The sequence below is a fragment of the Salmo salar genome, chromosome 01 (genome assembly GCF_965601325.2).
Source record: "Salmo salar chromosome 01, fSalSal1, whole genome shotgun sequence".
Classification (NCBI taxonomy): Eukaryota; Metazoa; Chordata; class Actinopteri; order Salmoniformes; family Salmonidae; genus Salmo; species Salmo salar.
The window spans coordinates 77,791,532-77,851,541 of record NC_138291.1 but is presented as its reverse complement, the minus strand read 5'-3'; the positions used below and the strand labels follow the sequence as shown (position 1 = coordinate 77,851,541).

The following is a 60,010-nucleotide window of genomic DNA, read 5'->3' as shown; positions in this document are numbered from 1 at the left end:
AATCCCTTAAAATACCTTTGCTTAAAAAAAAGAGATGCTATAGCCAATTTTCACTTCCTGAAAATTGTCAGAATTAGTCTAAGATAACACAAGAAATCGTCATTCATTTTGACGTTTTTGCTTAAAAGAGAGCTTAGTCGCACAATTTTACATCTAACTAAGATGTTTGGTGCAGTATTTTTCAATGAAAAAATGAGCATGAAAACTTTGTCTTGTTGAATGACAACAAAGACTTTATTGAAGAATCCCTAGTGTTGACCAATCACTTTGGCATGCCTCAAGAAAAAATGTTGCCTGCCTGAACAGCCGAAAAAAACATTCACCGAAGTCCAAAACCTAAAAAAGTCACAAAATGTTGTCATAATATAAGCACGAACTCTACCAAACTGTTTCAGCTGGGAAACATGCAGACGCCTTAACTCTACACCCATTAAAACCACACCACTATTGCACTACTTGGCCCTATCTGATCCTACACCAGGCCGGCAGTCTGGGAAGACGGGACGCTATCATTCAACACACATTGTAACTCCTCTGCAATAAAATCTTGTACACCGAAGTACTTCTCTGCAGCTGCCACCACAACATCTATTTTCTGTTATTTACGTTCAATTTCTGCGGAACAGTTGATAACCATGTCTTTGAACGCTAAGAAGCCAACCTGACTGAAACACATTATTCCTATCACTCTCTATTGGCCTCTGCCTACTCACATGGAGCCTCTTAGGATGCATCGCCCTGGACCTCTTTTCCTCTGCAATTCTTCATTGCTTTCATTGCTTGCCTTCATTGCTCAACCTGCTCAACATTGCTCTCACCGGACACTTCTGATTTCAAGCACCATGGGTACCCCTACAGTTAGCACACACAGCTTTTTCCACCGACAATACACATTCCTTTGTCTCATGCCCTCCTGCACACTTCTCACATCTAGGAATCTCCCTTCTACACACTGATACGACATGACCACATGCTTGGCACCTAAAACACCTAATTGGTTCGGAACAAAAGTCACAGGTCAAAGCACATGGTGCACTCTGGATGGAAAACACAAAAAATCAGCACTAGTCCACTTCGAGGTACTTTCACCAATTCAACAGTCTCTAACCTCTTCTCCACCCATCTGGACACCACATATGGATCAGCCAGAAGGCAACGATCCATTCTCTCCACAAATCTCACTCCCACTGGGCCAGAATCATCCTTGTCATCATTGGGACTAGGCCCGAACTCGGCGTTCTACACCGCACCTGCCACTGCAGGTAATTCATCCTCACTCTTGTCAGGTTCAATTTCTGAGATACCGGAGTAGTCGGGGCTTCCTGGGAATCGGCATATTGTCGTTGGTGGTACCACACAATGCCAACTAGTGATGGGTTGTTCGCAAATGAACGGCTCTTTTTGAATTGATCTTTTTGGTGAACGTCGGTAACCGAATCGCATTGGAGAAAAGAGCCATTCATTTCGCTCCCTGATTTGCATACTGGTACTACTGCTTTTGAGCTACAGATAAGTTACAAAATAATTCTCTAAAGAGGGTGAATCCTCAGATACAATAAATAGTGGGGAGAGAGAGTCAATCTGATCCACGTTAATTTTTTCGGAGTGTTTTTGCAGGCCATATAATAATTTGGACAGGTAGAAATGTATTTGAATGTGCATTTCACAATCTGACGTAATGGTAGCCTACCTTTTGGGCTTTGAGATTTACAATATTCTTCATGGTTTCTAGGTCGATTTTTAAGCATGTTTAATGTTTACAGAAGTTTTTCACATAGAAATAGAATCTAGAAGCAGGAAGAGTACCTTCATTCTGTGCTGTGATTTTTTTTTGTTTTGTTAATAACTCAACTGACATTAGGCTAGCCTGGGTACCAGTAGCCTGGATACCAAACGCCAGTCTCAACGTCAACAGTGAAGAGGCGACTCCGGGATGCTGGCCTTCTAGGCAGAGTTGCAAAGAAAAAGCCACATCTCAGACTGGCCAATAAAAATAAAGGATTAAGATGAGAAACAGGGGGCCTTCCCTGTGGCTCAGTTGGTAGAGCATGGTGTTTGCAGCGCCAGCATGATGTGTGCAACGCCAGGGTTGTGGGTTCGATTCCCACGGGGGGCCAGCACAAAAAAAAATGCATGAAAATGAAATGTATGCATTCACTACTGTAAGTCGCTCTGGATAAGAGTGTCTGCTAAATGACTAAAATGTAAAAATGGGATCACATGACCCTTGAACGAGATGGCCGCATGAACTAAGAGCTCCGCACAAGTAGTTTCCAATTTTTAATCTTACCTCCACCTCAAATTAAAACTCCTTTAGCTTTAGTCAAAACGTCATGGCGGCTACAAAAGGTGACATTTTTACTCGGACTCGAGCATTAGCGGTGGAAAAAGCCTCCAAGAAGCAGCTAGCTTCAGAAAAAGCTAGTGCTATTAGCCAGGAGCAAGAGGACCCCCCCCACCCCGAGGCCCAACAAATGCCAACCTCGCACCCTGTCGAAGACATCCTTTCTTAGCTGAGATCCCAACATACAGAACTTAACATCAAATTAGATTGTATTAATTCTCAGCTCAGTGCGATAGGGGGCAAGGTGACAACCCTGGAAAATGCTTTGCCTGACATCAATAGATCGAACGGGATATGTCGAGTTGTTTGGGAACTCGGCTGGGGTGCTCAGAGATTGTTATTTTATGTACACCATTTATTTTTCTTTTATGTGGTTGCAGCTGTAACTATTATCCAACTTTACCCAGAGATGACTTGCACTAGCGTTCGATTACTGTTCGATGACGTTGACTAGTACCTTAAATCTATTGACATGGAACTGCCATGGTCTAGGTCATGCAATAAAATGGAAAAGATACTATGTGCTCTAAAAAAGGAAAAAGCAGACATTGCGCTATTACAAGAGACACATCTGTGAGCCCAACATGCCAAACTCCGCAGAGCGGATGCCTGCTCGCCTCCCTACCTCTGAGGAAGCACAGTTCCCGCTCAGCCCAGTCAAAACTGTTCGCTGCTCTGGCATCCCAATGGTGGAACAAGCTCCCTCACGACGCCAGGACAGCGGAGTCAATCACCACCTTCCGGAGACACCTGAAACCCCACCTCTTTAAGGAATACCTAGCATAGGACAAAGTAATCCTTCTAACCCCCCCCCCCTAAAAGATTTAGATGCACTATTGTAAAGTGGTTGTTCCACTGGATATCATAAGGTGAATGCACCAATTTGTAAGTCGCTCTGGATAAGAGTGTCTGCTAAATGACTTAAATGTGTATTTCTCATCTTTCAAATCAAACAGTAGAGGTACAGCCATACTTATCCATAAGAATGTTCCTCTCATAATTGACAAAAACATATCTGATCCGGAGGGGAGATTTATTTTGATAACTGGGTCACTGTATGGGCAACCAATTACTTTCTTAAACATATACGCCCCTAACACAGATACTCCTGCTTTCATGTCAAATATGATAACCCTGTTCAATGAGCATTGTGTTTCCTTTGGCATGGTGGCCGGAGATTTTAATTGTACCCTCAACCCAACCCTAGACAAATCATCTCAAGTCCCCTCCACAAATCCTAGATCTGCAAAGATGTTGAACTCTCTTACTAAAGAGATGGGACTGATAGATATCTGGAGAGAGACTAATAGCTCATCTATGGACTTTACATACTACTCTAATGTCCATTACACCTACTCCCGTATAGATTACATTTTTATCCCAAAGATTTTCATAAATTCAGCCAAGTGTACAATCGGACCCATAGCACTTTCAGATCACGCCTTTGTCCACCTCTGCTTTGACCTCTGCAAAAACATTCCGAGGTCAAAGAGCTGGAAATTCAACACTTCCATGTTATCAAACGAAGCGTTCCATACATTGGTAACTACATGGATAGACAACTACACACAAGACAACAAAGACTCTCCTGTTTCTCTGGCCACAATGTGGGACGCTGCCAAAGCCACACTAAGAGGTCAACTAATTGCATATGCTTCCTCTAAGAAAAAAGCAATGGAAGCACACAGGCTAGATCTTGAGAGGGAGCTGGAACGCTGTGAAAAAGTACATAAACAAGACAGCACCTCCTGGAGTCAACTTAAAGCAGCCAAAGCCAAACTGACCTCGGACTATACTCAGGAGATTTTAAAAAAAAAATCTTTACTAAACAGAAATACCATGAGTATAGCAATAGGCCTAGTAGATTGCTTGCTTACCAATTAAAAAAAGGGCAGTCAGAGCGTACAATCATGGCTATCCGAACAGCAGAGGATGAGGTCACATATGACCCAAAAAAGATACATTTTACTTTTCATGATTTTTACTGCAAACTATATACTTCTGAGAAAACATACAGAGGCAAAACTGCATTCCTTCCTAGAGGGAATCTCGCTACCTAAACTATCAGAGACCGACCAAGAAGATCTCATCTCCCCCTTCACTCCTGAGGAGGTCCTGGAGGCAATTACCTCCATGCCACCTAATAAGTCCCCAGGCCCAGATGGATTCCCCAGAGAGTTCTACAAAGCTTTTTGTCTCCAGCTTAGCCTAATTTTCATGCCAATGCTGGATGAATTTTGCAAAAACTAAGTTCTCCCAGACTCTATACACACAGCTCGCATTACAGTGTTGCACAAAAAAAGACAAGGACCCTCTATCCTGCTCGTCCCTCCAACCCATAAGCTTGTTGGATTTCGACTACAAAATAATGACCAAATTGCTCGCCAAAAGACTAAACACTCTTCTTCCCAAAATAATAAAAGCGGACCAAACTGGATTTATTAGAGACAAGTACTCTTCTGATAACATTCGCCGTCTTTTTGATATTATTGATCAAGTAAACACACAGAAGACCCCTGTCCTGCTGGCTTCACTGGATGCTGAGAAGGCGTTCCACACCACTGTCCTGCTGGCTTCACTGGATGCTGAGAAGGAGTTCAACAGGATGGAGCGGAGCTTTTTGTTTTCAGTCTTAGACAAGTTCAATATGGGCCCAAACTTTATTAAATTAATTAAGTCCCTATACTCTCATCCAAATGCCATGGTGACTACTAACGGACTGAACTCTGACAGATTCCCTTTGGGACGGGGCACAAGACAAGAGTGCTCGCTGTCCCCCCTGCTCTACTTGTTGGGGGCGGAGCCTCTGGCAGAGTTGATAAGGAGCAATCCAAGTATTATGGGTGTTTCTGCAGGCGGCCTGCAGCACAAGATTTTGCTCTACGCGGATGATGTCCAGCTCTACATATCCAACCCTGAGAAATCCCTCCCATTTTAGACACAATTGCTCAGTATGGCAAGTTTTCAGGATATAAGATACATTTTAACAAATCCACTGTTTGCCCTCTCAATCTTACACTCACCAGCTCTATGAAGGTACTCTGTCCGTTCCAATGGAAGACACAGGGGTTTCAATACCTTGGGATCTTCGTAACACCAGATCTGAATACCCTTTTCAAGGAAAATTATCTTCCACTCATGGATCGAATCAATAACGATCTCCAAACCTGGAGCTCCCTCCCAATTAGCTTAGTAGGAAGAATTCATGTCATCCGTATGAACATCCTTCCTAGATTGAACTATTTATTTCAGATGCTCCTATGCTATCTCCCAGTTTCCTTTTTCAAAACAACTAACCAGAGCATCACCAAATTTATATGGGGCAATAAAAAACCTAGGATCAAGTTCTCCACTCTATCGAAACCTGAATTAAAGGGTGGTCTTGCCCTTCCCTCCCTTCAATTGTACTACTGGTCTGCCCAAATCTGCAACATGCTAACATGGATCACAAACAGACAAGACTCAACGTGGATTCAGATAGAAGCCCAATCCTGTGGTTCATTGCCCCTAAGCTCAATTATATTCATTAATAACTTTAGTGAAGTGGGCAACATAGCCAAAACCTTTGTGATTTACAGCACCCTACTAACGTGGAGGCCTGTAAGAAATACCTTGGCATTTCCTCCCAAATATGTTCTCACTCGCCTATAGTATGCAACCCAGACTTGCCAAAAGCCCTGAGTGATGCCAACTTTAATCTTTGGCATACTCTAGGGATCAGGAACTTTTCAGACCTATTTCATCAAAAAACCACTACACTGAAATCCTTTCAAGAGCTCTGCAGTGAATTCAATGTGCCAAGATCCATAAAAAAAAAGATATCTTCAAATTAGACATGTCATTTCCTCATTTACTTCCAAGAGGAGGCGGAGGTTTGCGACAGGGTATACTGCTCCTCTACTAATGTAAAAATGAAATTAATCTAATTACACATTTTTGTACACATTTTATTACACTCCAATGAGACTCCATAGAATGAAAACAGATATTTCTCCTAACTGTAAAAGATGTACCTCTGAAAGTGCAACCTATATGCATGTATTTTGGAGTTGTAGAGAGATTGCGAGATTTTGGCAATCTATACATACTGCTGCACAGAAAATACTAGATGTACAGTTTGATATGACCCCGTGTATCTATCTATCTGCCCAGCAGGACTTTGTTCTTGATCCTGACAGAGAAAATTTGTTTATGACTATCACATACTTTGCTAAGAAATGTATTCTTCTATTGTGGGCTTCTAATACTTCTCCTACATTTAAAATGTGGATTGACCAGATTGTTGACTTTCTCCCTCTTGAAAAGCTCACTTATGACCTACACAAGAGACAGCCCAAGTTTGATAGACTCTGGTCTCCACTACTCAACTATATTTCAAATTGAACAGAGTGAATGGGGTGATTAGGGAAATGAGCAGATGCATGTTGTGTAAGGTGCTGTAAAAACTAATTATTTGCTCGTCGTCTCAGCTAAGGCTGGAAATAGCTAATAAGAACCTTGATAGTGCTGCTGCAAGTTTATTTATATATATATGTTTTTTTTTTTTGTTTTGTTTTTTTATAATTATTTTTTATGTTTTTATTTTTTTATTATTGTATTTTTTTTTATTTTTTAAGTCTGTCACATCTGTAAATGTGGAATGTGTTTTGTTGGTTGATTGAAAAACAAGAAAACTTAATAAAACTTTAAAGAGAGAAAAAAAAAAGATGGGAAACAGAACAGACACTGGACAGAGGAACTCTGCCTAGAAGGCCGGCATCCCGGAGTCGCCTCTTCACTGTTGACGTTGAGACTGGTGTTTTGCAGGTACTATTTAATGAAGCTGCCAGTTGAGGACTTGTGAGGCATCTGTTTCTCAAACTCAACACTCTAATGTAGTGTCCTCTTGCTCAGTTGTGCACTGGGGCCTCCCACTCTTTCTATTCTGGTTAGAGCCAGTTTGCGCTGTTCTGTGAAGGGAGTAGTACACAGCATTGTACGAGATCTTCAGTTTATTAGCAATTTCTTGCAAGGAATAGCCTTCATTTCTCAGAACAAGAATAGACTGACAAGTTTCAGAAGGTCTTTGTTTCTGGCCATTTTGAGAGTGTAATCGAACCCACAACTGCTGATGCTCCAGATACTCAACTAGTCTAAAGAAGGCCAGTTTTATTGCTTTTTTAATCAGGACAACAGTTTTCAGCTGTTTGCAAATGGTTTTTCTAATGATCAATTAGCCTTTTAAAATTATAAACTTGGATTAGCTAACACAACGTGCCATTGGAACACAGGAGTGATGGTTGCTGATAATGGGCCTCTGTACGCCTATGTAGATATTCCATAACAAAAATAAACCATTTCCAGCTACAATAGTCATTTACAACATTAACAATGTCTACACTGTATTTCTGATCAATTTGATGTTATTTTAAATGGACAAAAAAAATGTGCTTTTCTTTCAAAAACAATGACATTTCTAAGTGACCCCAACTTTTTAATGGTGGTGTATATACATTTTAACTATTTTTTCCTAATTTCCTTCTAGGTTTTCTTGAAGGAACAATCAGAGATTATAGATTGTAGTTTCCCAGTAGTCATTACCAGTTGGAGGGGCGTTCAAGGGGATTTTACCCAGTCCTGTGCAGGTATTTACGAATTTACAAAATGTTATGAACGCAGTATAATTCTTCATTTACTATTTAGCCTATGCTACTCCCAACCCCGTAGTTACACCCTAATTTACATGGACTGTTGGGGGATTCCCAAACCTAGCTTAATGCCTGGAAAGCAGCCTTAAACTCAAGATGTTGAAAAATTGCTCTTGTAGGCTCAACATAAAGCAACTATAGCCATATGTTAATGTGAATGCATTCAATTACCATAATTATTAAGTGCTTGGTGATCCATAACACACATAGGCATGCTGTAATAACCTATAGATGGGTGTTTAGAAACAACATTGAGTGACAGAGAGATTCCTCACAGATGTCCTATGTAATTCTATGGATTCCTACTTGTTGCATGATATATCATCATTAAATAGATAGGATGTAACAATTCTGTCAATCTGAAAACACGGTGTTCATTTGGACCAGAATATTCAATTGAGACAGAATGACACAGGCAGAGAGACAAAGAGATAGCTGCACATCTGCATGGCATTTCAGCTAGATTAATTTGGTGCGAATTTCATAAAATGTTTAAACAATAGAAATCGATTTTTAAGATTCCTCTGGTAAGTTTTATTCACAAAACACACATATACATTTCAATGTTTAACACAATCAAAACAGTAATTGATGTCATACTATTACTTTTGTTTACCTCTTTGATACCTTTTTTATTTTTTTTGCAGAAGATGAATTGTATCTGTGTCACGTAGAATAGTGTAAACCAATTCCAGTACTCCCAATTGTAGCCCTGGACAAAGCACCCGTATCAATTTGTCAACTTATCAGCAAGCCCTCTGAGTTGATCAGGTGTGTTTCTCTGAGGCTATAACAAAAATGTGTGCTGTTGGGGGTACAGGAGGACTGGAGTTGGGAAACATTGATGTGGAGTGCACATTCTTTTCTACAATTAGGCTGAGAGCTTTTGAGTTTGAGCTTTTCTTAAGTCATTCATGTTCTATTCCAGAATTCAACTCCTTATAGTGTTCTATTCTACAATTCTAGTATGCTTAAGGCTTGAATTAGCTTCCCTTTGGGATGTCATCAGTCGGAATCAGTTGAATGTTCAATAAAAGACGTGTCATGGTGTCACAGTACCATACAAGTGGATGGAGATCTGTACTTCTTCATTGAGAGTTGAGGTCTGTGGATCTGAGATCGTTCCTCTAGAAACAGAGCGTTCATTTTAGCTAACCAAGGGCACCGGGTGGGAAGAGTTTGCACATTGGAAATCATTTCATTATTCCTAAAGTTAAAAACTGCCCAAGCGGTGCACCGGGCTATGAAGCACCTACAACTGGGAGGGCAGTGTTAAGGTATTGGCATGGACGTCCAAATCTCCCGCCCTTCATCCCGTCAGAGCGGGTTAAAGTTTCAGCCACGTTTCAGGTCAGCCATGGCAGCCAGAGCAGCATTCCACCCTGGAGACCCCATCACTCCACCACCTTAGGAGAAACACACACTAATACATTGGCATTTTAGTCATTTAGCAGATGCTCTTATCCAGAGCAACTTACAGTAGAGTGCATTTTCTTTTTTTTCGTACTGGTCCACATGCAAGAGTGAATACACACACACACACACACGGACGGACAGATATAGGATCTTAATTTGATCACTCTTTGTTTGATGAGAATTTGCAAACGTGTACTGTATTAGAGTTTTAAAAAGGCTTCAAAAATTTGTAATTTCCATTTTGACATTTCAGCCTTGATTTTCCCAACGAAAAATGTATCAACCCCTACAAAAATATCCATTAATTATAATCCACATAATAATTCACAGTTCCTGTTGCTGCAGGATTATTTTCCCACTGTAGCAAACTGGCTCAAATGAAGATCCTACATTGGTACACACACAAGGATGACTAGGAGCTGGCATCGGATAGAATTCCAATAAACCATTTACGACCAATCACAAACCTGGATGGGAGCCACTGCCACAAAGATAAAGCCCTTTGATTGGTGAACGGTAGTCTGAAAGGGAGGGCAGAGGTCGAGCGAGGTAGAGCTGATCCAATGACATTGCTCCGTGGAAGATATTCTGTGGAGGATAAAATACCATACTACATAAATCTAAGTCCAATTTGCCCTCTTCTCCCTGAAGTGCGCTCTCGTTCAATTCCCCGCAATGATCTAAAAGCATTGGATTGGTGTGAGCATGGGCTAGGGGGAGTTTCCACCCTCTTAGCATCAAAGTAGAATAGAGGGGGGGGGGGGGGGTCAGTAGGGGTAAGGTTTAGGGCATAACTTTGCTAACCCCACTTCTCATTTAGGCATGACTAAGAAGACAGGGCTTTGACTCACTCATCCATGTCTCTATGGTCGTTCCCTAATGGGGAACTGAGAGAATGGAAAGAACAGGACTGAGTGAAATAAGGAGAAACGGAATTGAGTCCGTGAATGAGTAGATGAGAACATAGTCAAGCTGGTAATACTCTTGGGACTTACTAACTGCACTAGTCTTAGACTTAAGTCTTTAAACTGCACTTTCAGAGTCCATTCATCGGCTTTGTGAAAGCAGCAGTGTAAAAGTGCACAGTAGTTTAAGCATGCAAAATGAGCCATGAACCAGAAACACTTACACAAATACTACAGACCCAAGTGGTTGAACTACTTTGAATACCAGATATGAACTTTGATTCTGACGGACAGTATCATGGTAAACCACCATAAACCGTTCAATGCCGTTAGTTAGCACACATACACACTCTCTCTCTGACAAAAGGAAAGCAGGAAGAAGAGAGACGCTCCTATATAAATCACTTCCTGGTTCAGTGCCTGTGGTTTGGTGGGGTGCAAATCAGAACTTTGTATAAATACATGCTACTTCCCAGTGGAACACTATCTAATCTACTACTAGCTATTAGAAAATCGACTTGAAATATTGAAATGTACGTACATTGTGGCTGTGAACTGTCACACACACTGCACACACAGACATTTTCACACACACCGCACACACACACATACCCCTCCAGTTAGGCCAAATATCCTCTCCAGGTCGGGGGGAGTCAGGACATCTTTGCCAACAATGGAGGATTTGAACCCAGGGGCATACTGCTCAATCCAGCTAAATACTACACAGATACACAGGCACACGGAGACATAGTCAGTTTCATTTAAGTTCAATAATGCCTGTGATGAGCAGTAAAATGTTATACAAAATCTTCAGAGGATGACGACTTTCTGCGTGGGTGACAATGTTTCTGTTACTAGCATCAGTGACAACTGCTCTAAGAGTGTTTCCACGTGTGTGTGTGTGTGTGTGTGTGTGTGTGTGTGTGTGTGTGCGCGTTCTAACCTGAGTCTGCAAAGGCCTCTCTGTCCTGGTCTGTCCACGCTCTCCCTCCCACCAGACTATATGGCGTAAACTGGGTGAACAGTAACACCACATGACTACCAGGGGGCGCCAGAGTTGGGTCCAACACCGATGGAATGGTCATCTCGATCATGGGCCTGTAGGGGAGAGAAAAGGAAGAATGTAAGTGTGTGTGTGTGTGGTATGTGAACCTGTATGCACTTCTGTGGGTCCCTGGATGTGTGTGTGTCCATACGTGCATGTCTGTGTGTGTGTTTACCTGGACGAGGGCCGTCCCTCCTTGCAGTCTTCGTAGGCTGTCTGTAACACCTCCACACTCTCACAGTTGAGGTGGATAGAACACTGGTGGTGTGGACCAGGCTTGCCGTCTGGTGTGGGGGCCGCTAAAAAGTTAGGAAGCTTATCCACTGCCACTGTTAGGAAGAATGGGTCCAAATTATTTGTAATTAGGTTCCTGCCCCAAAACCAAAAGTACAAAATAAAATCGGTAAAGTATACCCGTCGCACACCGATACACAAACCCACGTAACATAACATACAAACAATCACTGACAAGGACATGAGGGGAAACAGAGGGTTAAATACACAAGTAATTAATGGGATTGGAAACAGGTGTGATGGAAGACAAGACAAAACCAATGGAAAATGAAAAACTGATCAATGATGGCTAGAAGACCGGTGATGTCGACCACCAAGCACCACCCATGCAAGGAGGGGCATGGACTTCGGCAGAAGTCGTGACAGTGAGTGCCTTGTTCTCTCTTTGGAGAGTGAGAATTTCACTCTGGCTAAACTCCAAACTCCCCCTCAGCCCTGCTACCTCCTCACACAACTTCTCCAGTGTTGCATGGATTCCAGCCAGAGCACTAGCCTCTACTTCAACGGTAAGTAAATTGTCCGTGTCTGTAGATTCATCTGTTTTTCTTTCTTTTGTCGGATCTTTCCATGATGGATTATGTTGTTCCTCCATAGTGTAAAGCTGTTGGTATTCGTCGATTTCCCTCAGGATCTCCTTAGTATCCAGGTTGGCTCTTTACTGCAACCAGTTGTTTTTCAAAAGTTTTCAACAACGCGTCTTTCCCACGACCAACGACCACTGTCTGTAGTACAGCACCTATCACTGTTATTTGGTTAGCGGTGGTTCCTAGTTGTTTAAAGCTAAACACGTTGCGGAATCCACGCGGTTTTCTTTTAATCAAAAATAACAAACCCGGTGTTTTCCAGCATAGTGTTCAGATGCGCACACTGATGACGTGTGACGACAATGTTGATTTGTTGATTTTGTTCATCCACACCAGATGCGATCAGGACACGCAGGTGAAAAAATCTAAACAAACTCTGAACCAACTATATTAATTTGGGCTCAGGTCTAAACATTCATGGCAATTTAGCTAGCTACCTTGCTGTTGCTAGATAATTTGTCCTGGAATATAAACATTGGGTTGTTATTTTACCTGAAATGCACAAGGTTCTCCACTCTGACAATTAATCCAGAAGAAGAGACTGGCTTGGGCCAAGAAACACGAGCAATGGACATTAGACAAGTGGAAATCTGTCCTTTGGTCTGATTAGTCCGAATTTGAGATTTTTGGTTCCAACCTCCGTGTCTTTGTGAGACACAGAGTAGGTGAACGGATGATCTTCACATGTGTGGTTCCCACTGTGAAGCATGGAGGAGGAGGTGTGATGGTGCTTTGTTGGTGACACTGTCTGTGATTTATTTAGAATTCAAGGCACACTTAACCAGCATGGTTACCACAGAATTCTGCAGTGATAGGCCATCCCATCTGGTTTGCGCTTTGTGGGACTATGACCCAAAACACACCTCCAGGCTGTGTAATGGCTATCTGACCAAGGAGAGTGATGGATCAGATGACCTGGCCTCCACAATCACCCGACCTCAACCCAATTGAGATGGTTTGGGATGAGTTGGACCACAGAGTGAAGGAAAAACAGCCAACAAGTGCTCAGCATATGTGAGAACTCCTTCAAGACTATTGTAAAAGCGTTCCCCATGAAGCTGGTTGAGAAAATGCCAAGAGTGTGCAAAGCTGTCATCTAGGCAAAGGGTGGCTACTTTGAAGAATCTAAAACAGAAAATATATTTGATTTGTTTAACACTTTTTGGTTACTACATGCTTACATATGTATGATTTCATAGTTTTGATGTCTTTACTATTATTCTAAGATGTAGAACAAGGAAAACGCCTGAATGAGTAGGTGTGTCCAAACTTTTGACAGGTACTGCATGTGCGTGTATATATATATATATACACACACACACACACACATACATATACACACACATACATACATATATATATATATATATATATATATATACATACATACATACATACATACATACATATATACATATGTGTATGTATGTATGTATGTATGTGTGTGTATATATATACACATACATATATATATATATATATATGTATATATGTATGTATGTATGTATGTATATATATATATATATATATATATGTATGTGTGTGTGTGTATATGTATGTGTGTGTGTGTGTATATATATATACATACATACATACATACATATACCGTTCCAGTTGTACCAAGGATAATTGAGCTATTTGCTTATTGAATTTTAAGGCCCCTAAAGGTATAAAAAACAATTGGGGGATGAAACATTGAATTTTGCATTACTGCTATTAGCCAATAGAAACACATTGAATAACAGATTCACTACATGGAACAAAAGATAGTCCCCCAAAAAATCTAAAGGAAGTTTGTTCTGAAGTGTCTGTCCTATATCTGAGAGATCTAAGAAAGAGCAGGAAACTTTTTTTTATTATGTACAAAACAAAAATATAAAACGCAACATGTAAAGTGTTGGTCCCATGTTTCATGAGCTGAAGTAAAAGATCCCCAAAATGTTCTATATTCACAAAAAGCTTTTTTCTCTCATATTTTGTGCAGAAATTTGTTTACATCCCCGTTAGTGAGCATTTCTACTTTGTTAAGATAATCCATCCACCTGACAGGTGTGGCATATCATGAAGCGGATTGAACAGCATGATCATTACACAGGTGCACTTTGTGCTGGGGACAATAAAAGGCCACTCTAAAATGTGAAGTTTTGTCACAACACAATGCCACAGATGTCTCAAGTTTTGAGGGAGAGTGCAATTGACATGCTGACTGCAGGAATGTCCACCAGAGTTGTTGCCAGATAATTTAATGTTAATTTCTCTACCATAAGCCGCCTCCCAATGTCGTTTTAGAGAATTTTGCAGTACGTCCAAACGGCCTCACAACCGCAGACTACCTGTAACTGCGCCAGCCCAGGACCTCCACATCCGGCTTCTTCACCTGACAGATCTTCTGAGACCAGCCACCCATACAGCTGATGAAACTTTGTGAGAAGACCTATTTGGTCTCATGGTCTGACAAACACCACTCTAGCTCTGCCAACTTTCACCGCAGATGCGGAAGGGCGGTGGATTGAGACACAGCCCATGCAAAAAAAAAAAATCTCTCTAGTTTAATCAGACAAATTCTGATGGCGATTTAGTTTTGTGTTAATTCGATTTCCGCGTGGATGCAGAAATTGTATGCTAAGGGTTTCTTAAAGTAAGTACTTTAAGTACTTAAGTACAGTAAGTACTTGAAGAAAGGTAGTTCAACAACACAAAAGAAAAGTATGAGGTAGATATGATAAGGGTCGTACCATTAATCTTAGTGACAGGGGAGGTGTAGTCTATCTGATCTACAGCTTTGATGAACGCTGGAGAAAGAGCACTCTGTGAGAAGCAAAACAGAGGGGTTAGGGTTAAGGTAAGAGGACACAAACACGATATTACACTTCTGAGTACAATATTTTTGGAACAATTTTTGTTGTCTTCCTGAATGTAATGTATATAGACTATTGTCTTTTCAATAGCCTACTTTTTCAACTATTCAGACCCCTTGACTTTTTCCTCTTTTTGTTATGTTACAGCCTTATTCTAAAATGGATTCATAAAAAAGAAATCCTCAGCAATCTACACACAATAACCCATAATGACAAAGTGAAAAACGTTTTTTTTTTTTATTTTGCGCAAATTTATGAAAAAATTAAGAAACAGAAATACCTTTTGAGGCTTGAAATTGAGCTCAGGTGCATCCTGTTTCCATTGATCATCCTTAAGATGTTTCTACAACTTCATTGGAGTCCACCTGTGGTAAATTCAATTGATTGGACATGATTTGGAAAGGCACACACCTGTCTATATAAGGGCCCACAGTTGACAGTGCATGTCTGAGCAAAAACCAAGCCATGAGGTCAAAGGAAATGTCCATAGAGCTCCAAGATGAGGCACAGATCAGGGGAAGGGTACCAAAACATTTCTGCAGCAATAAAGGTCCCCAATAAAACAGTGGCCTCCGTCATTAATAAATGGAAGAAGTTTGGATCCACCAAGACTCTTCCTAGAGCTGGCCGCCTGGCCAAACTGAGCAATCGGGGGAGAAGGGCCTTGGTCAGGGAGGTGACCATGAACCGGATGGTCACTCTGACAGACCTCTAGTTCCTCTGTGGAGATGGTTGTCCTTCTGGAAGGTTCTCCCATCTCTGCAGAACTCCACCAATCAGGCTTTTATGGTAGAGTGGCCAGACGGAAGCCACTCCTCAGTAAAAGGCACATGACAGCCTGCTTGGAGTTTGCCAAAAGGCACCTAAAGGACTCTCAGACCATGAGAAACAAGATTCTCTGGTCTGATGAAACCAAGATTGAACTCTTTGGCCTGAATGCCAAGATTCATGTCTAGAGGAAACATGGCACCATCCCTACGTTGAAACATGGTGGTGACAGCATCATGCTGTGGTGATGTTTTTCAGCGGTAGGAACTGGGAGACTAGTCAGGATCGAGGCAAAGATGAACGGAGCAAATTACAGAGACACCCTAGTCCAGAGCGCTTAGGACCTCAGACTGGGGTGAAGGTTCAACTTCCTACAGGACAACAGCCCTAAGCACACATCCAAGACAATGCAGGAAGTCTCTGAATATCCTTGAGTGGCCCAGCCAGAGCCCGGACTTGAACCCAATCTGTAGAGACCTGAAAATAGCTGTGCAGCAATGCTCCCCATCCAACATGACAGAACTTCGGAGGGTCTGCAGAGAAGAATGGGAGAAGCTCCCCAAATACAGGTGTGCCAAGCTTGTAGCGTCATACCCAAGAAGACTCAAGGCTTTAATCGCTGCCAAAGGTGCTTCACCAAAGTACTGAGTAAAGGGTCTGAATACTTATGTAAATGTGATATTTCAGTAAAAAAAAAAAAACTACATTTGCAAACATTTCTTAAAACCTGCTTTGTTTTCTCATTGTGGGGTTGTGTGTGTAGATTGATTAGGATTTTTTTTGTTGAATAAGGCTGTAACCTAACAATTTGGAAAAAGTCAAGGGGTCTGAATACTTTCTGAAGGCACTGTTAATGAGCTATGGAATTTTGAGCTTGTTCTCCAATGGGATAGTCTCACATTGCCAGTCTCACATTCAATCTGACTGGAGATTAAAGTTAATCACCAGTCTTGAGGTGTGTTAAGATGTGAGTGTGTTACCTGTAAGATGCATTACCTGAGGGGTGAGTGTTTTAAAGGTGACGTAGGGTGTAGCGTTGGACAGTACCACTCTGCTGTAGATCTCTGTGCCGTCCTTCAGGACCACCCCCTTGGCACTGCCATCTGACCCTACTAAGACCTGATGCACATCCTGTAACCCATACAGTGAGGGGAAAAAAGTATTTGATCCCCTGCTGATTTTGTACGTTTGCCGACTGACAAAGAAATGATCTGTCTATAATTTTAATGGTAGGTTTATTTGAACAGTGAGACAGAATAACAAGAAAATCCAGAAAAACAAATGTCAAAAATGTTATAAATTGATTTGCATTTTAATGAGGGAAATAAGTATATGACCCCCTCTCAATCAGAAAGATTTCTGGCTCCCAGGTGTCTTGTATACAGGTAACGAGCTGAGATTAGGAGCACACTCTTAAAGGGAGTGCTCCTAATCTCACATTGTTACCTGTATAAAAGACACCTGTCCACAGAAGCAATCAATCAGATTCCAAACTCTCCACCATGGCCAAGACCAAAGAGCTCTCCAAGGATGTCAGGGACAAGATTGTAGACCTACACAAGGCTGGAATGGGCTACAAGACCATCGCCAAGCAGCTTGGTGAGAAGGTGACAACAGTTGGTGCGATGATTCGCAAATGGAAGAAACACAAAAGAACTGTCAATCTCCCTCGGCCTGGGGCTCCATGCAAGATCTCACTTCGTGGAGTTGCAATGATCATGAGAACGGTGAGGAATCAGCCTAGAACTACACGGGAGGATCTTGTCAATGATCTCAAGGCAGCTGAGACCATAGTCACCAAGAAAACAGTTGGTAACACACTACGCCGTGAAGGACTGAAATCCTGCAGCACCCGCAAGGTCCCCCTGCTCAAGAAAGCACATATACATGCCCGTCTGAAGTTTGCCAATGAACATCTGAATGATTCAGAGGACAACTGGGTGAAAGTGTTGTGGTCAGATGAGACCAAAATGGAGCTCTTTGGCATCAACTCAACTCGCCATGTTTGGAGGAGGAGGAATGCTGCCTATGACCCCAAGAACACCATCCCCACCGTCAAACATGGAGGTGGAAACATTATGCTTTGGGGGTGTTTTTCTGCTAAGGGGACAGGACAACTTCACCGCATCAAAGGGACGATGGACGGGGCCATGTACCGTCAAATCTTGGGTGAGAACCTCCTTGCCTCAGCCAGGGCATTGAAAATGGGTCGTGGATGGGTATTCCAGCATGGCAATGACCCAAAACACACGGCCAAGGCAACAAGGGAGTGGCTCAAGAAGAAGCACATTAAGGTCTGCTAAGAGCGTCTCCTAAATGACTAAAATGTAAAATGTAAGGTCCTGGAGTGGCCTAGCCAGTCTCCAGACCTTAATCCCATAGAAAATCTGTGGAGGGAGCTGAAGGTTCGAGTTGCCAAACGTCAGCCTCGAAACCTTAATGACTTGGAGAAGATCTGCAAAGAGCAGTGGGACAAAATCCCTCCTGAGATGTGTGCAAACCTGGTGGCCAACTACAAGAAACGTCTGACCTCTGTGATTGCCAACAAGGGTTTTGCCACCAAGTACTAAGTCATGTTTTGCAGAGGGGTCAAATACTTATTTCCCTCATTAAAATACAAATCATTTTATAACATTTTTGACATGCGTTTTTCTGGATTTTTGTTGTTGTTATTCTGTCGCTCACTTTTCAAATAAACCTACCATTGAAATTATAGACTGATCATTTCTTTGTCAGTGGGCAAACGTACAAAATCATCAGGGGATCAAATACTTTTTTCCCTCACTGTATGCATGCACACCCACACACAGATATCACACAAGAACACATTATATTACCCATTAGCTATTAAATTCAAAAGGTCGAGTTACCAACTAGGGAACCACTAGATAACCACTCCTGGGGAAATGAAATCTGCCCTATATGGCTGTACGTATGTTTATTCACTGTATTATAAATCAGCTGGACCATTACAGTTTAACATTAACTGAAAAACACTATGGAATAGAACAAATGTGAAAGCCGTGCCTATCCAGCCAGCTGACCTGTTCAGTAAAGATGTCTGCTCCGTGGGAGCGGGCAGAGCTAGCGATGGCCTTGGACACCCCTCCCATGCCCCCCTCCACATAACCCCACGCTCCCTTCTCCTTCTCCAGCTCCCCCATCACATGATGAAGGAGGACATACCTGCGGGGGGAGATACAAAGGGGGAAACTGTATTGTCCAAAACATATATACAATATAATGTTCTATTAAATTCTGAGGGGGTGTGTGTGTGTGTGTGTGTGTGTGTGTGTGTGTGTCTCACCCACTGCCAGGGCTGTTAGGGCTGGTCATAGCTCCTATCACAGCATCTGTAGCCAGTGTGGCTTTAAGAGGCTCAGATTCAAACCAACGGTTCAGGATCTGAGAATTAAAAATAAATATTATAGATATTCAGCAATGCACAGAAGACGCTGGAAAGCTTTACAACATGGATGCAACTAGAATCAGATGAGGAAGGGTTAGACAGCAACTAGAACAGGAGGGCTTCTTAAAGAAAAACTAACAGGACTGTGAGAGACTGAATTCTTACTGGTTGGTAGGTGATCAAATACTTATCATGCAATAAAATGCAAATGAATTACTTAAAAATCATACAATGTGATTTTCTGGATTTTTGTTTTACATTCCGTCTCTCACAGTTGAAGTGTACCGATGATAAATTACAGACCTCCAAAAATGGTATATATACAGTGGGGAGAACAAGTATTTGATACACTGCCGATTTTGCAGGTTTTCCTACTTACAAAGCATGTAGAGGTCTGTCATTTGTATCATAGGTACACTTCAACTGTGGGAGACGGAATCTAAAACAAAAATCCAGAAAATCACATTGTATGATTTTTAAGTAATTAATTTGCATTTTATTGCATGATAAGTATTTGATCACCTACCAACCAGTAAGAATTCTGGCTCTCACAGACCTGTTCGTTTTTCTTTAAGAAGCCCTCCTGTTCTCCACTCATTACCTGTATGAACTGTTTGAACTTGTACCTGTATAAAAGACACCTGTCCACACACTCAATCAAACAGACTCCAACCTCTCCACAATAGCCAAGACCAGGGAGCTGTGTAAGGACATCATGGATAAAATTGTAGACCTACACAAGGCTGGGATGGGCTACAGGACAATAGGCAAGCAGCTTGGTGAGAAGGCAACAACTGTTGGCGCAATTATTAGAAAATGGAAGAAGTTCAAGATGACGGTCAATCACCCTCGGTCTGGGGCTCCATGCAATATCTCACCTCGTGGGGCATCAATGATCATGAGGAAGGTGAGTGATCAGCCCACAACATTTCACGGCAGGACCTGCTCAATGACCTGAAGAGAGCTGGGACCACAGTCTCAAAGAAAACCATTAGTAACACACTACCCCGTCATGGATTAAAATCCTGCAGCGCACGCAAGGTCCCCCTGCTCAAGCCAGCGAATGTCCAGGCCGTCTGAAGTTTGCCAATGACCATCTGGATGATCCAGAGGAGGAATGGGAGAAGGTCATGTGGTCTGATGAGACAGAAATAGAGCTTTTTGGTCTAAACTCCACTCGCCGTGTTTGGAGGAAGAAGAAGGATTAGTACAACCCCAAGAACACCATCCCAACCGTGAAGCATGGAGGTGGAAACATCATTCTTTGGGGATGCTTTTCTGCAAAGGGGACAGGATGACTGCACCGTATTGAAGGGAGGATGGATGGGGCCATGTATCGCGAGATCTTGGCCAACAACCTCCTTCCCTCAGTAAGAGCATTGAAGATGGGTCGTGGCTGGGTCTTCCAGCATGACAACGACCCAAAACACACAGCCAGGGCAACTATGGAGTGGCTCCGTAAGAATCATCTCAAGGTCCTGGAGTGGCCTAGCCAGTCTCCAGACCTGAACCCAATAGAAAATCTTTGGAGGGAGCTGAAAGTCCGTATTGGCCAGCGACAGCCCCGAAACCTGAAGGATCTGGAGAAGGTCTGTATGGAGGACTGGGCCAAAATCCCTGCTGCAGTGTGTGCAAACCTGGTCAAGAACTACAGCAAACGTATGATCTCTGTAATTGCAAACAAAGGTTTCTGTACCAAATATTAAGTTCTGCTTTTCTGATGTATCAAATACTTATGTCATGCAATAAAATGCAAATTAATTACTTAAAAATCATACAATGTGATTTTCTGGATTTTTGGTTTAGATTCCGTCTCTCACAGTTGAAGTGTACCTATGATACAAATTACAGACCTCTACATGCTTTGTAAGTAGAAAAACCTGCAAAATCGGCAGTGTATCAAATACTTGTTCTCCCCACTGTGTGTGTGTATATGTGTGTGTGTATATGTATATGTATATATATATATTATTTCTTTCATCACATTCCCAGTGTGTCAGAAGTTTACATACACTCAATAAGTATTTAGTAGCATTGCATTTAAATTGTTTAACTTGGGTCAAACGTTTCAGGTAGCCTTCCACAAGCTTCCCACAATAAGTTGGGTGAATTTTGGCCGATTCCTCCTGACCGAACTGGTGTAACTGAGTCAGGTTTGTAGGCCTCCTTGCTCGCACACACTTTTTCAGTTCTGCCCACAAATTTTCTATAGGATTAAGGTCAGGGCTTTGATGGCCACTCCAATACCTTGACTTTGTTGTCCTTAAGCCATTTTGACACAACTTTGGAAGTACGCTTGGGGTCATTGTCTATTTGGGAGACCCATTTGCAACCACGCTTTAACTTCCTGACTGATGTCTTGCGATGTTGCTTCAATATATCCACATTTTCCTACCTCATGATGCCATCTATTTTGTGAAATGCACCAGTCCCTCCTGCAGCAAAGCACCCCCACAACATGATGCTGCCACCCCCGTGCTTCACAGTTGGGATGGTGTTCTTCGGCTTGTAAGATTCCCCCTTTTTCCTCCAAACATAACGATGGTCATTATGGCCAAACAGTTCTATTTTTGTTTCATCAGACCAGAGGACATTTTTCCAAAAAGTACGATCTTTGTCCCATTGTGCATTTGCAAACCGTGGTCTGGTTTTTTTATGGCGGTTTGGAGCAGTGGCTTTTTCCTTGCTGAGCGGCATTTCATGTTAATGTCGATATAGGTCTCGTTTTACTGTGGATACAGATACTTTTGTACCTGTTTCCTCCAGCATCTTCACAACGTCCTTTGCTGTTGTTCTGGGATTGATTTGCACTTTTTGCACCAAAGTACGTTCATATCTAGAAGACAGACCGCGTCTCCTTCCTGAGCGGTAAGATGGCTGCGTGGTCCCATGGTGTTTATACTTGCGTACTATTGTTTGTACAGATGCACGTGGTACCTTCAGGCATTTGGAAATTGCTCCCAAGGATGAACCAGACGTGTGGAGATCTACAAATGTTTTTTCTGAGGTCTTGGCTAATTACTTTTGATTTTCCCATGATATCAAGCAAAGAGGCACTGAGTTTGAAGGTAGGCCTTGAAATACATCCACAGGTACACCTCCAATTGACTCAAATGTTGTCAATTAGCCTATCAGAAGCTTCTAAAGCCATGACATCATTTTCTGGACTTTTCCAAGCTGTTTAAAGGCACAGTCAATTTAGTGTATGTAAACTTCTGACCCACTGGAATTGTGATACAGTGGATTATAAGTGAAATAATCTGGCTGTAAACAATTGTTGGAAAAATGACTTGTGTCATGCACAAAGTAGATGTCCTAACCGACTTGCCAAAACTATAGTTTGTTAACAAGAAATTTGTGGAGTGGTTGAAAAACGAGTTTTAATGATGCCAACCTAAGTGTATGTAAACTTCCGACTTCAACTGTGTGTGTGTATGTGTACATACATACATACATACATACATACATACATACATACATAGACTCAAACCATTTGTTTAGGATCTGAGAAACAAGAGTAGAACGTACAGATATTAATATAACTACTGTTCCCTGAAGGAGGGAACTAGGTATAACATATTCACAGGAAGAAAACTGGAATCACACCCAACGGTCCAATGGATACCGAGCGTGCCCTCGGAAGCCCCGCCTTCCTAGCTATAATACCGGGGCTCGCATTCATTTCCTCAATTCAGTACTGCTCTTCAGCGAGCTCAAATCACCTGAAGGTGCGGGCCTAAAATATGTTATACCTCGTTCCCTCCTTTAGGGAACAGTAGTTATATTCATAAATGTATGCTCCATTTCAGTCAGTCATTCGGTATAACATACTATGAGGATATACAGTACAAGCACGCCCCAATCCAGCTTAGAGGGTACCAAACTAGGAGGCCCACGGCAGCCAAGCACACACAAGTTCCACCAGCTCCAAAAATGGGTTACAGAAACCACATTTTTCCCCTAATACTTTTCTGAGAAGCCTGAAATGTCAGAGCCCCATATAGGGAACCAGAACCTGCTGCAACTTGGCTATGTGCACTGACACGCTGCCACTGCAGCTCAAGTCCATTGAACTCACGGTTCGAAGAACAATACTTACCTTGCGAGCCTGAAATGTCAGAACTCGTACAAGGAACCGTAAGTCCAAAACAATGCATGTATACAATCACAGAATACATATCTGCGGTCATGGGTGCCAAACTGTCCCGTGCGCCGGGGACAATAGATCCCGACAACACAGAACCTTCCACGGGTCCCAGCCCAACAAGTGGATGATATCCGGAAACCAGGGTTGTCTGGGCCAACGGGGAGCCACCAGAATCAACAACAGACCCTCCTGACTGACCTTCTCCACAGTGGCCTGAATCAGGTCAACCGGATGAAACGCATAGAGCAGGGTACGAGGCCACTGATACACCAAAGCATCTGTTCCCAATGGAGCGCCCAGATCCCTCATTGAGAAGAACAGATGACAATGCAGGTTTTCTTGAGTAAAGATCTACGTCGGCCCTGCCGAACCCGTCCCATATAGGGCTATGGCGGTCCAAAAAATGTGTCATGCAAATAACAGGTGAGTGTCCATAAGGCTAGGGGGATCTAAGCTTTACCTAAAATAAATGTAATTAAATTGCCAAAATTAGGCTAATGAACCTTCTCCTGTCTATACATAAATAAATAAAATAATTCAAAATAGGCTACTAAAGCATGATTTGGCCACAAATTATATTTCGATTATTTAAAAAAAGTAAGGTTTGTGGATTGTTTAAAATCAATTGCCTATAGCCAGAAGGAAAGGTAGCGCGTGCAATTTGAGCAGATTATTGCTGAGTTGCGACTGTCTGTGAAAAGTACAGGCATATCGCAATATTTCAAAATACAATGTTGGAAAACATAGTTTGGAAAGCAAATGGTTGTTGCTGTAAAGAAAAAACAATGAAAAGACTCGTCTTTTACTTATCAAAATTCTCAATTTAATTGAGCGAACAAAAAGTATAGCCTATCTTATTGGCACCGGCGGAGAGCATCTGCAATATGCACACTGCACATATTCACTATTTATCATTGTTGGGTCAGTGCTACTTAAAAGTTTGTTTTTGGACAATAATTTCCTCCTCCAGTTTTGATGGATATCATATTCTATTAGTATCTCCCCTTCTCGTAGGCCTATTGTATGGACAGCGTCGTTTTTATGTATCTTTTTGTCACCGTCAGCAGTAGGCTACCCTATAATTTGTCCTATAAAACATATTCTGCCAATGTCTCCAGTCATATAAAGTGTAGTAGAATTGCATGAAATGTGTTCATAAAAGGCCACATTTTTTCCCATGCAAAGAAAGAAGAAATGTATCTGATATAGCCTAGGCCTGCTCAATGCTACATGAGTTCAGCCATGCATTGAACATTTTCTTTTTGTTGCAAACAGTGATTGAGTTATAGTATTAGCCTAAATTATGACTATCCAATCTACTCATCACATTAGGAATAATAGGCAATCTTACATGTCTGCAAATGCGATTATGCATGTAATTCTTTATTATAAAGGTGCATTATTATTATTACTTTTTTTGTATTTTTGCCCCGAAAGGTCGAGTCATGTGTCCTCCAAAACATTACCCACCAAACTGAGCTTCTTTAACACCCGCCCGCTTAACCCCGGAGGCCAGCCACACCAATGTGTCGGAGTAATCACTGTTCAACTGACAACCGAGATCAGCCTGCAGGTGCCCGGCCCACCACAAGTAGTCGCTAGAGCGCGATGAGCCAAGTAAAGCCCCCCCGGCCAAACCCTCCCCTAACCCGGATGACGCTGGGCCAATAGTGCGCTGCCCGATCATGACACAGCCCGGGATCGAACCCGGGTCTGTAGTGATGCCTCTAGCACTGTGAAGCAGTGCCTTAGACTGCTGCACCACTTAGGAAGCCATAAAGGTGCATTTTTATGGTAAAAATTATCTTCTCCAGACTTGAAACTCACTCGTCGCCTATGTATGCCAGTTAGGCTACACCGGTTGTAAAGCGGATTAATGTGCTTAATCTTAAGAATTGACTAGGCAGGTAGTCTAGTGGTTAAGAGCATTGGACCAGTAACTGAAAGGTTGCTGGTTCAAATCCCCAAGCTAACTAGGTGAAAATTCTGTTGATTTGCCCTTGAGCAAGGCACTTAACCTCAGTTTCTCTGGATAAGAGCATCTGTTAAATGATGAAAATGAAATAAATAGCACAGCATGGGAAAGCTAGGATCCTGGGAAAGCTAGGAACCTTCAAACTCAACATTTGGCTACTAGGATGGCTGAATTTTCCCTACCACCACCCTCTCCCTTCCTCGCTCTGCCTGGTGAGCCCCCGGTTCCATGGACTCAATGGATTCCATCTTTTGAAACGTACATTACTGGACTGGGCTTACAAGACATGAGTGATGCTAGGCTAAAAGCACTGCTGCTACACTGCCTAGGAGCAGAGGGACAGTGTGTGTTCGGGACACTCGGTTATGCTGATGCTGTGGCTCTCTTGGAGAGACACTTCTCTACACCCCAAAGTGCCCTTCTCCATCGGTTTCTGTTCCGACGGCACCATCAGCTGCCTGGTGAGTCTGTACACCAGTGTGTGGCAAATCTACAGGGCTTAGCTAGCTCATGTAAATTTGGGGCACTACAGGAGGAAATGGTACATGACCAACTTATCGAGCATACAAACAACAAGAAAGTACGTGAAAGACTGTTACTTGAACCTGATGATTTGTCACTGGCAAAGGCACTCCAGTTAGCTTTCCAAGCGGAGTCCACTGCAGAATCTGCTGCAAAGCTAGCCTCCCCTCTCCAGCCTCTTGCTCTCACTGACACGGACCGCTCTGCTCTGACCCTATACACGCAGACGCCCCACCCTCAAGTGGAGAGACCCCCGTCATACAACCTCTATGCTGTGTCCCACTGGCCCTGCATGCAGACATCGATGCCGAGCTCCGGTGCCAGCTAGAGGAAGACATCATCAAGGCTATTGATGCATCCCCCTGGATCGCAAACCTGGTGGTGGTAAAAAAGAGATCATTCCCCCTGTGTGGACCTTAGAGCAGCAAATATGGCCATCATCCCAGACAAATACCCCCTACAGAAGAGTTCACTGCCCTGTTCTACAGCTCCAGGGATACCTACAGGTGCTGCTACACCTAAGCAGCCACAACCTCATAGCGTTCATCACCCACTTAGGGGTCTTCCGCTACAAGCGCATGGCATTTGGATTCAGCTCTGCCCAAAGCTGCTTCCAAAAGATCTTGACGTCTATCTACGCGGGGATCCCAGGGGTGGCCATCTACCTCGATGATATCGTTGTTCACGGGCCTACCATCAGGGTCCATGATGAGCACCTACACAGCATGTTCACTGCACTGGCACAACACAACCTCACTCTCAATGGAGAAAAGTGTTTCTTCTCCACCCCTGCCATTGACTTTGTGTGATTTCACCTCTCTGCCGAGGGGATTTCCCCACTCCACTCCAACACTGCAGGAGCTCCAGAAGGCATCAGCAGACGACCCCACTCTCTCCAAGCTGGTGACCTTCATCACACAGGGCTGGCCCAACAAAGCACCAGAGGAGCTGTCGTAATACTTCAGGGTCTGAGAGGAGCTGTCCTGCTGGAACGGCACCTGAAAAGTTTGTCAATTGCGTGACACGTTGTTCCTTCAGGCCAGCTAAAGAGCAGAGAATTTAGGAAATGAATGCGACCTCTGGTATTATAGCCAGGAAGGTGGAGCTTCCGAGGGCAAACTCTGCATCCATTGGCCCGTTGGGCGTGATTTCAGTTTACTTCAGGTGAATATGATTGGTTGTTGACTCCCCATAGTATATACTGAAAGGGAACACAGGAGTTACACAGCAGAAATCCAGTCTGAATGGACCCCATGCCTGTTAAGCAAGAGGGTGGTACTGGAGAGTGTGAGTAGGCTAACTCACATCATTCTACTAATCATAGTCTAAATGGAAGCGATGATAAGTGAAAGAAACAAAGTGATATAGGTGGTCTATCAACCTTCATTATTGGTGCAGTTATGATCTCATAGAAGTCTGGAATGTTCTTGCCCAGTTTCAGGCCTGTAAACACACAACAGAACAGGTGAGTATTATTATGTAATATATTGAAAAATGAAAAACAGATGTATTATAAATAATACAGTAATTATTTAACATTTCAGCTGTGTTTATTCACCCTAGAAACGTGTAGGAAAACAACTTAGTACCACATTGGACAAGGGGCAAGGCACTCCTCAGTGCTGCCATCCTCCTCCTCAGGGCCCCCCCGGTTAACCCTGCGATGTCTACTGGGGGCGAGTCCAGGAGGGGGTGGATGGCCACCGCTAACTTATCCAGGTGGGTTATAAACTCTGGGTACACCTGGAGTGGGGGGACGGGGTAGGAGGGGAAGAGGGAGAGTGGGAGAGGGAAAGGGAGAGGCACAGAAAGAGTTACTGTTAATTACATAACAAGGAGAGGGGGAAACAATCACTACTCCCCTCCATTTCCTCCTTTTACTGTAGCCTACTGAGTACTAGCTAATAGAGCTAAGTGAGCTAACATCTACAATAAACAGCATCTGTACAGTAAGCTGTCTATCTTATATTGCTACCCACCTTGGCGTCTGTCTCAGAGAACTTGCCGATCTCCCTCTGGTTCATGGCCAGATCTGAGCCCAGCAGTAGAGACCGAGGGGGGAGACCCCCTACCCCCTCCTCCAACATTGGGGTGAAGGCATGGGGGTCCCGCATGTACAACTTCAGTCCATGTTTCTGAACACACACACACACACACACACACACACACACACACATACAGTGGGTATCATAAGTATTCACCACCTTGGATATATTTCACATTTTGTTGCGCTACAGATTGAACTACATAGATTTAATTGAACTTTTGTTTTGTTATTTATCAACACAAATTACAAATTAAATACCTAAAATATAGTTGTTGCATAAGTATTTACCCCCTTTGTTTAGGCAAGCCTAAATTAGTTCAGGAGTAAAATCTGGTTTAACAAAATTGCATAATAAGTTACATGGACTCACTCTGTATGACACAATAGGGGTTGTAATGATTTTTGAATGACTACCCCTTCCTCTGTCCCCCATACATACAGTTGAAGTCGGTAGTTTACATACACCTTAGCCAAATACATTTAAACTCAGTTTTTCACAATTACTGACATTTAATCTGAGTAAAAATTCCCTGTCTTAGGTCATTTAGGATCACCACTATATTTTAAGAATGTGAAATGTCAGAATAATAGTAGAGAGAATGATTCATTTCAGCTTTTATTTCTTTCATCACATTCCCAGTGGGTCAGAAGTTTACATACACTCAATTAGTATTTGGTAGCATTGCCTTTAACTTGGGTCAAACGTTTCGGTAGCCTTCCACAAACTTCCCACAATAACTTGGGTGAATTCTGGCCGATTCCTCCTGACAGAGCTGGTGTAACTGAGTCAGGTTTGTAGGCCTCCTTGCTCGCACACGCTTTTTCAGTTCTGCCACAAATCTTCTATGGGATTAAGGTCAAGGCTTTGTGATGGCCACTCCAATACCTTGACTTTGTTGTCCTTAAGCCATTTTGCCACAACTTTGGAAGTATGCTTGGGGTCATTGTCCATTTGGAAGACCCATTTGCGACCAAGCTTTAACTTCCTGACTGATGTCTTGAGATGTTGCTTCAATATATCCACATAATTTTCCTGCCTCATAATGCCATCTATTTTGTGAAGTGCCGAGCAAAGCACCCCCACAACATGATGCTGCAACCCCAGTGCTTCACTGTTGGGATGGTGTTCTTCGGCTTGCAAGCCTCCCCCTTTTTCCTCTAAACATAACAATGGTCATTATGACCAAACAGTTACATTTTTGTTTCATCAGACCAGAGGACATTTCTCCAAAAAAGTACGATCTTTGTCCCCACGTGCAATTGCAAACCGTAGTCTGGCTTTTTTATGGCGGTTTTGGAGCAGTGGCTTCTTCCTTGCTGAGCGGCCGATATAGGACTCATTTTACTGTGGCTTTAGATACTTTTGTACCTGTTTCCTCCAGCATCTTCACAAGGTCATTTGCTGTTGTTCTGGGATTGATTTGCACGTTTCGCACCAAAGTACGTTCATCTCTAGGAGACAGAGCTCGTCTCCTTCCTGAGCGGTATGACGGCTGCGTGGTGCCATGGTGTTTATACTTGGGTACTATTGTTTGATCTACAATTGGTTTTCTGAGGTCTTGACTGATTACTTTTGATTTTCCCATGATGTCAAGGAAAGAGGCACTGAGTTTGAAGGTAGGCCTTGAAATGCATCCACAGGTACACCTCCAATTGATTTAAATGATGTCAATTAGCCTATCAGAAGCTTCTAAAGCCATGACATCATTTTATGGAATTTTCCAAGCTGTTTAAAGGCACAGTCAATTTAGTGTATGTAAACTTCTGACCCACTGGAATTGCGATACAGTGGATAATAAGTGAAATAATCTGGCTGTAAACAATTGTTGGAAAAATGACTTGTGTCATGCACAAAGTAGATGTCCTAACCAATTTGCCAAAGCTATAGTTTGTTAACAAGAAATATGTGGAGTGGTTGAAAAATGAGTTTTAATGACTCCAACCTAAGTGTATGTACACTTCTGACTTCAACTGTACTACATCTGTAAGGTCCCTCAATCAAGTATTGAACTTCAAACGCAGATTCAACTACAAAGCCAGGGAGCTTTTCGAAAGCCTGATAAAGAAGAGCAGTGATTGGTAGCTGGGTAACAATAAAAATAAGCAGACTTTGAATATCTCTTTAAGCAAGGTCAAGTTAATAAGTATGCTGTGGATGATGTATTAAACCACCCAGACACATCAACGATACAGTTGGCCTTCTGAACTGCAGGACAGGAAGGAAACTGCTCAGGGATGGTGGTGATTTAAAAACAGTTACAGAGTTCAATGGCTGTGGTGGGAGAAAACTGGGGATGGATCAACAACATTGTAGTGACTCCACAATAATCACCTAAATGACAGAGAAAAAAATTATAAAAATACACAGAATAGCATGGTGGTGGCTGCATCATGGTATGGATATGCTTGACATCGGCAAAGACTGGAGAGTTTTTTAGGATAAAGAGAAATGGGATGGAGCTAAGCACAGGCAAAATCCTTGAGAAAAACATGCTTCAGTCTGCTTTACATCAGACCTTTCAGCAGGACAATAACCTAAAAAACAAGGCCAAATCTATACTGGAGTTGTTTACCAAGAAGAAGAAGAGAGGGAATGTTCCCGAGTGGCCAAGTTACTGTTTTGACTTAAATCAGCTCGAACATCTATGACAAGACTTGCTGTATAGCCATGATCCCAAACACTTTGACAGAACTTTAAGAATTGTTTTAATAATAATGGGCAAATATTGCACAATCCAGGTGTACAAAGTGCAGATGTAATCCCTGCCAAACGTGTTTCTAACATGTATTGACTCGGGGATGAATACTTATCTAATCAAGATATATTACTGTTTTATTTTTCACTAACATTACAGAGTATTTTGTGTAGATCGTTGACACAAAACTACAATTAAATTAATTTAATCCCACTTTGTAACACAATAAAATGTGACGAAAGGGGAGTGAATACTTGTGATAGGCACTGTAACACACCTGATTGATTCAAATATTCAAAGACATAATGATCAGTTCATTCTTTCAAAAGCCTGCACACCCTGTGCGTCACCATAGACGTTACATAGAAGATCACTGATATATCAAGTATGATGGCTGGTCGTTCACCTTGAGCTCCAGGTCTCTGAAGATGTGTGGTCTGAGCAGGCTGAGGAGATAGGAACACCGGGAGAAATGGAAACCTGCAGACAGACATACAGACATGAAAAGGAAACACATTAACTACATAGTTAACAACTTGAGCTTCTACAATAAGAACACACATTATTTTCTGTGACAGCAGATTTTCTACTCTTTTTGTGTCTGTGTTGACTCTACTGAACACCCTGCTGCACTACCATGAACTCCAGAGAGACCCTCTGCAGCAGGAGTCTGTCACCAGAAAGAGTGAACCTCACCTGGGATGATTTCCTCCGACACTGCCGCCCCTCCCAGAACATGTCTGCGTTCCAGGACTGCTGTCTTCAGCCCACCCTTCTGCAGATAGGCTGCCTGTGAATACACACACACACCCACACAACTATTAACATAATGCATGTAGACACACACACGTAAATTAAGTTTGATATGTCACACATTCATGGAGATGGATATATTTGGATAAGCAAATATCCACTTACCGCTACCAGTCCATTGTGTCCTACAATGAAAAATGATATGAGTGTCAAACATCCGTTTATAAAGATACTAGTGCCCTGATTGCTATAGTAAATCCAGCAACAATATATTGACAGTATCCACATTTGCAGAAACTATTAATCTAATTTGGCTCCTGTCCATTGTTTCTCATCCACTAATGCTGAGCGATTAGTGTTTTTTAGGTCAGTTTCGGTTCGATTATTAAAAAAGAATCACGTTTATTCAATTTTAGTTTAGATCATTTTTTAAACATTAAATGCACTTTGCATTATGTGGGTTGAAGGCTTTAACAACACAGAATAAAACAAAAGTCTCATGGTGGAAGTGACTGCCCATTACTGCTTATCACTTATTATCCATAATTTAATAACATTACTTCAATAAGATATTTCAGTTGTTGTGCATATTACATTTGTTTTATTTGATTACTTTATTATTTAATTCCAAGTAATCTCACCTCTACAGAGCTGCTGCTTATGCTGTCTGATAAAATCACTATTTTGTAGTTCTTCAAAATAAGGCATATTTTATGACTACTAAATACCAACTATCAATCACTTACATACTATATTTTCAGGTAGAGATACCTTTTGAAGCAACAGCTGCTCTCTATATCACCTCACGATCGCGCATTTTTCTCTCTTCCGTAGCAGGTGTAAAAGAAACACAGACCAGACAGTAGATTCACAATGGATCGTGGTAATTGTACTTAATTACCACGTTTTATAGGCTAAACTATGTAGAACATTGGCCTGTTGGAAACTACAACTCCCTACTACATTGCACAGTTCAGTCTGGATCTGATTTATCTCTGGAGAAAATGTGCAATGAGCTCAGAATTGTTTTTTTAACCGATGTCGGTGAATTAGTTGTTTAAAAAAATGCTAGGTTATATATATATATTATATATATATATATATATATATATATATATATATGAAATTCGGCTAGTTTGCTGTCTTTCCAGCTTCAGTTTTAAGTGATTGTGTTAGCTGGGTAGTTGGCTAGCTCCTCTCAACAGTGGCGAGAGAGCAAATGTTCCATGGCAGGCAAAATTGCGCATCATTAGCTCATTGTTATGGCTGTATTATTGTAAAAAAAAAAATGCAAATGCAGCTACTTGGTGGTATTTTGGCTGCACTGTTTGCATGACTCTGTTAGCCAAAGTTGGCAGCTAGAAAGCAAGGGATAAGAACATTGCCAGCATGGTAACAGAACATTTAGAATTAACCAATGGGTATTTGACTGCCTTCATGACTCATGACCGCCTGTGTGGCGGTAAAACAGTCACCGCAACAGCCCTAATTGTGGAAGGATGGAATAGTATGAATAAATTCAGAGAAGCCGGTGTTTGGAGAAGCCGGTGTATCAATGAAATTCAGATAATGAATGGACTTCGTCTCGGCCCTAACAACACCATGCCAATATATCCTCCAAACACTGGTTTCTCGGGTATTATTGCCTGTCTCTTATCACACAGAGACAGGCGATACTGTATCAGTTGACAAGTCAAGTAGAAAAGGGGATGTTGTACGTGGCAGAAATGGCATACAACACTGTGCTCTGTTTTTACTGTAGCCAACTGCTTTACAATACCCTTATGTACTATTAAATGTCCTACGTATGTACTGTATAAGGATAATGTAACTAACACTGAAATACTTCTCAACATGCTCACAACCTGCCACTGGATTAAATAAAATGTTGAATGTCAAGTGATATTCAATATCTACTATTAGTTTTTATCGCAATTTTCACAAGTATGTGGTACATTTACACAACTCTTAGTACGAAACTCAAAACAAAAAGGCAGTTGTTTCAAAACTCTTAACCACATTTTCAATTGACTTAGTGCAACACACAAAATCATAGTCACTTTGTCACCAAACTTAATCATTGTTTCATCTGGAAATACATTTTTCACATTGTAATACATTTTCATATAAAGTAATTGCCTTTCACAATGTAATGCTCACATTACTTTTGATATGATTCTCTTCTCTTTTGTTAATTGTATTGTATAGTATAGAGCTCACCAGCTTGTAGTCCTAGAAACCAGAAATGATATACCTCTGGTTTGTTCAGCCATTTCTATGGGCAAAATGAATGCGGAAAGAATAGGGTTTTGGAATAAATGCTGAAAAGAATAAAGCCTTTATAATTCATAACCGTATGAATTATGAAGGCTTTATGTGCGTTGTTTTATTTTTTACATAAATGCTTCAAAATTCACAAAAAGTGACGCTACATGATGAAGATTATCTCATAGAACAAAAGTAACGTATAAGGTCTCTTAAGTCTGTGTTTACCACAGACCTTATTTTGGGCGTTTATCCAATAACCCTATGAAATCTCCATACATTTTCCCATAGGCTTTGTTCAACGACCATGGCGGAGTTAGTGCCTACAAAAATATGCGATTACTATATCTATAGGAATCAGCCGATATTAGCTAAAAATGCCAACCTCGGTATCTGCCGATGTCTAGTTTAATGTCGATGTGCAAAACCGATGTCAAAGCTGACGTGCATACCTATATAACGTAGGTAGATGATGTAATGACGCCACGTAAAATTTTGTGCTATACATGCAACACAACATTCCTAACCTAGCCCACAATGTCTGCTGTGTGGCTCGAGCAGTCAACAAGTCGAGCAGTCATTTTAAAGAGTAAGAACATTTCAGTGCGACAACTTAAAGGCTGAAATCCATTAAAGCCAAGATAATGGAATTAATTTCCCTTGACAATCAACCTTCTCTCTGTTGTGAGTGATGTTGGCTTTCTTCGACTGGTCGAGCACCGGTACACACTACCAAGTGTGTTATTTTTCAGATGTTGCCCTACCGGAGTTACACAGCAATAGCGTCACTGCTATTAGCTTCACGACATACATACTATGGAACGCCATTTGGGTCTTTGCGTGTAAAAATAATACAGTAGCACTGTCAAAGCTGTACAATAAGGTCTGCAAACACCGGCCACGAACAATGTGTTTACAATAATGAGTTGGTAATAAAGCAGAATTTGTTTGACCGCAACTTCTGGGGTAGCTAGCTTTAGCTTGGTACCTAGCTAGCAGCAATACAACCAGCCTGAAAACAATGACCAGTAGAAACTGCAGTCATTTTCATTATTCTTAGCAATGATTTAGGAATCCTTGTGAATAAGTATTAGCTAGGATTCCATGTGTTGTTCGCCATTTGAAATTGAAGTCAGTTAAGAACAAATTCTTATTTACAATGACAGCCTACCCCGGCCAATCCCAGACGAAGCTGGGCCAATTGTGAACTGCCCTATGGGACTCCTAATCACATCCGGATGTGATACAGCCTGGATTCGAACCAGGGACTGTAGTGACGCCTCTTGCACTGAGATGCAATGCCTTAGACCGCTGCATCCATGTGTGTGTATTATCTATTTATCTGTACTAGAATGCTTAAAAAGCCGCTAAAACTTTAAATATCGGTATCGTTTTTTTGGCAAGGAAAATATTGGATAAGTGTCACGGTTGTCGTAAGGATTGGACCAAAATGCAGCGGGAATATGTATACTCATCTTCTTTCTATTTTGAAGAAGGAGAAACAAATAAATACGTATACAAAAAAAAAGAACAAAACGAAACAGTCCTGTCAGGTGCACAAACACTAAACAAGGAACAACTACCCACAAAATCCCATAGAAAACACACCCCTCTTAAATAGGACCTTCAATTAGAAGCAACGAGGAGCAGCTGCTTCCAATTGAAGGTCAACCCCATTAACTAAACATAGAAATAGAAAGACTAGAACGAACATAGAAATATACTAACATAGAACATTAACCACAAACCCCGAAACACATAAAACAAACACCCCTCTTACATAAGAACATAGCCCAACAAATCACGAAACACTCTAAACAAACACCCCCTGCCGCGTCCTGACCAAACTACAATAACAAATAACCCCTTTACTGGTCAGGACGTGACAATAAGGGTATCGGACAAAAATGTAATATCAGTGCATCACTAATTACTATTGCTCTCTATTTATATAGTATTACTAGAAACACAAGCATTTCGCTGCACCTGCTGTAGCATCTGCTAATCTGTGTACACAACCAATAAACTTGACATAAGTACATCTCTGATCTTGTCAATATCAGATGGACCTGAGCCCGTTTTAATATAATTGTAAAATTAGCCAAGCAGTAGTAATTCTTGTGTTGTGTTATGGGTCAGATGGAATGATCTATGTGCATTGTATTTGGGGAAAGGGAAAATACAAAGGGGGCCTGTATCTGAGGGCAAGAATGATTCCATAAGAGTTGAATACGAGCCATTTGTCTGGAGTTCGAGTTGATAGTGTTATAGAACAGTTGCTACGATCTATCTTTACTATTTTATTCCATTATATACTCTTAATATGAATATACAGTTTTAATATAATCTTAGGAATTTAAAGTAAAGTTAGGTTTAAACTCTTTGTGTGCGAGAAGAGTAATTATCTAGTGGACTGCAAGAATGTGTACTCCCTAACTCAAGGTCTCTCCTGACTGATTTGAAAATATGTGAAAGGTGTGGAGGAGTAAGAACACCAGCCCAGCAATAAAGACTGATTGTTCATTGTAGACACCGAAGGGGGAGCTAGTCGGAGGTTATGAATACATGTGCTTGTAACTTTGTATGTGTTCTTGCAGCTGCATAACCCAGTCAGGTGAATAATTCTAGCCTGAGCTTTCTTTGGTATCCGGATAGATTATTGAACCAGAATTTAGAACCTAACAGAATTACAATCATAATAATCATCATCATAGTAGTACATTTGACTATACAGTATATCATACTTTTTGTTTCTACTTTACAGTGCTTTCAGAAAGTATTCATACCCCTTGACTTATTGCACACTTTGTTGTGTTACAGCCTGAATTCCAAATTGATTAAAGATATTTTTTTTCTCACTTATCTACACACAATACCCCATAATGACAAAGTGAAAACATGTTTAGACATTTTTGCTAATTTATTGAAACTTAAATACAGAAATGTCACACCCCTGAGTCAATACATGTTAATGATATAACCACCTTTGTCATCTATGCATAGTCACTTTAATAACTCTACCTACATGTACATACTACTTCAACTAACCGGTGCCCTCGCACATTGACTCTGTATCGGTACCCCACTTTATATAGTCTCGCTATTGTTATTTTACTGCTGCTCTTTAATGACTTGTTACTTTTATTCTTATCCGTATTTTTTTTTCAACTGCATTGCTGGTTAGGGGCTCGTAAGTAAGCATTTCACTGTAAGGTCTACACCTGTTGTATTCGGCGCATGTGACTAATCAAATTTGATTTGATTTAATTACAGCTGTGAGTCTTTCTGGGTAAATCTCTAAGAGCTTTGCACACCTGGATTGTAGAAAGCTCTAGAAAGAGGCCCGAGATCTCGGCTTGGAATTATGAGCTGGATGACCGTTTAAAATGTATTTTCCCAGTAGGAGCAATTTTTTTTCAGAGTTCCCAGTTGTCTTGAACTCACTAAAGTCTGAGATTTCCCAGTTCCGAGTTTCCAGTTGTTTTAAACACGGCAGAAGTCATGCTGTATTGACAGCATGGCCAATTTATTCTACCTTTACTGGCCCATGGTGTTGTGAGTGAATGTTTATCCTTTTAAGCTTGAAAAAGAGACCATTTCAGACAGATGTTTTAAATCCTTCAACCCAGACTTGGACCACGCACCCTCTCCACCGAATAGCAGGCAGGGGAAGCCAAATAGTGATTGCTTTGCAACGCTTGCAGTTAGCCACTGATTCCATCCAAACCACTCATTGTTGAATTTGCGATTTTTCTGACTTATTGTGTAATGTTTATGTCTAATGGCAAATGAACACCGATACCTTTTATATATAATTTATCTTCATATGACAAGGCTTTAAAAGGATTTGCCAGTAGATTGTCAACATGATTCATGATGATGACAGCTTGTTTCGCTTCCTAGCTAAGATTTTGAAAGTAACATGATCAGTCCATTCAAAGCTACGGTAGATAGAACGCGATTTGCCATCAATCTATGGCAGCGGCAAAGGGGGCTTGAAATGCCTAGCTCTCCCAATAGATTCTACGGTGACGTAGTGTCCCCATGAGCGACAGAACACTGAGCCAATCACAGCGCAACTAGAGATGATTACCAAAGCCTACGCTCTGTATATTCCGCTGGCTACCCCTCCACACAGAAATCACTGAGCTAGGCTGAAACACCTGCATTTTGGAGCTGCCTTACTCAAGAAAGAGACCATGTTTGTATGTGGCTTTATTAACTCAAAATATGTTTGTCTGCCCCACCGGCCCTGAATGACAGGTTGCCACTGATGCTCCGTCAAGTTGGTTGTTGACAATTTTCAAGACGATTTAAGTCAAAACTATAACTAGTCTACTAAGGAGCATTCAATGCCATCTTGGTAAGCAACTCCAGTGTATATTTGGCCATATATTTTAGGTTATTGTCCTGCTGAAAGGTGTCACACACTGATCTGTTTCATCTGTCTTTGTGATCGTCTATACCCCCCTCCATGTGTCGCCATCTTCCCCATTATCCCCTGTGTATTTATACCTGTGTTTTCGGTCTGTCTGTGTCAGTTTGTCTTGTTTGTTCAAGCCTACCAGCGTTTTGTCTCAGCTCCTGCTTTTCCCCAGTCTCTCTTTTTCTCGCCCGTCCTGTCTCTGAGCCCGCCTGACTGACCACTCTGCCTGCACCTGACTCTGAGCCTGCCGTCCTGTACCATTTTTATGACTACCTCATCTCTGTACCCCACACATACAATTATCTGTACGGTCCCTTAGCAGAGCAGTGAATTTCAAACACAGATTCAACCACAAAGAACAGGGAGCGTTTCCAATGCCTCTCAAATGACACCTATTGCTAGATGGATACAAATTTTAAAAAGCAGACATTGAATATCCCTTTGAGCATTGTGAAGTTCTTATATACACTTTGGATGGTGTATCAATACACCCAGTCACTACAATGATACAGGCGTCTTTCCTAACTCAGTTGCCGGAAAGGAAGGAAACTGCTCAGGGGTTTCACCATGATAACACGGGTGACTTTAAAATAGTTAGTTTAATGGCTCTGATAGGAGAAAACTGAGGATGGGATCAACAACATTGTAGTTACTCCACAATACTAACCTAACTGGCAGTGTCACGTCCTGACCATAGAGAGCTCTTATTTTCTATTGTAGAGTAGGTCAGGGCGTGACTGGGGGGTTTATCTAGTTTATTTATTTCTATGTTGGGTTCTATTTTTTTTGTTGTTGTATGATTCTCAATTAGAGGCAGCTGGTCATCGTTGTCTCTAATTGGGGATCATATTTAAGTAGTTGTTTTTCCCACCTGTGTTTGTGGGATATTATTTTGAGTTAGTGCATGTTGCACCGCTGTCGTCCCGGTTTGTTGTTTTGTTTATAGTATGTCTTGCTAAGTTTCACATATTAATAAAGATGTGGAACGATACTCACGCTGCGCCTTGGTCCTTCTCTACACACAAGCGTGACAGAATATCCCACCCACGGACCAAGCAGCGTGCCCAGGAGGAGCAGGGATCCTGGGCATGGGAGGAAAGCCAGGAGTGGAGGACATCCTGGACTTGGGATGAAATAATGGCATGAGACAAAAGCCTGCCATGGAAGCAGGCGGAAGCAGCGAGGGAGGAGAATCTGCGACGCCGGGGTTCGCGACCACGAAGACAGCCTGAAAGACAGTCCAAATTTTGGGGGGGGGGCACACGGGTTGGTCGGCGAAGCCGAGGGTTGAGTCTGAGAGCGAAGAGGAATATTGGGAGAGACTGAGCGAGGAGTACTGTGAGATAGTTGAGAGGGTGATGAAAGAGAGCTGTTGGTTTGGCGTAGTATGTACGGCATTTTCCCTGAGGAGCGTGTTAGCCGTCAGATGCCACCTGAGTCAGCTCCCCATACTCATCCCGAGAAGTGTGTTAAAGTTCCGGTACAATTGAGGCCGGTTATACGCACCAGGTCTCCAGAGCGCCTTCACAGCCCAGTACGTCCTGTGCCAACTCTCCGTACTCACCGTGGGAAGCGTGTGACCGGTCAGGCACCATGTTTTGAGGTGATACGCATGGTGTCTCCAGTGCGCATTCACAGCCCAGTGCGTCCTGTGCCAGCGCCCCACACTTGCCGGGCTAAAGTGAGCATCCAGTCAGGACGGATTGTGCCAGCTCTACGCTCCAGACCTCCAGTGCGCCTCCACAGCCCAGTATGTCCTGTGCCTGCTCCTCGCACTCTCCCTGAAGTGCGTGTACCCAGTCAGGTACGTCCTGTGCCTGCTCCCCGCACTTGTCCTTGAAGTCCGGAACCTCCTGAGACGGCCCACCGTCCGGAACCTCCTGAGACGGCCCACCGTCCGGAACCTCCTGAGACGGCCCACCGTCCGGAACCTCCTGAGACGACCCACCGTCCGGAACCTCCTGAGACGGTCCACGGTCCGGAACCTCCAGTGACGATCCACGGCCCGGAGCCTGCAGTGACGATCCACGGCCCGGAGCCTGCAGTGACGATCCATGGCCCGGAGCCTGCAGGGACGGTCGGCGGCCCGGAGCCTCCAGCGACGGTCAGCAGTCCGGAGCCTCCAGCGAAGGTCGGCGGTCCGGAGCCTCCAGCAAAGGTCGGCGGTCCGGAGCCTCCAGCAAAGGTCGGCGGTCCGGAGCCTCCAGCAAAGGTCGGCGGTCCGGAGCCTCCAGCAAAGGTCGGCGGTCCGGAGCCTCCAGCAAAGGTCGGCGGTCCGGAGCCTCCAGCAATGGTCGGCGGTCCGGAGCCTCCAGCGAAGGTCGGCGGTCCGGAGCCTCCAGCGAAGGTCGGCGGTCTGGAGCCTCCAGCGACGGTCGGCGGTCCGGAGCCTCCAGCGGGGGTTCCCAGTCCGGAACCTTCTGCGGCAATCTACGGTCCGGAGTCCCCGGCGAAGATCTAATGTCCTGAGACCCCGGCGAAGCTCCACGGTCCGGAACCTCCTGAGAGGTTCAACGGTCCGGAACCTTCAGCTCCATGGCCGGAGCCTTCCCCTGCGCCGATGCCCAGTCTGAGCACGGCGTCCAGTCCAGCTCAAAGGCCAGAGTCTTCTTCTGCATTGGTGCCCAGTCCAGGCACAGCGTTCAGTCTGGGTCCATGGCTGGATCCGGGGGATGAGCAGGTTCTTCATCCCGCACCAGAGCCGCCCCCGATGCTGGAGGATCCGCGGGATGAGAAGTTTCTTCGTCCTGCACCTGAGCCGCCACCAACACTAGACACCCCCCCTCCTAACCCTCCCTTTTGGTTTCAGGTTTTGCGGCCGGAGTCCGCACCTTTAGGGGGGGGGGGGGGTTAGGGGTACTGTCACGTCCTGACCATAGATTGCTCTTATTTTCTATGGTAGAGTAGGTCAGGGCGTGACTGGGGGGGTTTATCTAGTTTATTTATTTCTATGTTGGGTTCTAGTTTCTTTTTTCTATGTTGGGGTTTTTGTATGATTCCCAATTAGAGGCCATCGTTGTCTCTAATTGGGGATCATATTTAAGTAGTTGTTTTTCCCACCTGTGTTTGTGGGATATTATTTTGAGTTAGTGCATGTTGCACCGCTGTCGTCACGGTTTGTTGTTTTGTTTATAGTTTATTGTATGTCTTGCTAAGTTACACATTAATTAAGATATGGAACGATACTCACACTGCGCCTTGGTCCTTCTCTACACACAAGCATGACAGACAGAGTGAAAAGAAAGCCTGTACAGAATAAAATATTCCAAAACATGCATCCAGTTAGCAGCAAGGCACTAAACTAACACTGCAAAAAAAATATATTGGCTAAGCAATTATCTTTTTGCTCCCGAATACAAAGTGCTATGTTTGGGGCAAATCAATAAAAAACATTACTGACTACAACTCTCCATATTTTAAAGCATAGTGGTGGCTGCATCATGTTATGGGTATGCTTGTTATCGTTAAGGACTGGGGAGTTTTTCAGGATAAAAAAATGGAGCTAACCACAGGCAAAGTCCTAGAGGAAACCTTGTATTGTCTGCTGTCCACCAGACACTGGGAGATTAATTTACCTTTCAGCAGGACTATAACCTAAAACACAAAGCTAAATCTACATTGGAGTTGCTTACCTAGAAGATAGTGAATGTTCCTGAGTAACCAGGTTAGTTTTGACTTAAATCTACTTGAAAATCTATGGCAAGACCTGAAAATGGTTGTTTAGAAATTATCAACAACCAATTTGACAGAGCTTGTGTGTGTGTGTGTGTGTGTGTGTGTGTGTGTGTGTGTGTGTGTGTGTGTGTGTGTGTGATTACTTCCACAGACTTTTTTAGGTAAGATGCCCAAATAATACTTTTCTAGTTTAATGAACATATGAGACAATTTGAAATAAAAAGGTTGACTGAATTTTGGCTTCATTTTCTTAAGTTAGAGCTAAGTTTTGGCCAACAATTGTTTTAGTTCAGGTAACACTTGGAATGAAAAGTTGATTAAACACAACAAATCCTGTGGAAGCTGTTACTTAATAATAATAATAATAATAATGTTGTTTGTTTTTAATTTTTAATTTTATTTCACCTTTATTTAACCAGGTAGGCTAGTTGAGAACAGGTTCTCATTTACAACTGCGACCTGGCCAAGATAAAGCAAAGCAGTGTGACAAAAACAACAACAGAGTTACACATGGAATAAACAAACATATAGTCAATAACAATAGAAAAAGTATATATGCAGTGTGTGCAAATGAGGTAAGATAAAGGAGGTAAGGCAATAAATAGGCCATAGTGGCGAAATAATTACAATTTAGCAATTAAACACTGGAGTGATAGATGTGCAGAAGATGAATGTGCAAGTAGAGATACTGGGGTGCAAAGGAGCAAAACAAATAAATACATAACATGGGGATGAGGTAGTTGGATGGGATATTTACAGATGGGCTATGTACAGGTGCAGTGATCTGTGAGCTGCTCTGACAGCTGGTGCTTAAAGTTAGTGAGGGAGATATGAGTCTTTGCACAGTGAATATTTTGGGTTATTCACGCAACTCAACTGGCTGGGTCAAAATAACCCAGTGTGTGTTCTGTCCAATATTTACCCAACGCTGGGTTACAAAATAACCAAAATTGGGTTGGTTTTAACAAAGTATTAAAAAAAACAATGTATAGAGGGAGGCCAACGAGTCCAAATTAGCCTATAACAGTGTTGCTGTGTCACTGTAGCCTGCCTATCTTACATTTTCATAAAATAAAGGTTTGGGAACCGTTAAGAAAGCCGTTAAAAATGTACAAATGATCAGCAACATTGAACAAGTATTGCGCTCCTGCAACTTTGTGTCAACAAAATTGCACAAGCGGCGTGAAAAAAGTAACCGCCGCACTAGAATCGGAAAGCCCGCGTCATGCACTATGCAGCCCGGTGCAGCTTTTGCCAGTCCCCCTTGTCCCCCTACCTCCTCCGATGATCACCGCGTCGTAGTGGGACTTGACAGCTGAGTGACTGGCTCTTGTCACCGTCCCTAGGGTTGTCACTGCCTGCCGAGTTCGGCCTGTCCACACCGTCGCAGCCATGACAAACTTGGATGTAACTTTTTCCTGGATTCCTTGTTATTCTTCGTTGCTCCACGTAACTCTGTAGCCCGAACTGAACTCGTACAAGCTCCACCTACTTGAGCATAGTTTCCCGTAGGTACAGATCCAGGATCAGTTTATTATTGCCCAATCCAGATCCCAACCGTTTATGAAAAAGCTCACAAACTGATCAGCGTCTATGGGAAACTTAATTTAATTGAACTGACTGAACTGATCGTCTTATAGTTCTACTATACTAATGTTGATTTTCTATTACTATACTGTATTTAAACTGGATTGTATTTATACATTCACCTACAATAGTGTGTGACCAATCCTTTATCCACTGTTACATCAATTAAATCTTATTGAGGGTGATCAGTGCCAGTTCGAAAATGCAATGCTTAAATGCTAATAGGAATATAAAAATGATAAATACATTTTTATTTTCATATCAGCATGCATGATTCATGCCACAATTACATTGCAAAGTTAAAAGGAAAATACAAAATGGTTAATTGGTGGTAAAGGACACCAGGTTTGAACCCAGTAGTAGATGGGTGTTTGTGTGATAAAGACAAAACATTTTCTACTGTATATAGGCTATCATATTGATTTTCTTATAAAGACAGTATGCCTACACTTTACCTAGCAAATTAAAATACGTTTTGTGTAGAGTACAACCACAGATAGAACAAGAAGCATAAAAATCTTTGATACGACTTAAACTGTCCCAGAACTAGCTTAGTATTTCTATGGTCTATTTTAAGGATTTGTCTGTCTAACCACACACTGACATGCACAGCTCTCTGGATGAGGTTCTTTTCAAGTCTCCAGTGAGTGATGAAGTCCCTTTCATCTACAGTTGAAGTAGGAAGTAGGCATACACTTCTGTTGGAGTCATTAAAACTCGTTTTTCAACCACTCCACAAATGTCTTGTTAACAAACTATAGTTTTGGCAAGTCGGTTAGGACATCTACTTTGTGCATGACACAAGTCATTTTTCCAACAATTGTTTACAGACAGATTATTCCACTTATAACTCACTATCACAATTCCAGTGGGTCAGAAGTTTACATACACTAAGTTGACTGTGCCTTTAAACAGCTTGGAAATTCCAGAAAATGATGTCATGGCTTTAGAAGCTTTCAATAGGCTAATTGACATCATTTGAGTCAATTGGAGGTATACCTGTGGATGTATTTCAAGGCCTACCTTCAAACTCAGTGCCTCTTTGCATGACATCATGGGAAAATCAAAAGAAATCAACCAAGAACTCAGAAAAACAACTGTAGACCTCCACATGTCTGGTTCATCCTTGGGAGCAATTTCCAAATGCCTGAAGGGACCACGTTCATCTGTACAAACAATAGTACACAAGAATAAACACCATGGGACCACGCAGCTGTCATACTGCTCAGGAAGGAGACGTGTTCTGTATCCTAGAGATGAACATACTTTGGTGCGAAAAGTGCAAATCAATCCCAGAACAACAGCAAAGGACCTTGTGAAGATGCTGGAGGAAACAGGTACAAAAGTATCTATATCCACAGTAAAACAAGTCCTATATCGACATAACCTGAAAGCAAGGAAGAAGCCACTGCTCCAAAAATGCCATAAAATGCCAGACTACGGTTTGCAACTGCACATGGGGACAAAGATCGCACTTTTTGGAGAAATGTCCTCTGGTCTGATGAAACAAAAATAGAACTGTTTGTCCATAATGACCATTGTTATGTTTGGAGGAAAAAGGGGGAGGCTTGCAAGCTGAAGAACACCATCCCAACCGTGAAGCATGGGGGTGGCAGCATCATGTTGTGGGGGTGCTTTGCTGCAGGAGGGACTGGTGCACTTCACAAAATAGATGGCATCATGAGGCAGGAAAATTATGTGTTTATAATGAAGCAACATCTCAGCACATCAGTCAGGAAGTTAAAGCTTGGTCACAAATGCGTCTTTCAAGTGGACAATGACCCCAAGCATACTTCCAACGTTGTGGCAAAATGGCTTAAGAACAACATAGTTAAGGTATTGGAGTGGCCATCACAAAGCCCTGACCTCAATCCCATATAAAATGTGTGGGCAGAACTGAAAAAGCGTGTGCGAGCAAGGAGGCCTACAAACCTGACTCAGTTACACCAGCTCTGTCAGGAGGAATGGGCCACAATTCATCCAACTTATTGTGGGAAGCTTGTGGAAGGCTACCGAAACGTTTGACCCAAGTTAAACAATTTTAAGGCAATGCTACCAAATACTAATTGAGTGTATGTAAACTTCTGACCCTCTGTGAATGTGATGAAAGAAATAAAAGCTGAAATGAATCATTCTCTCTACTATTATTCTGACATTTCACATTCTTAAAATAAAGTGGTGATCCTAGCTGATGTAAGACAGGGAATTTTGGAGTTCAGCTAGCCATGGTTAGCGGTCCTCAGCTATCCATTAGCTCGAAAAGCTATCGCCAGTTTTTGTACAGCGCGACTCAGACCAGAGCATACCGGACCTATTCTCTCTCCATATCCTCAGATTTCCACCGCAGGCTCTGGACATTTACACCTGGATCTTGCAGCTAGCTAGCTGCTACCTGAGTGACTATTGGCAACGTCGGTCCCGGAGTTAACATAAATTATTCCGGAGCTAGCCAGCTGAAGTTTTCCATCAGCCACTCCTGGGCTATTCCGGAGCTAGCCAGCTGAAGAGTTCCATCAGCCTCTCCTGGGCTATTCCGGAGCTAGCCAGCTGAAGAGTTCCATCAGCCTCTCCTGGGCTACAATCACCTATCCGGACACGTTTTTCCTGCCGATGCGGAGCCCCATCGGGCCTTCACGACTGGACCACCAGCGTTATCTGCCCGAGGGAGTTATCCAACTGGCCCCTCCGTCGCGTCGTAACCTGAATGCCCATCTGCGGCCCGCTAATCGTTAGCTGTCTTATCGGCTGCTATCTGAATAGGTCTATCGGACAATTTTCTTGGGCCACTATAACTAACTATTTTGCCAATTGGACTGGTCCCCCCACCACACGAAACCCCACTAATCTACAGACGGAAACACACGAGGTGGCTAAAAACACACACCCCTCCATCTTCTACCAGCTTGCTACCTATGGCTCGGCTAGCTATCTAATTCTCACTGGACCCTTTGATCACTCGGCTAAGCATGCCTCTCCTTGATGTCAATATGTGTTGTCCATTGCTGTTCTGGTTAGTGTTTATTGGCTTATTTCACTGTAGAGCCTCTAGCCCTGCTCATTATACCTTATCCAACCTCTCAGTTCCTCCACCCACACATGCTATGACATCTTCTGGTTTCAATGATGTTTCTAGAGACAATATCTCTCTCATCATCACTAAATGCCTAGGTTTACCTCCACTGTATTCACATCCTACCATACCTTTGTCTGTACATTATACCTTGAAGCTATTTTATCGCCCACAGAAACCTGCTCCTTTTTCTCTCTATTCCGGACGTCACAGACGACCAATTCTTATAGCTTTTAGCCGTACCCTTAGCCTCATCCTTCGCTGTTCCTCTGGTGATGTAGAGGTGAATCCAGGCCCTGCAGTGCCTAGCTCCACTCCTACTCCCCAGGCGCTCTCTTTTGATGACTTCTGTAACCGTAATAGCCTTGGTTTCATGCACGTTAACATTAGAAGCCTCCTCCCTAAGTTTGTTTTATTCACTGCTTTAGCACACTCTGCCAACCCGGATGTCCTAGTCGTGTCTGAATCCTGGCTTAGGAAGTCCACCAAAAACTCTGAAATCTTCATCGCTAACTACAACGTTTTCAGACAAGATAGAACGGCCAAAGGGGGTGGTGTTGCAATCTACTGCAGAGATAGCCTGCAGAGTTCTGTCCTACTATCCAGGTCTGTACCCAAACAATTTGAACTTCTACTCCAAAAACAAGTCTCTCACCGTTGCCGCCTGCTATAGACCACCCTCGGCCCCCAGCTGTGCTCTGGACACCATATGTGAACTGATTGCCCCCCATCTATCTTCAGAGCTCTTGCTACTAGGTGACCTAAACTGGGACATGCTTAACACCCCAGCCATCCTACAATCCAAGGTTGATGCCCACAATCTCACACAAATTATTAATGAACCCACCAGGTACCACCCCAAAGCTGTAAACATTGGCACCCTCATAGATATCATCCTAACCAACTTGCCCTCTAAATACACCTTTGCTGTTTTCAACCAAGATCTCAGCGATCACTGCCTCATTGCCTGCATACGTAATGGGTCAGCGGTCAAACGACCTCCACTCATCACTGTCAAACGCTCCCTGAAACATTTCAGCGAGCAAGCCTTTCTAATCGACCTGGCCCTGGTATCCTGGAAGGATATTGACCTCATCCCGTCAGTAGAGGATGCCTGGTTATTTTTTTTAAATGCCTTCCTCACCATCTTAAATAAGCATGCCCCATTCAAGAAATTTAGAACCAGGAACAGATATAGCCCTTGGTTCTCCCCAGACCTGACTGCCCTTAACAACACAAAAACATCCTGTGGCGTTCTGCATTAGCATCGAACAGCCCCCGTGATATGTAACTTTTTAGGGAAGTTAGAAACCAATATACACAGGCAGTTAGAAAAGCCAAGGCTAGCTTTTTCAAGCAGAAATTTGCTTCCTTCAACACAAACTCAAAAAAGTTCTGGGACATTGTAAAGTCCATGGAGAATGAGAACACCTCCTCCCAACTGCCCACTGCACTGAGGATAGGAAACTCTGTCACCACTGATAAACCCACTATAATTGAGAATTTCAATAAGCATTTTTCTAAGGCTGGCCATGCTTTCCACCTGGCTACCCCTACTGCAGTCAACAGCACTGCACCCCCCACAGCTACTCGCCCAAGCCTTCCCCATTTCTCCTTCTCCCAAATCCATTCAGCTGATGTTCTGAAAGAGCTGCAAAATCTGGACCCCTACAAATCAGCGGGGCTAGACAATCTGGACCCTTTCTAAAATTATCTGCCGAAATTATTGCAACCCCTATTACTAGCCTGTTCAACCTCTCTTTCGTATCGTCTGAGATCCCCAAAGATTGGAAAGCTGCCGCGGTCATCAGCCTCTTCAAAGGGGGAGACACTCTAGGTCCAAACTGCTACAGACCTATATCCATCCTACCCTGCCTTTCTAAGGTCTTCGAAAGCCAAGTCAACAAACAGATTACCAACCATTTCGAATCCCACCGCACCTTCTCCGCTATGCAATCTGGTTTCAGAGCTGGTCATGGGTGCACCTCAGCCACGCTCAAGGTCCTAAACTATATCGTAACCGCCATCGATAAGAAACAATACTGTGCTGCCGTATTCATTGACCTGGCCAAAGTTTTCGACTCTGTCAATCACCACATCCTCATCGGCAGACTCAATAGCCTTGGTTTCTCAAATGATTGCATCGCCTGGTTCACCAACTACTTCTCTGATAGAGTTCAGTGTGTCAAATCAGAGGGCTTGTTGTCAGGACCTCTGGCAGTCTCTATGGGGGTGCCACAGGGTTCAATTCTTGGGCCAACTCTTTTCTCTGTCAATGATGTCGCTCTTGCTGCTGGTGAGTCTCTGATCCACCTCTACGCAGACGACACCATTCTGTATTCTGGCCCTTCTTTGGACACTGTGTTAACTACCCTCCAGACGAGCTTCAATGCTATACAACTCTCCTTCCGTGGCCTCCAACTGCTCCTAAATACAAGTAAAACTAAATGCATGCTCTTCAACCGATCGCTGCCTGCACCTGCCCGCCTGTCCAGCATCACTACTCTGGACGGTTCTGACTTAGAATATGTGGACAACTACAAATACCTAGGTGTCTGGTTAGACTGTAAACTCTCCTTCCAGACTCACATCAAACGTCTCCAATCCAAAGTTAAATCTAGAACCAGCTTCCTATTTCGCAACAAAGCATTCTTCACTCATGCTGCCAAACATACCCTCGTAAAACTGACCATCCTACCGATCCTCGACTTCGGCGATGTCATTTACAAAATAGCCTCCAATACCCTACTCAACAAACTGGATGCAGCCTATCACAGTGCCATCCGTTTTGTCACCAAAGCCCCATATTCTACCCACCACTGCGACCTGTACGCTCTCGTTGGCTGGCCTTCGCTTCATAATCGTCGCCAAACCCACTGGCTCCAGGTCATCTACAAGACCCTGCTAGGTAAAGTCCCCCCCTATCTCCGCTCACTGGTCACCATAGCAGCACCCACCTGTAGCACGCGCTCCAGCAGGTATATCTCTCTGGTCACCCCCAAAGCCAATTCCTCCTTTGGCCGTCTCTCCTTCCAGTTCTCTGCTGCCAATGACTGGAACGAACTACAAAAATCTCTGAAACTGGAAACACTTATCTCCATCACTAGCTTTAAGCACCAGCTGTCAGAGCAGCTCACAGATCACTGCACCTGTACATAGCCCATCTATAATTTAGCCCAAACAACTACCTCTTCCCCTACTGTATTTATTTATTTTGCTCCTTTGCACCCCATTATTTCTATTTCTACTTTGCACTTTCTTCTACTACAAATCTACCATTCCAGTGTTTTACTTGCTATATTGTATTTACTTTGCCACCATGGCCTTTTTTGCCTTTACCTCCCTTATCTCACCTCATTTGCTCACATTGTATATAGACTAATTTTTCTACTGTATTATTGACTGTATGTTTGTTTTACTCCATGTGTAACTCTGTGTTGTTGTATGTTGTCGAACTGCTTTGCTTTATCTTGGCCAGGTCGCAATTGTAAATGAGAACTTGTTCTCAACTTGCCTACCTGGTTAAATAAAGGTGAAATAAATTAAAAAATAAATAAAAATGAGATGTATGTTTCTTTTACCCTTGACACACCCAACAGATGGGCTGTTTGTCCTCCAGACAGAAGAGCTTAAGTTTGTCGCCATGCAGACTGCAGAGCACCTTGGACCGTGCTGAAGCTCTCAGACTCCTCTCCTGTAAGAAGACCTCACACAGGTTATTCAGAGCCGTGTTGGGGAGAGGTAATTCCTATAATAAGGTACTTTTCCTGCAAACTGGAAATTCCAGAGATTCCTTATATTTCCAGCATTCCTGCAGACAGACTTTAAATTCTCGGTCCACTTGTTTTCTCCATCTTCATTGATGACCTGGTCGATGTCTACGAGAACCCGTTGTACCTTTGTGTGTGTGTGCGCGTGTGTGTGTGTGGTTTTGCTGCGGGTGCAAAAATAATATCTCATTTACAGTTCACATGATACAGCATACAGACCAGACTCCAGATATATTTTACATTGTTGTCCCGGTTGAATATGGTCATAGCCCATTGTTTTTTCCAATTCAGTATAAATAGTATGAAATGCGCAAACATCATATAATCAACTCATAAAACAACACTTGGTATTTTAAGAATATAGATTTTTATTGACATACTGTAGCAGCAGCTTCAACATAGTAAAATATACATTTACACAGACTGAACAAAACAATAATGTGTTCTATTTGTACAACACTATATTTAGTTTCTTTTTCATGCACAGTCAGAGCTAATAAATGGTTCATAAAGGGGTTATAACATAACAAAATGGCTTATTACATAAGAACTACTCCAAGCTCAGATGAATAGGCTAAAGCTTGAATAAGACTGGGATTAACTATCCTAGCAGATAACTGGACAATACACAGCTTTCTGAAACGACTGCCTCGGGTCTGTTAGGGCCTATGACTCCATACATGGTCATTTCCCAGACAAATCCATTCCTGATCAATATTTTCCCTTGATCACAATATACAGTACATCTTTGAAAATCAATAACTTCAATAAATGTGCAAAATTCTCAATCTTTTGTTATGATCCTTTAAATGGTTCCTGTGCTGTGACATGTTAACATACATGTCACTTCTTTTCATGTGTGTTTATGCATGCATGTTAAGATATAATAATTTTGTGGGCAGTTATAAAATGTTCCATTATTATTTGGATATTGTTTGAGATTAATTGAGGATATGATCAAGCGTCAATCCAATTGAGGATTATTGCCAAGATCTGTGGCAGGGCAGTTCATGACTACTGCAGTGTTAGTAAAGCTATAGCAGGACCTTGTCTTTCTCACTGTGCTCCACCGTTCAAGTAAATAGACTACTGTGCTCCTACGTTCAAGTACATTAAGTGCAATGACAGGACTATGAGTGCGGGAAAGCTCTAGGTCCATATCCATAAAGTATCTCAGAGTAGGAGTGCTGGTCTAGGATCAGGTCCTCCCTGTCCTAATCTTATTAATTAAGATTATGCTTTATGAACATGGGCCCTGGGATAATAGAGACTACACATCCAATGGGTACACTATACTTTACCTATCAGAAATCACAGCAGGAAAGATGTACTCATTTCCATTTTGCAAAAGATAGAATAGTAAACGTTTAGGTTTGTAAGGGAGGTTATAATTTTTTTACCACTGATGAAGTTGTGTTTTCTATATTGTATAGAAATATTAGTAGCACAAAGAGAGGCAAAGAGAGATGTGGTGGTGTACGTGTTAGTATTTACTCTCAAAGAGCATTCAAAGGCACAGGCTACACAAAGTACCACAGACCTAGATAGACTCATAGATGTGGATCTCTCTAACAGTTACAGTACTGTGGGTTTAGGACAGGGATGGACAACTCTGGTACTCAGGGGTGCAGCAGTGTCCGCTGGTCGTCTTATCTTCCTGTGGCACTTAATTGATCAATTAATATCGCTCATTGCTGAGAGAACACACGCCCGGGCCCATGTTCAAAAAGTGTCTCAGAGTAGGAGAGCAGATTTAGGATCAGGTCCCCCCGTCCATGGAATCCTATTTATTATGATCTAAAAGGAAAAAGATAGCCTTTAATTAACTCCTACTCTGAGACTCTTTGTGAACATGGGCCCAGGTTTCCCAGGAAGAAGTCAGTCACTGATTTGCAGGAAAAAACTAAAACCAGTAAACACATTGCCTTCCTGAGGACCGGAGTTGCTCATTCCTGGTTTAAGGTTATTATTATCATCCTTTCTACACAAGTTAATCTGTAGAGCAGTACAGTACATTATGATATCAGTTTTAAAGAGGATCTGTAGAGATAGACAAAAATAGCATTTACCTTAAAGGATAGCAGAGACATATAAAACGACCATGCAAGCAGCATCTTTGAGAACCATTGTGCAACATTCACATGATGCCAAAGTCGTCCCTCGTCTGTCTGTTTATCCATGCCCTTTTGGTTTACAGTACAATTCTAAATGGACGTCAAGCTAAACAGCTTACTCATCATGTCCACTGTTATAAGCACCATATTCACTGTCACTCCTCTCCCTGTTCTCCGAGAATACATAGTGTATAACTACAACTAGCTAGCAGCACACAGTGTCTTCCTTTAGGCACAATGGGGTACACTACAGTACATAATTCAATAAATACACTGGAATCATGCACACTCCCTTATACACAAACACACACACACACACACACACACCATATGTTGCCGTTCTGAGACACTCATCAACTATACTGTAGCAGCTAGAGACCAAGACACAGTGCAAGCCTAACAAGACAGTTCACCCAGATCCTATCTACCTAAGAGTTTGTGTGTGTGTCCACCTATCTGTCCTACCTTCTCTCCATGTCAGAAAGTGCGAAGTGAAGCGAGAAGCAGGCAGGATAGTGACTCTGGTGGGGAGAAGAGGTTAGAGGCTAGGGTCCGATGACCCTCCTTCTCCCCGAGTCTCTCTGGTGCTCTGTCCCCCGGCATGGTTCTTCAAGATCCTCTCCACAAACACTTTGCCTCGACCAGCTACACGTGGCCCTGCACACACACACACACACACACACACACACACACACACACACACACACACACACACACACACACACACACACACACACACACACACACACACACACACACACACACTTAACATAAACTCACACTAACAGGGTCCCATGAAAGTCCAAACAATCTACATACTCACCAGCTGATTCCTTCAGAATGTCCTCCAGTCTCTCTCTCAGAGCACCTCGCTCTGTGTCTTCCTCTCTGCTCTCCACTCTCTGGCGGATCAGCTCCTTTATCTGCAGCACTGCCCCCAGCAGGCCATCTGAAGGAATTACACCATCAGAGACATGAAGGGTTGACTGAAGGAGCTAAAATGGCAGCCTGGTCTTATAGACCAGACGTAACATAGTAAATGTAAATCTGGGACACTCAAATGAGTATGATATGTTATGTTTGGTATGGTTACATAAGACAGATGGTTACTTAACACGAACGTCTAGCAATCCAATGGTTAATTAGCAACTTTTCAACTACTTGAAACATTGTCCTGGCTAGAAACACATTTTGTCTTTACACCCTGGGTCACCACTAGACCCCATAACAACAGCTTGAGGTGGGTTACCGATTATGATAGGCAGAAATGACTCACCATACTCCTGGTTCAGTCCCCACAGTTTGATTTTGTTGGCCTCATGCTGGGCTTTCTTTTTCAGTCGACACGCTCTTCAGAGAGAGAGAGAGAGAGAGAGGACAGTTTACAAAGCTATCGCCAGGACTTATGCTCCACTACACTCACCCTCACTAGCACTTACTGTAGCTAGACACACCCTGCTGTGCAAATCAAATGAATGTCTGAACGTGCTGTGTGGAAAAGCCACCAGAGAATTAGGTCTCTATAGTTAGACAGGTAAGTCAGTGTGCGTGCGTGTGTGTGCCTGTGTCCCAGTGTGTATGTGTACCTGGAGGCCAGTTTGTTCCTCTCCTTTCGTGTTGGTGCCCTGGCAGTAACAGGCAGGTCACTGACAGGAGTCATGCCCTCCAGAGCAGAGCTGAGTGTGTGGAGCTGCTCCCCCAGGCTCTGTAGCTTCACAGGGCTAGGGGTCAAGTCACTGGCGTCTGTACGACGGGCTTTCCTCTGGCCTTGCTTCCCTAGGGAACACACAGGGTTTTTGTCAGTAAGTCACTCTGGATAAGAGCATCTGCTAAATTACTAAATGTAATTGTATGCTTCACCAACCACTCAATACGCAACTGACAGTACATTTTACATTTGAATTTCTTAGTGTGTATATGTGACCCACCGAATGAGTGTTGATAAATTAAAACTGCCAGAGTGTTGGGTCTCCAACACCGTAGTTGTTGAAATGGACATATATGTTCTCAATTTAATATAAAATGTTTTACATCTTTCAATCCATTGTACATTTGTGGGCCTTGGGGTCTCACCATTGGTGGAGGTCCCCCCTATCAGGCACATGGTGCTGGGTAGGGTGCTAGGGCCCCAGATTATGTCCCCTCCATCTTTCTCTTCATCCTTTCCCTCATCTCTCCCTTTGGCTCTCCTGCTATCTCTCTCTCCATCTCTCCCCAGGGCTGCCTCACTGTAGAGGCTACATTCCCAGTAACACCAGCGTTTCTTTGGTCTCACGTGGGGCTGAAGCTCCTCCTTTTCCTCCACTTCCTCCATGGCTTCTCTACCCTCCTCTTTCTCATCTTCTTCCTCTTTCTCCTCCTCTCCAATATCACAGTCTGTTCCTTGACTAGACTCAGTGTCTAGCTCACTCTGTAGAGAGTAGTTATGTTCTTCACTGTGGACCTCCAGATCCACAGGAAGTGATATCCTCTCCTCCTGAACCACCTGATGCAGCCCTTTCCTAGCTTCACTCTCCCGCCCTCCAGCCTCTTGGTTCCAGGGCCCTGGATCTCTCCCAGCCAGGGGGAGGTGTCCAGCCACTAATCCCACACAGGGTGTGAGGTCTGTAGGGTTCCTCAGCTGCCTGCCCCCTGGTCTCTGGGATAACCATGGTTCTTCTCTGCTTCCCTGTGGAGAGCAAAACAGAGTAGGTAGAGTAGGTAGTTAGCTCTAAGGGCTCAGACACAACAATAGTGTTTGCTGACCGACAGTACTTAGCATCTCTGAACGTAATTTTTCGAACCGAGAGCGCACCGATTTTACATGTAGAATTGCGTGAAAAATGTTGGCACTCAGACATCTATACTAGGTGGTCCCTAAAACACAGCACGCTTAACATTCGTCAGACAAATGCTAGAGCCACAATCGGTGCGATGTGTGCGAGCCTTAAACCAGGGTGACTTAGATTTACATTCTCCAAATGCAGAGTTCCTAAGGAGTGACTTCCAGGGATCTAATGGTTAAGGTCAGTGATGATGTTAATCTGGGTAATCTGTGGTTATAAGTAACCCCTACCTCAGGTGAGATGGAAGAGCGCTCGCAGCTTGGTGGCGTCCTCTCTGGGCTGCCTTTGGTATAGCGTGTAATGTCATCCAGGGCCGAGACGTCCCAGCGACGCTCGGAGGTGTGTTTGTCATCAGTGGTCGAGTCTTCTAAGAGATCACTGAGTAGTTCACATCCACGCTGCTGGCCTCGACACAGGGACAGGGCTGGGGGCCCCAACATCACCACCACACACTACAGCACAGAGACAAGACACACACTACATGACCAAAAGTATGCGGACACCTGCTCGTCGAACATCTCATTCCAAAAGCACGGGCGTTAACATGGAGTTGATCCCCTTTTCCTGCTATAACAACCTCCATCCTTCTGGGAAGGTTTTCCACTAGATGTTAGAACATTGCTATGGGGACTTGCTTCCATTCAGCCACAAGAGCATTAGTGAAGTCAGGCACTGATGTTGGGCGATTAGTCCTGGCTCCAGGTCGACGTTCCAATTCATCCCAAAGGTGTTCGATGGGGTTGAGTTCAGGGCTCTGTGCAGGCCGGTCAAGTTCTTCCACACCGATCTCGACAAACCATTTCTGTATGGACCTCGCTTTTTGCACGGGCATTGTCATGCTGAAATAGGAGAGGGCCTTCCCCAAAATGTTGCCACAAAGTTGGAAGCACAAAATCATCTATAATGTCATTGTATGCTGTAGCATTAAGATTTCCTTTTACTGGAACTAAGGAGCCTAGTCAGAACCATGAAAAACAGCCCAAGACCATTATTTAATCAGTCTACAGAACATGTTTCCACTGCTCCAGAATCCAATGGCGGCGAGCTTTACACCACTACAGCCGACACTAGGCTCTTTCATTGTCACCGGTGATCAGGCTGAACTCAGGCTGAACCCTGAACTCAACCCCATCGAACACCTTTGGGATGAATTGGAACACCGACCTGGAGCCAGGACTAATCGCCCAACATCAGTGCCTGACTTCACTAATGCTCTTGTGGCTGAATGGAAGCAAGTCCCCATAGCAATGTTCTAACATCTAGTGGAAAACCTTCCCAGAAGGATACAACACCACTGTCGTATCGTCAGCAAACTTGATGATGGTGTTGGAGTCGTGTGCGGTCATGCAGTCGTGGATGAACACGGAGTACAGGATGGGGCTAAGCACGCACCGCTGAGAGGCCACCTTGTTGAGGGTAAGCTTGGCTGATGTGTTGTTGCCTACCCTCACCAACTGGGGGCGGCCCTTCAGAAAGTGAAGTATCCAACTGCAGAGACAGATGTTTAATCCCAGGGCCCTTAGTTTAGTGATGAGCTTGGGGGGCACTATGGCGTTGAACACTGGGCTGTAGTCAATGAACAGCATTCTCACATAGCTATTCCTTTCATCCAGGTGGGAAAGGGCAGTGTGGAGTGCAAGAGACATTGCGTCATCTGTGGATCTGTTGGGGCGGTGTGTGAATTGGAGTGGGTCCAGGGTGTCTGGGTCGATGGTGTTGATGTGATTCATGACCAGCCTTTCAAAGCATTTCATGGCTACAGACGTGAGTGCTACGGGCGACAGTCAGTTAGACGGGTTACCTTGGTATTCTTGGGCACGGGGACTATGGTGGTCTGCTTGAAACGTGGGTATTACAGACTTGGTCAGGAAGAGGTTAAAAATGTAATTGAAGACACTTGCAATTGTTTATAAGTATCTGGTATTCACTTCCAAAGGTTGCTGTAATTTTGGGACTGATTCAGATGTGGGTCACACAACAAGAGGACTCTGTGGACAAAATAAAATGTTTTCCCCTGCACCTACCTGATCTGACTCTATGCTGCCCCCTGTAGGAGAGATGGTGAATGGCTCTGAAGTCACAGATAACCCATGGGTCCCATACGCCTCACCGAAGAAAGGCTCCATCCCACTGCTACCTGGCTGGAGAAAGGGTGGGGGAAAGACAAAGAGAGAAGGGCAGGAGGCCAGAGAGAGAAAGATAAAGAGAGAAGGAAGGAAAGACAGATGACTATCAGTTCTCATATTGTACAATAGCCCCCATTACGTCAGTAAGCTAGCAACTCGACATGGAGTATCCATGGAAATACATTCTATTTCTATGGGAGTATCTTTATATTCTGAAGTATAATGTAGAATACAACAAAGTATAACAAGGCTGTGTACCTGAGGCATGGTGGTGCTTGGACCTAGTCAGAGGCAGAAGGAAGGGTTAGCAGTTTAGAACGGTTAGCTTCCTCATCATCAGTACACAAACCGCAAGAGGTCAGAGTTCACATCATCTCATAATAGACTGACGGACAGTTAGCCTTAACATTAACAAATGTTATAGAGCAGCTGAATTATCACTGCAGTAAGACATATGCCTTAGCAAGACCATAAAGCTTCCATAAAGCTTCCATAAAATGTATTTATAGCTGGTAGAGAAAAGAAGGGATGATCTGCTACATACAGTTTGGGAGTCATTCAATCAAGAACCACTACTTATTATCATGTATGTATATTATGATTGTTCACGTACTTTCTGAACAACTATCAGGACTGTTAAAACAACTATCAGGGAAAAAAATGGAGTTGCTGTTTCCATTGTATGAGCACAGAGCGAGTGAGCGAGCAGAGGAAAGACTCTCTAATATCCACAGCCAACCTCCTGTGCCCCAGATCCCTAAAATAGTCATAATCAGTCATTTCACTGTCTCACACACACACACACACACACACACACACACACACACACACACACACACACACACACACACACACACACACACACAGGAGCAGCAGCCTTTCCACATGAGAGAGATAAATAAATATCTCTAAGGAATTGTTCAGTGCATTCTAGAATGTTCCGTTGAACTCTAAAGTGGTGAAAAAAAGAGGAAGAAAGAGAGGGGTGCCTAGTTATTGCCAAGAAATAAGAGAATAGCAACCTCTGTACTTGACAGCTGTTGGATGAATATTTTCACAATAAGCTGAATGTTATTCTAATTCATAGGCCCACATCTAGCCGTAGGTCGTTCAAGCCCTTTAAAACCAAATTTGGCAAAAAATATCACCCTGACACTGTCCCTATCACTCAAGATACGAAAATGCAGTATTTTAAACGAACAGCTGTCTTACCTCCTGCATGGACGGTGTGTCACATTTTCCTATGTTGAAGCGCGCACCCGTCATCTGTCAACGCGCAGTCCCGCGATTCTGACAGAAAATAGGTTAAACGTTTGACCACTAAATATGATGCAGCATATTAACGCTATTCCATTTTTATGAGTCCTACACATCTATAACATAGGATGCCACTGTTTATAACACAGGAAGAGTGCATCAGTCGCATTGAGTGGCATAAGAGCCGCAACAAAATAAAACCACCCTAACAGGAGGCTACAGGGACATTGCTCGAATCATGTCTACCTTTGCTGTAGTAGGCTTGGCTACTTACAGTCAACTGTTCCATCTGTCAGAAGTACAAAGTTACATATATCTCTGTAGACCAATTCACTTCTCCACAAGTCCGCAGAAATTAATCGAATTCAAATAGATGTGGTCCTCCTCTAGACGGCTATCGTCGCTAAATATTATTTGGTCTTAGTTATGAACAGCTGGCTTTGGGATGGTCTAGCCATAGGGAAACAAGGAAAACATTTTTCGTTATTTCTAATGAATACACACGTATGTTGTTAACGTGTATTGCATTACTGTTATCAAAATAACATAGTCATGTTCAAGATTTCATTACGTTAGTCTATATTTCCTCTAAACGCGATAATATGTAACGTTTTGATAAATAATTCCCCTCACATCCCAAATGGTTCCATCCAGGATCAGCTGTGAAAGTAGATTGTAGGATTTGTTCTCAGGAACGAAGAGTAAGTAAGGAAGGAAATGAAACGAGAACACCAGTCATATAATTTGTGGAAGCAGATATGTCTGAAATGTAAGGGACATTTCGAAATGTTCTGTGTGTGTGTGTGGGTGGGTGGGGGTGACAATAGTGGTAGGTGGATCAGTGGTAGGTGGATCGTTTGTCCAGATCTGCAATAGGCTAACTAACAATCATACTTCACATACAATTATTCTAAGTTGCATCAATTTTCTATATGAAGCCACAAGAACAAATAGGAATAGCTGATAGGCAGCGGAGATGCCAGGTGCATCATTGCGCATGAAAGAACAGTGAAGACATGCAGCTTAAAAAGCTCCCTATTTTTCTTGTTTATGGACAATACAATTATCCTACCTAGACTAGCTTACAACACCACAATGCAATGAATAATTGCATTATTGTTTTCAAGTGAGTACAAAATTCTACTCTAAGCTGCAGTGAAAATGTCATTTAATAATAATGGCGAATAATGGCGCAAAAGCCATGTGATTTTAATGTTTAATTCAAAATGTATTGCCTTTTATATGTGGCATAAACACAACCAGTCACAATGCTTTAGTCTGATTAGGCTACTTCAAAAGTCTCCTGTAAGCGTGCGCACGTTCGTCCAAAATATAATTTCAGCATCCTTAAAATGGCTTGACATTAACCAGGTTTCCATCCAACCTTTTTGTGTGAGTGAAGGACATGTTGGATAAAAAATGTAATGACATCATGGAAAGCATGC

General features: G+C 42.9%; 2 protein-coding genes across 7 annotated transcripts; both read right to left on the bottom strand.

Annotated features, from left to right (window-relative positions):
• Positions 1-8,537: 8,537 nt before the first annotated feature.
• Positions 8,538-43,298, bottom strand: pyroxd2 (pyridine nucleotide-disulphide oxidoreductase domain 2). The gene is given in 16 exon segments (NM_001141738.1): positions 8,538-9,437; positions 9,915-10,035; positions 10,965-11,071; positions 11,296-11,450; positions 11,573-11,726; positions 15,011-15,083; positions 16,898-17,032; positions 18,946-19,087; positions 19,209-19,306; positions 27,336-27,397; positions 27,544-27,697; positions 27,934-28,089; positions 31,104-31,177; positions 31,394-31,487; positions 31,616-31,635; positions 43,093-43,298. Coding segments are annotated over 16 exon segments (1,734 nt in total). The 5' UTR covers positions 43,211-43,298; the 3' UTR covers positions 8,538-9,366.
• A 6,761-nt stretch (positions 43,299-50,059) lies between these two features.
• Positions 50,060-59,037, bottom strand: LOC106613026 (uncharacterized). Of its 6 annotated transcripts, none has more exons than XM_045722593.2 (10): positions 58,840-59,036; positions 58,521-58,598; positions 57,567-57,589; positions 57,207-57,323; positions 55,413-55,634; positions 54,431-55,025; positions 53,944-54,133; positions 53,634-53,707; positions 53,181-53,306; positions 50,592-53,014 (listed from the first exon to the last, which is right to left on the bottom strand). In XM_045722593.2, exons 3-10 carry the CDS (start codon positions 57,573-57,575, stop codon positions 52,896-52,898), a joined length of 1,452 nt encoding a protein of 483 aa, XP_045578549.1. In that variant the 5' UTR covers positions 57,576-57,589; positions 58,521-58,598; positions 58,840-59,036; the 3' UTR covers positions 50,592-52,895. The 6 variants fall into 6 exon arrangements, 4 of the variants coding, with proteins under 4 accessions (XP_045578549.1, XP_014070388.1, XP_082833006.1 ...); XM_014214913.3 differs by having other exon boundaries at positions 57,207-57,319; positions 58,840-59,035; XR_014392706.1 differs by adding an exon at positions 50,060-50,167 and having other exon boundaries at positions 52,823-53,014; positions 57,207-58,598; positions 58,840-59,037.
• Positions 59,038-60,010: the final 973 nt, after the last annotated feature.

What these genes read in the sequence shown, in the direction of transcription:
- LOC106613026 (XM_082976879.1), bottom strand. Translation starts at nt 57,425, where the DNA reads ATGAGAACTGATAGTCATCTGTCTTTCCTTCCTTCTCTCTTTATCTTT. An exon ending in AGGGGGGACCTCCACCAATG is followed by an intron (nt 54,134 to 54,430) that starts GTGAGACCCCAA and finishes TGTGTTCCCTAG; the next exon opens with GGAAGCAAGGCCAGAGGAAA. An exon ending in AGGAACAAACTGGCCTCCAG is followed by an intron (nt 53,708 to 53,943) that starts GTACACATACAC and finishes CTCTCTCTGAAG; the next exon opens with AGCGTGTCGACTGAAAAAGA.